The 72089-nt window shown below is 43.5% G+C and overlaps 3 protein-coding genes across 4 annotated transcripts; all 3 read right to left on the bottom strand.

Moving 5' to 3' along the window:
- Positions 1–32549: 32549 nt before the first annotated feature.
- On the bottom strand, positions 32550–52057 carry LOC127319643 (protein NUCLEAR FUSION DEFECTIVE 4-like). Its single transcript, XM_051349613.2, has 3 exons — positions 50946–52057; positions 50275–50740; positions 32550–32771 (listed from the first exon to the last, which is right to left on the bottom strand). The coding sequence occupies exons 1-3, from the start codon at positions 52055–52057 to the stop codon at positions 32550–32552; spliced, it is 1800 nt and encodes a 599-aa protein (XP_051205573.2).
- Positions 52058–53502: 1445 nt separating this feature from the next.
- On the bottom strand, positions 53503–57424 carry LOC127319696 (PHD finger protein ALFIN-LIKE 2). 2 transcript variants are annotated; one of them, XM_051349664.2, is made up of 5 exons: positions 57205–57424; positions 57035–57067; positions 56732–56954; positions 54080–54182; positions 53503–53980 (listed from the first exon to the last, which is right to left on the bottom strand). In XM_051349664.2, exons 1-5 carry the CDS (start codon positions 57314–57316, stop codon positions 53711–53713), a joined length of 741 nt encoding a protein of 246 aa, XP_051205624.1. In that variant the 5' UTR covers positions 57317–57424; the 3' UTR covers positions 53503–53710. The 2 variants fall into 2 exon arrangements, with proteins under 2 accessions (XP_051205624.1, XP_051205625.1); XM_051349665.2 differs by having other exon boundaries at positions 53503–53977.
- A 409-nt stretch (positions 57425–57833) lies between these two features.
- Positions 57834–61774, bottom strand: LOC127319668 (small ribosomal subunit protein uS12). The gene is made up of 4 exons (XM_051349636.1): positions 61622–61774; positions 58451–58606; positions 58244–58370; positions 57834–58141 (listed from the first exon to the last, which is right to left on the bottom strand). The coding sequence occupies exons 1-4, from the start codon at positions 61624–61626 to the stop codon at positions 58001–58003; spliced, it is 429 nt and encodes a 142-aa protein (XP_051205596.1). The 5' UTR covers positions 61627–61774; the 3' UTR covers positions 57834–58000.
- Positions 61775–72089: the final 10315 nt, after the last annotated feature.

The raw sequence follows: 72089 nt of genomic DNA, 5'->3' as shown, positions 1-72089 counted from the left end.
ATTCGGAGTGTGAGTACGTTTTCCTTTCCTCCCCGGCAACGGCGCTAGAAAAGTGCTTGATGTCTACGGGTGCTTCTATTCTTGTAGACAGTGTTGGGCCTCCAAGAGCAGAGGTTTGTAAAATAGCAGCAAGTTTCCCTTAAGTGGATCACCCAAGGTTTATCGAACTCAGGGAGGAAGAGGTCAAAGATATTCCTCTCAAGCAACCCTACAATCACGATACAAGAAGTCTCTTGTGTCCCCAACACACCTAATACACTTGTCAGATGTATAGGTGCACTAGTTCGGCGAAGAGATAGTGAAATACAAGTGGTATGGATGAATATGAGCAGTAGTAACGGCGCCAGAAAAGTGCTTGCTGACGTGCAGTTGATGGTAGTAATATTGCAGGAAGTAAAGATGCAGTAAAACAGTAAACAAGCGATGATTGCAGTATTTGGAAACAAGGCCTAGGGATCATACTTTCACTAGTGGACACTTTCAACATTGATCACATAATAAATAAGTTCTCTTCCTTTGTGCTACATATACTCTTGTTTGATAATGAACACCATTCGTTGTGTAGGGCTACAAGAGCACCTCAATGCCGGAGTTAACAAGCTCCACAACATTCGGCATTCATATTTAAGTAACCTTTAGAGCATAATAGATCTTTGTAATTTAAACCGAGTACTAACATAGCATACACACTGTCACCTTTACACTATGAAGGGGGAATAAATCACATCAATACTATCATAGTAATAATTAACTCCATAACCTACAAGAGATTATGATCATAACCTACGCCAAGTACTACACGATGCACACATTGTCACCATTACACCGTGAAGGAGGAATAGACTACTTTAATAACATCACAAGAGTAGCACATAGACTAATAGTGATACAAAACTCATATGAATCTCAATCATGTAAGGCAGCTCATGAGATCATTGTATTGAAGTACATAGGAGAGAGATTAACCACATAGCTACCGGTACAACCCTTAGCCTCGATGGAGAACTACTCCCTCCTCATGGGAGACAGCAACGATGATGAAGATGGCGGTGGTGTTGATGGAGGAGCCTTCCGGGGGCACTTCCCCGTCCCGGCGGCGTGCCGGAACAGAGACTCTTGTCCCCCAGATCTTGGCTTTGCGATGGCGGCGGCTCTGGAAGGTTTCTCGTACCGTGGCTTTTCCTTATCGAAGATTTAGGTCAGGGACCTTTAAATAGGCGAAGAGGCGGAGTCGGAAGGCTGACGAGGCGGTGACACAATAGGGGGGCGTGGCCCAGGCCCAGGCCATGCCACCCTGTCATCTGGTGGCCATGTGGCCCTCCTCTGCTGGCTCTCGGGTGTTCTGGAAGCTTCGTGGAAAAATAGGATGCTGGGCATTGATTTCGTCCGATTCCGAGAATATTTCCTTACTAGGATTTCTGAAACCAAAAACAGCAGAAAACAGGAACTGGCCCTTCGGCATCTCGTCAATAGGTTAGTTCCGGAAAACGCATCAAAACGATATAAAGTGTGAACAAAACATGTAGGTATTGTCATAAAACTAGCATGGAACATAAGAAATTATAGATACGTTGGAGACATATCACTGACATGTGGGACCCATGAACCAGAAGCGTCCTCAATGTTTCAAATGCGGCAGGGGATCGAAAGAAAAAGGAAAATAGCCAAAAATTAGGGGTCAAAAATAAATCCAACAAAGGAAACTTTTATTGTTCATAGAGGCTGACTTGTGGGGCCCATGAGCAAGCAGCGTCCTCAACGTTCAAATGCGCCAGCGGATGGAAAGAAAAAGGCAAATAGCCAGAAATTAGGGATCAAAAATAAATCCAACAGTGGAAATGTTTGTTGTTCATGGAGGCTGACATGTGGGATCCATGAGACAACAGCGTCCTCAACGTTTCAAATGCGACAGGGGATCGAAAGAATAAATAAGTAGCCAAAAATCAGTTGGTAAAAAAATCGAAGAAAAGAAACATTTATCATTCTGAGAGGATGACATGCTGGACCCATGGGGCAGCAACATCCTCAACGTTTCCAATGTGGCACGTGATGCAAAAAAGACAAATAGCCAGAAATTAGGGGGTCAAAATTAACTCCAAGAAAGGAAAGGTTTATTATTCATAGAGGCTGACCTGTGGGACCCATGAGCTAGCAATGTCCTCAATGTTTCAAAGGCGGCAGGGGATCAAAAGAAAAAGGAAGTAGCCAGAAATTAGGGGTCAAAAATAACTCCAAGAAAAGAAACATTTATTATACTACCTCCGTTTCAGGGAATAAGGCGCCCTCGTTTTACGAGCTTTTTGTTTGACCAAGAATTACTTCAAATAGATAAGGATTATTTGTATGGAATTAGTATCATTAAAAATTTCTTTTCAATACGAATCCAACGATAGTAATCACATATAATATAATCAAGATTTTGTTGTTTAATTTTTATGGTCAAAGTTCGTCTTGAAATACGCGTGCGCCTTATTCCTTGAAACGGAGGTAGAGGATGACATGCGGGTCTCATGAGCCAGCAACTTCCTCAACGTTTCAGAGGCGGCCTGAGATCGAAAGAAAAAGGCAAGTGACAAATATCCGGAGCCAAAAATAATCCAAGAAAATAAATTTTTATTGTACATAGAGGATGACATGCGGGTCCCATTTTGCAGCAGCGGTGTCAACGTTTCAAACGTGGCACGGGATCGAAAGAAAAAGGCAAGTGACGAAATATCAGGTGTCAAAAATAACTCCAAGAAAAGAAACATGATTGTACATAGAGGATGACATGCGGGTCCCATTTTGCAGTAGCTTACTCAACGTTTCAAAGGTGGTACAGGATCAAAAGAAAAAGACAAGTGACCAAATATTAGGTGCCAAAAATAACTCCAAGAAAAGAAACTTGATCGTACATAGAGGATTACATGCGGGTCCCATTTTGCAGCAGCGGTATCAACGTTTCAAAGGTGGCACGGGATCGAAATAAAAAGGCAAGTGACCAAATATCAGATGCCAAAAATAACTCCAAGAATGGAATGGTTTATTGTACATAGAGTATGACATGCGGGTCGCCTTTTGCAGCAGCGGTCTCAACATTTCATAGGCAGCATGAGATTGAAAGAAAAAGGTAAGTGACCAAATATCAAGTGCCAAAAATAATCCAAGAAAAGAAACTTTTATTGTACATAGAGGATGACATGCAGGACCCATGAGCCAGCAGCGGTCTCAAACATTTCCAAGGCGGCACGGGATCGAAAGAAAAAGGAAAGTGACCAAAGATAAGGTGCAATAAAAATAACTCCAAGAAAGGAAAGGTTTATTGTTCATTGAGGATGACATGCGGGTCCCATTTTGTAGCAGCGGCCTCAACGTTTCCAAGGCGACACGGGATCGAAAGAAAAAGGCAAGTAGCCAGAAATCAGGGGGTCAAAAAATCCAAGGAAAGAAAGAATTCTTGTTCATAGAGGATGACATATGGCACCCATGATCCTGCATCGTAAACAGCTCGATCGGAGAAGGTTGAACGAGATGGCGCGATCGAGAATAAAACAATGCTACAGAGGCTGCCATCTGGGTCCTACATCCCTGGGCGGTGCGGATTTGTGTTGACTCGGCCGGCACACCCGAGAATTCATCAGGCACCACGTCCCGGGCCACCATACACGACGTTTTCAATGTTTACGTCGGGCTATATGGCCTCAAAAACGAGAAAAAAAGTTTTGACATGCACCACGGAGAGAGCAAAAATCGTCGGGCATGTTGCATCAGCAACCACGGCGCGACTTTCAATTCGTCGGCCATGGCAACTTTTCTTGTAGTGAAACGAGGCCAGGTGGCGCGCCCTACTTCTTTGGGCGCGCCACCCATGCCCGTTTGGCCCTCGGTCGCCGTCTCGCCTCACCCCTTCGCGTGGTGCCTTATATACCCTAAAAACCTACCCCCTGGGAGGAAACGGTGTTTCCTGAAACAGAGCGCCGCCGCTACCACGATCTTTGTTTTAGGGGTCAGATTGATCCTGCTCTCCAACCCGGAGAGATGGATTTCAAGGGCTTCTTCATCTTCACCACCACCGACATCATCACAAACCATCATGGACTCACTCTCCATCACCATGAGTAAGTCGTTCTCTATAAGATTAAGAGGTGGATGGGTTTTGGATAAGATTGATCATGTAATCATCCATATGTATCGAGATTTGAGGTGTTCGTCTTGAAGATATTCGTGTATGAGTGTTGGTACACCTTTTCTATGTTTAATGCTTGTTACTAGGGCCCGAGTGACATGATTTTAGTACTAAACCTATATATATATTTATCATATATATGAGGTTGGTATTTATTTGCAAGGTGTATTACTTGTTATTATGTTGACCATGCGAATCCCTAAGGGATAGATAGGAAAAAAACAAGGGGAATATGTGATAGTTCGAGGATTATGTGTGTTCATGAATCTTAATGCTTTGTTCCGGTCTATTCGAAAGGGTAGACCTTAATTGCTTGTAGTTCCAAGTTGGCCCCGGTAAAATGGGCAAGCAGAACAAAAAGATGTTATGCAAATTCTCTTAGTTAGTACACATAACTATATTTGGATCATACACCTACACACAACTGAATTAGAGATGAATACTATGTTAGTTGGATTACATTATATGATCAATATCATCCATATATTACCCCATTGTTGCCTCATGCCTACCCTTTTAGCCACTGAAAGTTGCATACTTCTTCCGGTGAAAACTGGAAATCTACTGCTTTTATTTACTGTTCACTTTTAATGCTTTGAATCAACTGCTATAAAATCAACACTTGCTTTGTGAGTTTATTGATATAGATGTGTGGTTGAGAGTGACGTCTCAATTCCTAAAGTATTATTGGTATTCTTGTGTTCCCCTTGATTCAAACTATAAATTTGGGTAATACTTACCATCGAAGATTTCAGCGATCCCCTATACTTGTGGGTAGGAAGACATTTTCTGGCGGTGTTGCTCGGGAACCTAGCTTTATTGGTAAGACAACTATGTATCATTTACTTTATGCACTTATTTATTTCTAATCATGGGAAAGGACAAGGGACCTACTAATTAAGAAGGATCTTAGGCCCTCCACTACAAGGAAAGGTACGGATTTGCCTTGTAGACCACATTTTTCGCCTCAAGCTGCTACTACTCCTGCTACTAGAAACAAAGCTATTGTTCAAACTAGTTCACCATTATCTATTAGGTAAACTAGCAATGAAAGAGATTTGTTGGATGTTGACAAGCATAAAGAGGGTGCTCCTGATTTATCTAAGTCTATGTGTGATGAACACATGGAATCTGATTAATTATGAAGATGAATTTTATAATGAAAAGGATAATTCTCTGAGTCCTACAATATCAAATAATATATAAGATGGTATATTTATTGAAGCTTTTATGAATGCCAAGCTAGATGATTTGGATGAATTTGAAGCTAGTTTGAGTTCTTGCTTAGATGATTTATTTCCTGATGCTAGAAAAACTAAAGCACCTGTGATATACATTAAAGATAAAGACTATGAATTTAATGTTGACCCTCAGAAAATAAAGAGAACTGATGCTATTAAGTTTAATGGTAGAGAGGATAAACTTCCATGGGAACACTTAATAAATCTCTCTGAGCTAGCAAATGTGTTTGGTAATACTGAGATCCAAAAGTGCTATTACTTCTTGAAATTGTTTCCTTGCTCTTTGGGAGGTTAAGGAAAAGTTAGGTATAATTCTTTAGCACCTAAGTCTATTACTAGTAAGGAATCATGGATCTATTTGTTTTGTAATAAATATCTCCCTGCTAGTAAAATACATGCTATGGTTGAAGAAATTATTCACTTCGCTCAAGGTAAAGAAGAAGGCATTCCTCAAGCTTGGGGGAGATTTAGTGCCCTCAAGAGGAAGTGTGCAGCCTACACCTGGGCAAAGTTCGGGCCGGGCTGGGCTTTGGGCCGGGCTTTAAAAAGCCCACGGGTAAAATGTCAAGCCCGAGACTGGCCCAGCCCGACCGTCGGGCCTGTAATTTAAGCCCGCCCGGCCCGGCCCGAGAAGCCCAGCCCGACCAGGCTAAAATGCGCGAAAATGTGCCCGAAGTGCAAGCCCGACCCGACCCGGCCCGAGATTTTTGGGCCGGGCCGGGCCGTCCGGGCTGGGCTGCCCATGCCCAGATGTAGTGCAGCCCATGGTTTAAAGGATAACCAATAACTTGATATATTTTATAATGGGCTAACTCAAGGATCTAGATCTTATCTAGATAGCATTGCATGTAATATTTTCAGGAATAGGATTGTGGAAGAAGCTAAGGAATTACTGGATACCATCAGGCAGAACTATGATGATTGGCAAATTGAAGAAGATATTACATATGGAAGAGGTATGCATAAATTATCTAATGAATACAAGAAAGAAGCTCCACGGTCTCTCAAAGAGAAGGGCATTAGAACTTCTGATTTGAAGAAAATCTCTGAAGAGGGTCATAAATTTTCTATTGATGAACCATGTTTTCCTATTCAAGTGCATGTTATAAGTTCTGGTAAAGGTAATAAATAGATATCATCTCCTACTAAAGTTTCTTTTGTTAGTGATTCCACTTATGATAGAGGAAGTTTTGACTATGATATTAGAAGAGATATAATGGAAAATTCTCGCAATATAGAAATTATTCATAAAAATCGGAGCTCTTGTGTAGATTCTCTTAAAATGACTATAAAATATTATCATATGATGCATAATCAAGTGGAGAAAATGATTTCTCTTCAAAATAAATTATATGAGAATCATCTTGATGAGAAAATACAGGTTGGTGGAGTTAATACAAAAGGACTTTCAAGTACTCGGGACCCTGATTATCCTGAAGGGCATCCAAAGAGAAAAGAACAAGAAGCTTGCAAGAAAAACTCTTTTGCAGGAGAATCCCCCAATGAAAGTGAAGAAAATGACATCTATGAAGATCATGATAATGATATATCCTTGCATGAAGATAAGAATAATGAAGAAGATGTGGAAATGTCTCAACCACATGAAGAACCACCTGAAGATGTTGCTGATAAAGAACCTGAGCCTACAAGAAATGAAGATCCTCAATCCTCCAAGGATTAAAGTAAGAAGAAGAAGGCTCCACCTCAACCAAAAGGTAAAGAAAGGTATCCATGGGTTCATAGAACTATACCATATCCACAAGAGGTAACTAAACTCTAGACAATGAAAGATTTCATAAGTTTATTGAATTGATAAAGAGTTTATATTTGCAAATTCCTCTTATTGATGCTATTAAAATTCCTCCATATTCAAAATATATGAAAGACATTGTTAACAACAAGAGGATAATACCTAATGAAGCTTTGCTATATTCATGTATGTGGGGATCGATAAAAGAGGTATGACACCTTTGCTATATTCATGTATGGAATTTAACGATAGCAAATGCTTGTGCATAGTTTCATCAATACTTGGGAAAGTGATATTTGATGTCCACTATATTTGTTCTCTCCTCTCTATTTATGATGCAAGTGAGATATTATTGAGGAATGCTATTTATACATGATTGAGAGATAGTGGTTTTGAGTAAAGTCTATGCATCCTATTATACTTTTTATCGCGGACTTGGCACATATTCAATGATGAATTATATTTCTATGTGTCTTTAAATTATGAAAGATGTCTATGTGACAGTCCAACCCTTTAAATGGCATAAATCATTGTTGAAGCATATATAAGTTGGTTGATAGTATATTTGGTTTACCAACCATTTTATATCTTAGCCTTGATCCATTGAGCCACCTCCTAGAAAAAAGAAAATAAAAAAATTGAGAGAGAAAAAAGCAAAAAAGAGAAGAAAAAGAAACAAAAGATTAAGAAAAAAGTGAGAGAGAGTTAGAGAGGATACTCACCGATTGTTGTTCATGTTATCCCAGTATGGATGGCCTATAGTAGACATATCTTTCTCCTTTGATCCTTTGTACATGCGGCATGGAGGTACCTCATTGCGGTACTCGTGAGAGAAGAGCAATGGGCCGCTAAAAAGAAGCCATGCCTGATGTCTACGGGAGCTTCTATTCTTGTAGACAGTGTTGGGCCTCCAAGAGCAGAGGTTTGTAGAACAGCAGCAAGTTTCCCTTAAGTGGATCACCCAAGGTTTATCAATCTCAGGGAGGAAGAGGTCAAAGATATCCCTCTCATGCAACCCTGCAACCACAAAGCAAGAAGTCTCTTGTGTCCCCAACACACCTAATAGGTGCACTAGTTCGGCGAAGAGATAGTGAAATACAGGTGGTATAAATAAGTATGAGCGATGTAGCAGCACCGAGAAAAGTGCTTTGCCCAGGACAGTAAACAAGCAGTAGTAACGCAGCAGTAGTAACGCAGTAAAACAGTAAACAAGCAGCGATAGCAGTATTTAGGAACAAGGCCTAGGGATTAGACTTTCACTAGAGGACACTCTCAACTTTGATCACATAACAGAATAGATAAATGCATACTCTACACTCTCTTGTTGGATGATGAACACCACTAATTGCGTAGGATTACACGAACCCTCAATGCCGGAGTTAACAAGCTCCACAATATTCAATGTTCATATTTAAATAACCTTAGAGTGCATGACAGATCAACACAACTAAACCAAGTACTAACATAGCATGCACACTGTCACCTTCACACTATGTAGGAGGAATAGATCACATCAATACCATCATAGCAATAGTTAACTTCATAATCTACAAGAGATCATAATCATAGCCTACGCCAAGTACTAACACGGATGCACACACTATCACCATTACACCGTGCAGGAGGAATAAACTACTTTAATAACATCACTAGAGTAGCACATGGATAAATTGTGATACAAAACACATTGCAATCATAAAGAGATATAAATAAGCACTTCACTATGCCATTCATAACAGTGAATAAGTGATACGTGAAATATAGCCTAAGAGACCCACACGGTGCACACACTGTCACCTTTACACACGTGGGACAAGGAGTCTCCGGAGATCACATAAGTAAAACCCACTTGACTAGCATAATGACATCTAGATTACAAGCATCATCATATGAATCTCAATCATGTAAGGCAGCTCATGAGATTATTGTATTGAAGTACATAGGAGAGAGATTAACCACATAGCTACCGGTACAGCCCCGAGCCTCGATGGAAAACTACTCCCTTCTCATGGGAGACAGCAGCGTTGATGAAGATGGCGGTGGTGTTGATGGAGAAGCCTTCCGGGGGCACTTCCCCGTCCCGGCGGCGTGCCGGAACAGAGACTCCTGTCCCCCAGATCTTGGCTTCGCGATGGCGGCGGCTCTGGAAGGTTTCTCGTACCGTGGCTTTTCCGTATTGAGGTTTTAGGTCAGGGACCTTTTTATAGGCGAAGAGGCGGAGTCGGAGGGGTGACGAGGCGACGACACAATAGGGGGGCGCGGGCCCCCCCTTGGCCGCGCCGGCCTATGGTTTGGTGGGCCTGTGCCCCCTCTCTGGCGGTTCTCGGGTGTTCTGGATGCTTCCGGGCAAAATAGGAACCTGGGCGTTGATTTCGTCCAATTCCGAGAATATTTCGTTACTAGGATTTCTGAAACCAAAAACAGCAGAAAACAGCAACTGGCCTTTCGGCATCTCGTCAATAGGTTAGTTCCAAAAAACGCATAAATATGACATAAAATGTGCATATAACATGTAGAAATCATCAATAATGTGGCATGGAACAAATTATCGATACGTCAGAGACGTATCAATGCCTCAATTAGAAGAGTGAAAAAATGAGAGAATGGAAAATAAAGAACGGAAGAAAAAAAAAGAGGAAATAAGGAGAAGAGATGGAACCCAGTGAGTTGGCTGCTTTGAAGACAGAAATGGCTAAAACCAATAAGTTGCCCACTGACTTACACTTTTATGCTAAAAAGGGATGCACCCCTTCCACTGATAAGGTGTTTAAGCTAATAAGCGAACACCTACGTTGCCACTCCACTTTATGGTCAACCAAAAATACTAGCTTCTTACTCATGTATGAGTCCTCTATGAGAGTCTGATTTTTAAAGGACTGGAAGGATACAACATCCTCCCATTATTTGATTTTCCAATGCAAGTATGATGAAATCACTAATCAACAACTGGAGGAATCAAAAGGTCTCAACGGCCTTGCTCATGATTCAATCAAATGCGATGCTAGAACTTTACGTTTTGCTACAACCAATTAATATTGTCCAAATAGTGTTCCCATATAGTACCTCCTTTACACCATGCATGGGTAGAGGAACATGAACATAGTGCATATTTAGTAACACTTTGTCATTCATTTGTGAAGCTATGTATAGAATACTTGCCATGTTAAATTGTTCATGCATGCATAGAGCAAAGTTCTTGTCAAATTCTTTTATCGCTTCTACACTATGTTTGAGTTGTTTGAGGACAAACAATGAGCTAAGCTTGGGGGAGTTGATACATCTCAAATTTATCTAATTTTCCAAGCACTTTGCTCAATGATTTGCTCCGAAATCTCACCATACTTGGATGAAAACTGTTGAATCTGATTTTTTTTTGCGAAGTCTCCTTTTTGTCAAGTGTTTGTAGGAAATAAAATCAGGGAAAAATACCAAGGAATAAGTTTTTCATGAAAAGAAGGACCTGGAGCATTGGATCACGAGAGGGGAGCCATGAGACCCAAACGAGGCCAGGTGGTGTGCCCTACTTCTTTGGGCGTGCCACCCAGGCCTGTTTGGCCCTCGGTCGCCATCTCGCCTTCCCCCTTCGCGTGGTGCCTTATATACCCTAAAAACCTACCACTGGGAGGACACAGCATTTCGCGAAACAGAGCGCTGCCGAGACCACGATCTTCATTTCAGGGGTTAGATTGATCCTTCTCTCCACCCTGGAGAGAGGGATTTCGAGGGCTTCTTCATCATCACTGCCACCGGCATCATCACCAACCATCATGGACTCACTCTCCATCACGATGAGTGAGTAGTTCTCTATAGGCTTAAGATGTGGATGGGTTTTGTATAAGATTGATCATGTAATCATCCATATGTATCGAGATTTGAGGTGTTCGTCTTGAAGATATTCATGTATGAGTGTTGGTACACATTTGCTATGTTAATGTTTGTTACTAGGGCCCGAGTGACATTATTTCAGTACTGAACCTATATTTATTTATCATATATACGAGGTTGGTATTTATTTGCAAGGTGTATTACTTGTTATTATGTTGACCCTGCAAATTCCTAAGGTGACAGATAGGGAAAAACAAGGGGAATATGTGATAGTTCGAGGATTATGTGTGTTCATGAATCTTAATGCACTACAAGAAAAGTTGCCATAGCCAACGAAGTTGAAGTCGCGCCGTGGTTGCTGTTGCACCATGGCCGATGATACGTCTCCGACGTATCGATAATTTCTTATGTTCCATGCCACATTATTGATGTTATCTACATGTTTTATGCACACTTTATGTCATATTCATGCATTTTCTGGAACTAACCTATTAACAAGATGCCGAAGTGCCGATTCTTGTTTCTGCTGTTTTTGGTTTCAGAAATCCTAGTAAGGAAATATTCTCGAATTGGACGAAATCAAAGCCCGGGGGCCTATTTTCTCACGAAGCTTCGAAGTCCGAAGGAGAGACGAAGAGGGGCCACGGGGAGCCAAACCATAGGCGGCGCGGCCCCCCTTGGCCGCGCCGGCACTGTGGTGTGGGGCCCCCGTGCCGCCTCTTGACCTGCCCTTCCGCCTATAAAAGTCTCCGTGACGAAACCCCCGATGCCGAGAGCCACGATACGGAAAACCTTCCAGAGACGCCGCCGCCGCCGATCCCATCTCGGGGGATCCAGGAGATCACCTCCGGCACCCTGCCGGAGAGGGGAATCATCTCCCGGAGGACTCTACGCCGCCATGGTCGCCTCCGGTGTGATGTGTGAGTAGTCTACCCCTGGACTATGGGTCCATAGCAGTAGCTAGATGGTTGTCTTCTCCCCATTGTGCTATCATTGTCGGATCTTGTGAGCTGCCTAACATGATCAAGATCATCTATCTGTAATTCTACATGTTGCGTTTGTTGGGATCCGATGAATAGAGAATACTTGTTATGTTGATTATCAAAGTTATATCTATGTGTTGTTTATGATCTTGCATGCTCTCCGTTATTAGTAGATGCTCTGGCCAAGTTGATGCTAGTAACTCCAAGAGGGAGTATTTATGCTCGATAGTGGGTTCATGTCTCCGTGAATCTGGAGGGGTGACAAGAACCTCTAAGGTTATGGATGTCTTGTTGCCACTAGGGATAAAACATTAGTGCTATGTTAAAGGATGTAGTCACAAGTTAAATTACTCGCAATAATTAATGAAAATGTCTGTTGTTAGAAACTTAATACTGGAGGGGTTTAGGATGATAACATGAAGGACGACTTTATATGCATAGATGTAGTTGGATGACGGTCTATGTACTTTGTCGTAATGCCCAATTAAATCTCACTATACTCATCATGATATGTATGTGCATGGTCATGCTCTCTTTATTTGTCAATTGCCTAACTGTAATTTGTTCACCCAACATGCTGTTCGTCTTATGGGAGAGACACCTCTAGTGAACTGTGGACCCCGGTCCAATTCTCTTTCTTGAAATACAATCTCTGCAATACTTGTTCTACTGTTTTCTCGCAAACAATCATCTTCCACACAATACGGTTAACTCTTTGTTACAGCAAGCCGGTGAGATTGACAACCTCACCTTTGTTTCGTTGGGGCAAAGTATTTTGGTTGTGTTGTGCAGGTTCCACGTTGGCGCGGAATCCCTGGTGTTGCGCCGCACTACATCTCGCCGCCATCAACCTTCAACGTGCTTCTTGACTCCTACTGGTCCGATTAAACCTTGGTTTCTTACTGAGGAAACTTGCCGCTGTGCGCATCACACCTTCCTCTTGGGGTTCCCAACGGACGTGCCAACCACACGCATCAAGCAAATTTCTGGCGCCGCTGCCGGTGAGATCAAGACACGCTGCAAGGGGAGTCTCCACTTCTCAATCTCTTTACTTTGTTTTTGTCTTGCTTAGTTTTATTTACTACTTTGTTTGCTGCACTAAATCAAAATACAAAAAAATTAGTTGCTAGTTTTACTTTATTTGCTATCTTGTTTGCTATATCAAAAACACAAAAAAATTAGTTTACTTGCATTTACTTTATCTAGTTTGATTTATTTACTGTTGCTAAAATGGCCAACGCTGAAAATACTAAGTTGTGTGACTTCACAACCACAAATAATAATGATTTCTTATGCACACCTATTGCTCCACCTGCTACTACAGCAGAATTCTTTGAAATTAAACACCTTTCTTGAATCTTGTTATGCGAGAGCAATTTTACAGTGTTAGTTACGATGATCTTTCTGCCCATCTTAATAATTTTGTTGAATTATGTGAAATGCAAAAGTATAAGGATGTAGATGGTGACATTATAAAATTAAAATTGTTCCCTTTCTCATTAAGAGGAAGAGCTAAAGATTGGTTGCTATCTCTGCCTAAGAATAGTATTGATTCATGGACTAAATGCAAGGATGCTTTTATTGGTAGATATTATCCCCCTGCTAAAATTATATCTTTGAGGAGTAGCATAATGAATTTTAAACAATTAGATACTGAACATGTTGCTCAAGCTTGGGAAAGAATGAAATCTCTGGTTAAAAATTGCCCAACCCATGGGTGACTACTTGGATGATCATCCAAACCTTCTATGCGGGACTAAATTTTCTTCACGGAATTTATTGGATTCAGCTGCTGGAGGTACCTTTATGTCCATCACTCTTGGTGAAGCAACAAAGCTTCTTGATAATATGATGATCAACTACTCTGAATGGCACACGGAAAGAGCTCCACAAGGTAAGAAGGTAAATTCTGTCGAAGAAACCTCTTCCTTGAGTGATAAGATTGATGCTATTATGTCTATGCTTGTGAATGGTAGGCCTAATGTTAATTCTAATAATGTTCCGTTAGCATCATTAGTTGCTCAAAAAGAATATGTTGATGTGAATTTCATTAAAAATAACAATCACAATGATTCTAGGCCATACCCTGCTAATGGTAATTCTTATGGTAGATATGCTTCATCTAATGAAGAAAAGATGCTAGAAATTGAAAGATCCACCAAGAGCTTTATGCAATCACAATATGAGCAAAATAAATTGTTTACTAAAACTATGAATGAGCAATCTACCTTGTTGAAGAATATAGGGAATCAACTTGAAAATCTGAATAGGGAGATCTCGGGGTTGCAAACTAAACTTGCTAGTCTTTGAAACCCGAATCTCATACATGTCTGCATCACAATCTTCTTTAATTAATAAAATGGCTGCTAAACCTGAGGATTTAGATGATAAAATTACTACTACAGCAAATGCCATTCAAGTTAGAATTAATGAGAATATAAGATTAATGGCTGAACTGCGTGCTAGGTGGGATAGAGAAGAAAATGAAAAACTAGCTAAAGAAAAGAATATAGCTAAAGTTTGGACTATTACCACCACTAGTAATGCTAATGCTACACATGTTGCTGCACCTCCTACTCATACTAATAAAAGAATTGGTGTTAGCAATGTTTCCACTTCGAATGCAAAGCGCGAAAAACTGCCTAAGCTGAAATCGCATTTTGTGATAAAGCTGCTGAAATTTTTTCCAACATTGGGGATGATGATCCCATTGCTTTAGATTATAATGGTTTGAATTTTGATGATTGCCACATCTCTGAAGTTATAAAGTTCTTGCAAAAACTTGCTAAAAGTCCTAATGCTAGTGCTATAAATTTGGCCTTTACGCATCATATTACAAATGCTCTCATAAAAGCTAGAGAAGAGAAACTAGAGCGTGAAGCCTCTATTCCTAAAAAGCTAGAGGATGGTTGGGAGCCCATCATTAAGATGAAGGTTAAAGATTTTGATTGTAATGCTTTATGTGATCTTGGTGCAAGTATTTCTGTTATGCCTAAGAAAATTTATGATATGCTTGACTTGCCACCGCTGAAAAATTGTTATTTGGATGTTAATCTTGCTGATCATTCTACAAAGAAACCTTTGGGGAAAGTTGATAATGTTCGCATTACCGTTAACAATAACCTTGTCCCCGTTGATTTTGTTGTCTTGGATATTGAATGCAATGCATCTTGTCCCATTATATTGGGAAGACCTTTTCTTCGAACTGTTGGTGCTATTATTGATATGAAGGAAGGTAATATAAAATATCAATTTCCTCTCAAGAAAGGTATGGAACACTTCCCTAGAAAGAGAATGAAGGTACCCTTTGATTCTATTATGAGAATAAATTATGATGTTGACACTTCGTCTCTTGATAATACTTGATACACACTTTCTGCGCCTAGCTGAAAGGCGTTAAAGAAAAGCGCTTATGGGAGACAACCCATGTTTTTACCTACAGTACTTTGTTTTTATTTTGTGTCTTGGAAGTTGTTTACTACTGTATCAACCTCTCCTTATCTTAGTTTTGTGTTTTGTTGTGCCAAGTTAAGCCGTTGATAGAAAAGTAAGTACTAGATTTGGATTACTGCACAGTTCCAGATTTCTTTGCTGTCACGAATCTGGGTCCACCTCCCTGTAGGTAGCTCAGAAAATTATGCCAATTTACGTGCATGATCCTCAGATATGTACGCAACTTTCATTCAATTTGAGCATTTTCATTTGAGCAAGTCTGGTGCCATTTTAAAATTCGTCAATACGAACTGTTCTGTTTTGACAGATTCTGCCTTTTATTTCGCATTGCCTCTTTCGCTATGTTGGATGAATTTCTTTGATCCACTAATGTCCAGTAGCATTATGCAATGTCCAGAAGTGTTAAGAATGATTGTGTCACCTCTGAATATGTCAATTTATATTGTGCACTAACCCTCTAATGAGTTGTTTCGAGTTTGGTGTGGAGGAAGTTTTCAAGGATCAAGAGAGGAGTATGATGCAACATGATCAAGGAGAGTGAAAGCTCTAAGCTTGGGGATGCCCCGGTGGTTCACCCCTGCATATATCAAGAAGACTCAAGCGTCTAAGCTTGGGGATGCCCAAGGCATCCCCTTCTTCATCGACAACATTATCAGGTTCCTCCTCTGAAACTATATTTTTATTCCATCACATCTTATGTGCTTTTTCTTGGAGCGTCGGTTTGTTTTTGTTTTTGTTTTGTTTGAATAAAATGGATCCTAGCATTCACTTTATGGGAGAGAGACACGCTCTGCTGTAGCATATGGACAAGTATGTCCTTGGTTTCTACTCATAGTATTCATGGCGAAGTTTCTCCTTCGTTAAATTGTTATATGGTTGGAATTGGAAAATGATACATGTAGTAATTGCTATAAATGTTTTGGGTAATGTGATACTTGGCAATTGTTGTGCTCATGTTTAAGCTCTTGCATCATATGCTTTGCACCCATTAATGAAGAAATACATAGAGCATGCTAAAATTTGGTTTGCATATTTGGTTTCTCTAAGGTCTAGATAATTTCTAGTATTGAGTTTGAACAACAAGGAAGACGGTGTAGAGTCTTATAATGTTTACAATATGTCTTTTATGTGAGTTTTGCTGCACCGGTTCATCCTTGTGTTTGTTTCAAATAAGCCTTGCTAGCCTAAACCTTGTATCGAGAGGGAATACTTCTCATGCATCCAAAATACTTGAGCCAACCACTATGCCATTTGTGTCCACCATACCTACCTATACTACATGGTATTTTCCGCCATTCCAAAGTAAATTGCTTGAGTGCTACCTTTAAAATTCCATCATTCACCTTTGCAATATATAGCTCATGGGACAAATAGCTTAAAAACTATTGTGGTATTGAATATGTAATTATGCACTTTATCTCTTATTAAGTTGCTTGTTGTGCGATAACCATGTTCCTGGGGACGCCATCAACTTTTCATTGTTGAATTTCATGTGAGTTGCTATGCATGTCCGTCTTGTCTGAAGTAAGAGAGATCTACCACCATAGGGTTAAGCATGCATATGTTAGAGAAGAACATTGGGCCGCTAACTAAAGCCATGCTCCATGGTGGAAGTTTCAGTTTTGGACAACAATCCTCAAATCTCAAATGAGAAAATTATTAATTGTTGTTATATGCTTATGCATAAAAGAGGAGTCCATTATCTGTTGTCTATGTTGTCCCGGTATGGATGTCTAAGTTGAAGAATAATCAATAGCGAGAAATCCAATGCGAGCTTTCTCCTTAGACCTTTGTACGGCGGCATAGAGGTACCCCTTTGTGACACTTGGTAAAAACAATGCATTGTGATGATCCGGTAGTCCAAGCTAATTAGGACAAGGTGCGGGCACTATTAGTACACTATGCATGAGGCTTGCAACTTATAAGATATAATTTACATGATGCATATGCTTTATTACTACCGTTGACAAAATTGTTTCATGTTTTCAAAATCAAAGCTCTAGCACAAATATAGCAATCGATGCTTTTCCTCTATGGAGGACCATTCTTTTACTTTCAATGTTGAGTCAGTTCACCTATTTCTCTCCACCTCAAGAAGCAAACACTTGTGTGAACTGTGCATTGATTCCTACATATTTGCTTATTGCACTTATTATATTACTCTATGTTGACAATATCCATGAGATATACATGTTACAAGTTGAAAGCAACCGCTGAAACTTAATCTTCTTTTGTGTTGCTTCAATGCCTTTACTTTGAATTATTGCTTTATGAGTTAACTCTTATGCAAGACTTATTGATGCTTGTCTTGAAGTGCTATTCATGAAAAGTCTTTGCTATATGATTCACTTGTTTACTCATGTCATATACATTGTTTTGATCGCTGCATTCACTACATATGCTTTACAAATAGTATGATCAAGATTATGATGGCATGTCACTCCAGAAATTATCTGTGTTATCGTTTTACCTGCTCGGGACGAGCGAGAACTAAGCTTGGGGATGCTGATACGTCTCCGACGTATCGATAATTTCTTATGTTCCATGCCACATTATTGATGTTATCTACATGTTTTATGCACACTTTATGTCATATTCGTGCATTTTCTGGAACTAACCTATTAACAAGATGCCGAAGTGCCGATTGCTGTTTCTGCTGTTTTTGGTTTCAGAAATCCTAGTAAGGAAATATTCTCGGAATTGGACGAAATCAAAGCCCAGGGGCCTATTTTCTCACGAAGCTTCCAGAAGTCCGAAGGAGAGACGAAGAGGGGCCACAGGGGAGCCAAACCATAGGGCGGCGCGGCCCCCCCCCTTGGCCGCGCCGGCCGGTGGGGTGGGGCCCCCGTGCCGCCTCTTGTCCTGCCCTTCCGCCTATAAAAGTCTCCGTGACGAAACCCCCGATGCACCGAGAGCCACGATACGGAAAACCTTCCGAGACGCCGCCGCCGCCGATCCCATCTCGGGGATCCAGAGATCGCCTCCGGCACCCTGCCGGAGAGGGGAATCATCTCCGGAGGACTCTACGCCGCCATGGTCGCCTCCGGTTTGATGTGTGAGTAGTCTACCCCTGGACTATGGGTCCATAGCAGTAGCTAGATGGTTGTCTTCTCCCCATTGTGCTATCATTGTCGGATCTTGTGAGCTGCCTAACATGATCAAGATCATCTATCTGTAATTCTACATGTTGCGTTTGTTGGGATCCGATGAATAGAGAATACTTGTTATGTTGATTATCAAAGTTATATCTATGTGTTGTTTATGATCTTGCATGCTCTCCGTTATTAGTAGATGCTCTGGCCAAGTTGATGCTAGTAACTCCAAGAGGGAGTATTTATGCTCGATAGTGGGTTCATGTCTCCGTGAATCTGGAGGGGTGACAAGAACCTCTAAGGTTATGGATGTGCTGTTGCCACTAGGGATAAAACATTAGTGCTATGTTCAAGGATGTAGTCACTAGTTACATTACGCGCAATACTTAATGCAATTGTCTGTTGTTAGCAACTTAATACTGGAGGGGGTTCGGATGATAACCTGAAGGTGGACTTTTTAGGCATAGATGTAGTTGGATGACGGTCTATGTACTTTGTCGTAATGCCCAATTAAATCTCACTATACTCATCATGATATGTATGTGCATGGTCATGCTCTCTTTATTTGTCAATTGCCTAACTGTAATTTGTTCACCCAACATGCTATTCGTCTTATGGGAGAGACACCTCTAGTGAACTGTGGACCCCGGTCCAATTCTCTTTACTGAAATACAATCTACTGCAATACTTGTTCTACTGTTTTCTGCAAACAATCATCTTCCACACAATACGGTTAACTCTTTGTTACAGCAAGCCGGTGAGATTGACAACCTCACTGTTTCGTTGGGGCAAAGTATTTTGGTTGTGTTGTGCAGGTTCCACGTTGGCGCCGGAATCCCTGGTGTTGCGCCGCACTACATCTCGCCGCCATCAACCTTCAACGTGCTTCTTGACTCCTACTGGTCCGATTAAACCTTGGTTTCTTACTGAGGGAAATTTGCCGCTGTGCGCATCACACCTTCCTCTTGGGGTTCCCAACGGACGTGCCAACCACACGCATCAGCCGACGATTTTTGGTCTCTCCGTGGTGCATGTCAAAACTTTTTTTTCTCGTTTTTGAGGCCACCTAGCCCGATGAAAACGTCCAAAATGTCGCGTATGGTGGCCCGGGACGTGGTGCATCACGAATTCTCGGGTTCGCCGGCCGAGTCAACGCAAATCCGCACCGCCCAGGGATGTAGGGCCCAGATGGCAGCCTCTCTAGCATTGTTTTTTTTCTCGATCGTGCCATCTCGTTCAGCTCTCTCCGATCGAGCCGTTTACGATGCAGGATCATGGGTCCCGCATGTCATCCTCTATGAACGAAAATTCTTTCTTTTCTTGGATTTTTTTGACCCCCTGATTTATGGCTACTTCCTTTTTCTTTTGATCCCGTGCCGCCTTGGAAACGTTGAGACCGCTGCTGCAAAATGGGACCCGCATGTCATCCTCTATGTGCAATCAAGTTTCTTTTCTTGGATTTATTTTTGACACCTCATATTTGGTCACTTGCCTTTTTTCTTTCGGTCCCGTGCCGCATCTCAAACGGTGATACCGCTGCTGCTAAATGGGACCCACATGTCATCCTCTATGTACTACTCCCTCCGTTCCTTTCTATAGTGCCTATTGTATTTTGGCACGGAAATTAGCGCAAGCCATTTTTTGACACAAAACCCCCTAGCGATCTTAGAAACAAAATAGGAAATTGAAATCAGATCTCAAAAAATAATCTTGTTTCCATAATCGATCGTGTCATGTACTCCCTCTCTCCCGCTATTCTTTCCATAATCAAATTGGTTTCCACATTTTCTGGACGGGAACATATTGGTTTCCAGATTTACTGGACGGGAACAAATTCGTTTCCAGATTTTCTGGACAAAACAGATCGGTGGAAGGGGTTCTTTGCAAAAAAATATAGCTTTAATCTTATATTCTGAAACAAAAGCGAAAAAACAATAGGCATTAAAGAAAGGAACGGAGGGAGTATAAAACTTTCTTTTCTTGGAGTTATTTTTGGCACCTGATATTTGGTCACTTGCCTTTTTCTTTCGATCATGTGCCGCTTCTCAAACGGTGATATCGCTGCTGCTAAATGGGACCCACATGTCATCCTCTATGTACTATAAAACTTTATTTTCTTAGAGTTATTTTTGGCACCTGATATTTGGTCACTTGCCTTTTTTCTTTCGATCCCGTGCCGCCTATCAAACGGTGATACCGCTGGTGCTAAATGGGACCCGCATGTCATCCTCTATGTGCAATCAAGTTTATTTTCTTGGAGTTATTTTTGGCACCTGATATTTGGTCACTTGCCTTTTTCTTTCGATCCTGTGCCGCCTCTCAAACGGTGATACCACTGCTGCTAAATGGGACCCGCATGTCATCCTCTATGTGCAATCAACTTTCTTTTCTTGGAGTTATTTTTGGCACCTCATATTTGGTCACTTGCCTTTTTCTTTTGATCTCGTGCCACCTCTCAAACGGTGATACCTCTGCTGCTAAATGGGACCCGCATGTCATCCTCTATGTACAATCCTTTCTTTCTTGGAGTTATTTTTGGCACCTGATATTTGGTCACTTGCCTTTTTCTTTTGATCCCGTGCCGCCTCTCAAACGGTGATACCGCTGCTGCTAAATGGGAGCCGCATGTCATCCTCTATGTACAATAAAAGTTTATTTTCTTGGATTTTTTTCACCCTCTGATTTTTGGCTATTTCCTTTTTCTTTTGATCCCCTGCCGCCTTTGAAACGTTGAGGACTCTGCTGGCTCATAGGTCCCACATGTCAGCCTGTATGAACGATAAAGCTTTCCTTTCTTGGAGTTTTTTGACCCCCTAATTTCTGGCTACTTTCTTTTTTCTTTTGATCTCAAGCCGCATTTGACCGCTGCTGCAAAATGGGACCCGCATGTCATCCTCTATGTACAATAAAAGTTTCTTTTCTTGGATTATATTTCACCCTCTGATTTTGGTCACTTGCATTTTTCTTTCGATCTCATGCCGCCTTTGAAAACGTTGAGGAACCTGGTGTCTCATGGGACCCGCATGTCATCCTCTATGTACTATAAAAGTTTCTTTTCTTGGATTTTTTTCACCCTCTGATTTTTGGCTATTTCCTTTTTCTTTAGATCCATTGCCGTCTTGGAAATGTTGAGTAAGCTGCTGACTCATGGGACCCGTGTCATCCTCTATGTACAATCAACTTTCTTTTTCTTTTGATCTCAAGCCGCATTTGAAACGTTGAGACCGCTGCTGCAAAATGGGGCCCGCATGTCATCCTCTATGTACAATAAAGTTTTTTTTCTTGGATTATTTTTGGCTCCTGATATTTGGTCACTTGACTTTTTCTTCTCATGCCGCCTTTGAAACGTTGAGGAAGCTGCTGGCTCATCGGTGCCGCATGTCATCTATGAATAATAAAAGTTTCCTTTGTTGGATTTATTTTTTACCCCTAATTTCTTGCTATTTGCCTTTTTCTTTTGATCTTCTGCCCCCCTTTGAAACGATGAGGACGCTGTTGGCAGGTCGGTCCCACATGTCATCATCTATGAACAATAAAAGTTTCCTTTGATGGATTTATTTTTGACCCCTAATTAATTTCTGTCTATTTCCTTTTTTTCTTTTGATCCCTTGCCGCCTTGGAATCGTTGAGGATGCTGTTGCCTCATGGGTCCCGCATGTCATGTTCTCAGAACGGTAAATATTTCTTTTCTTGGATTTTGTTTACCAACTGATTTTTGCCGTTTTTTTATCTCCTGCCGCCTTTAAAACGTTGACGACGCTTCTGGCTCAAGGGTCCCACATGTCAGCCTCTATAAACAATAAACGTTTCGGATGCTGCTGCCTCATGGGTCCCGCATGTCATCCTCTCAAAACGATAAATGTTTTCTTTTCTTGGATTTTTTACCAACTGATTTTTGGTTTTTTTTATTTTTGATCCCCTGCCGCCTTTAAAACGTTGACGACGCTGCTGGCTCATGGGTCCCTGATGTCAGCCTCCCCGTACAAGAAACATGTGATATCTTGATTATTTTGCAGAAAATAAACAGTGTATTTCGCTCTGAGCTATTGCAAACGGATAAATTAAATCTTTATTTTTACATAAACAAACTTATATGTTTAATCTCCTTGTTTTTTGTTTTTACGAAGCATAGGACTTTCCTTTTTTTGGAAAAATCCGAACTTTCCTGTTTTGGAGTGGGCTGAAATTGTACGAGTCAAAAGGCCCAGCAGGATAGTTCGAAGGCCCAGATGTCCAGATGCAGCCCAATTGAAATCTTCATTTTCTTGGATTTTTTTCACCCCCTGATTTTTGGCTACTTCATTTTTCTTTTGGTCCTGTGTCGCCTTGGAAACGTTGAGACCGCTGCTGCAAAATGGGACCCACATGTCATCCTCTATGTAGAATAAAGCTTCTTTTCTTGGATTATTTTTGGCTCCTGATATTTGGTCACTTGCCTTCTTCTTTCGATTTCATGCCGACTTTGAAACGTTGAGGAAGCTGCTCGCTCATGGGTCCCGCATGTCATCCTCTATGAACAATAAAAGTTTCCTTTGTTGGATTTATTTTTTACCCCTAATTTCTGGCTATTTGCCTTTTTCTTTTGATCCCCTGCCCCCTTTGAAACGATTGCGATGCAACTGGTAGGTCGGTCCCACATGTCATCCTCTATGAACAATAAAAGTTTCCTTTGATGGATTTATTTTTGACCCTAATTAATTTCTGGCTATTTCCTTTTTCTTTTGATCCCCTGCCGCCTTGGAATAGTTGAGGATGCTGCTGCCTCATGGGTCCCGCATGTCATCCTCTCAGAAAGGTAAATGTTTCTTTTCTTGGATTTTGTTTACCAACTAATTTTTGGCTTATTTTTCTTTCGATCTCCTTCCGCCTTTAAAACGTTGACGACGCTGCTGGCTCATGGGTCCCCAATGTCAGCCTCCATGTACTGCAAATCCTCTTTCTGCAAAGGTTGTATTTCTAGATAGCTAAGGTGGATTCGAATCTTCCGTGGTTCAGGTAGCTCACGTAAGCCTTCTTGCACTGATTAATGGAAGTAGTGTATAGCAAGTTTAAGACATGTGGCTTGGTGTAATGAATCTATTTGAATCATGTTGTGGGTTCAATCTGATAGTTCTCTAACAGGTCAGCCAAAATATAAATTAAGTTTTTTTCTAAAACGTAAATGCAAATTAAGATGAACACAAACATTAGTTATCATAATAGCTGATCATGCATACATACTTGCTAAGAGCAAAAGCTTTCCAGAGTTTTACCACTCATACAATTAATTAGCAGTTCAGATAAGATAACCTTATATAAGTATAACTAAAAATGCATTTGCTAAGGGCTCATGGGACAACAAAACTAGACAACCGCGAACTTTATGACCAGCATGTCACAGCGGCATCGAAAGATCTTGACCTTCAACTTTGATCCAATGCGAAGTTTGGCACCGTCAATGAACTTTTTCCACCTGGAAGTAACAGCCAAGCGGCCATCTGTGGGACTGACGGAGTACCGTCCTCCACGGTGAGACCTTCACTCTCCATGACGAGGGGTATCTTGCCCCTTCGGCCAGCATTGAGATCCTTGGAGATACTTTTAGGCAATTTCTGATTCAAAGCAAGAGATACCACCAAAAATTAGTCAATGGCACCAATGCACTGAACCATGTGAGACTTTGAGCACAGAAGGCATCAAGATAAGAGCAGTTATGCTGTCATATACTCACGAACATAGCCTTCAGTTGCGTCCTGGTCACCACACGTGTGGCCACAACAATGAGCTGAGACCTCGGTGATCTAGCTGGGGCAGGTGCAGGAGCCTGGGCTGGTACACGAGCTGGTGCTGATGCATGAGACTGCTGGGTAGGTGTAGTAAACGGTGCCTCTAGAGGAACCGGTGCTGATGCAGGAGACTGTTGGGTAGGTGCAGTAAACGGTGCAGCTAGAGGAACCAGTGTTGATGCCGGAGCCTGCTGGGCAGGTGTAGTATATGGGGCCTCTACAGGAACCAATGTTGATGTAGGGGCCTGCTGGGTAGATGCAGTAAACGGAGCTGGTACAGAACTGGTGCTGATGCAGGAGAGTGGGAAGCCAGTGCCGGTGCTGGTGTGGGTGCCCTTTGTGACATCCGCTCCTGATCCATCAGGGGATCTGCAGCTTTGATCATGGTAACCCAGCAAGCTAGAACAGAGAGAATGGTTTAGAACAACTGCTCGGAATGCAGTAATCACATGATATGAGTACAAAAAAGTTACATATTATATATCTGGAAGTGTCTCCAACTCTGTAAGCAGTTACGTATATCTGCCCGTTTGAGTTTCTGATCCTCATCTCGTCGCCCTTCTTCAGACCGTAGTTAAAAGCAAACTTTCTCCAATCATGTCCATACAGATATGTGATGGCCTGCGTCTTGTAGACATACACCTCATAGACCGTGTAGGTGTTCATCAATTTGCCATTGCCATGCATAGTGAAAGACCCTTCATGCAGACACATCTAGTTAATCATTGGACGAAGTTCACAAGGTGCAGTCTGCATGTGAAAATTGATACTAATGTAAGAAGCAGGAAGACTAAAAATAAGAAGTCATTTCACATAGCATCCACTTTTTCGTTCCTTCCCCAACGTCCATCTGGAATAAGTAATACTATTGATCACATAAACTAATTAATCAAATATATGCATATTTTGAGAAGTTTGCACGACAAATTGTGGATTCTGCTTTCATCACCTACGAATCGTCGTTCTATATATTTACCTTGTCATCTGGGATATCAGAAGTCACAGAATGGGAAGTCATCTCACTAAGTATCAGTTTTTTGCTCTATCCCCTCCATCCATCTGCAATAAGAAATACTATTGATCACATAAAGCCAATTAATTGAATATATGCATATGTTGAGAAGTTTGCACAACAAATTGTGGATTCTACTTTCGTCACCTATCAAATGTCATTCAATATATTTACCTTTTCATCTAGGATATGAAAAGTTAGTTCACCAAGCATTGGCTTTTTCGCTCCTTCCCTACGTCCATCTGGAATAAGTAGTAATATCGATTACATAAATTCAATTAATCAAACATACACATATGTTGAGAAGTTTACACAACAAATTGTGAATTCTACATTTGTTGCCTACGAAGATAGCAATGCAAACTAATTAAATAGCATCATCAATATATGGAACACCTCTCATCGATTACTTATAGAAATTTATAAAGTATCTTTGCTATCATGCTCAATAGTTTGTCACCCACGAAGATAACAATTCCTACCAATGAGAAGCAGGTAAGAACACAAAAAATCAGTAAAACTAGATAACAAGAGCAAAGCATGACTAACCAACAAGAAAAGATCTGGTATAGAACCATAGCTGAGTGAACACGATGACTTCTCAAATGAAGTAATCTCGTGAGAAATGCATGATCAAGATATGTTTCTCCCTCTTGATCGAGATCTGCATATCCATTAAGACTAATCATCGTGCGATGGTGCTCTTCAGAAGAGCGCATGCACTTCCAATCACCAGACAAGCAAAAAATTGTTGATTCTAGTAATGCTTAATCAGCGGTGGCCATGGAACGGCCACAGATCGACCAAGCAAAAAAAATCATCAGCCTACTGACCACCAAGAAAAACAAACTAGGCCCCTACATGGCCTCACAAATCATCATCAAACATCGATCAAACTAGCAAGTTTGAACACGGACTCCTAATTTATTTTCCGATAAAGGGAATATATTAATATCGAAAGATGTCGATTACACTGAGCCTCTGCAACAACGCAATACCTTACTGGTAGTACGGATGCACATGGATTCCTAATACTCCCTCCGTTCGGTTTTAATAGTCGACGCGAGGGAGAGAAGAAAATGAACTGTCGATGCTTTCAACTAGAGTAAATTAAATACGAACAGAGGAAGTACGTAGTATTGACAAATATTCGGATCTAATATAAAAACAAATTGGCATGGAAATCCTAGTAGTCTACTCTACTAGGATAAATACCCTAGATTAGGGTTGCAAGCGGTGTCAACGAATCGTCCCGCAAAGCCAAAAATTAGAGCAAATAGTGGTTGAGACTAGAGCAGATTTAAAGCCCTGACACTGAAACTAGCTTGCCCGCTATCCACCCCGCTTGACACCCTGACCTAGATGTGAATCTACACCAAATATTCAAACAAGAATGAGCAACCGCCAATAAAATTTTATCCGCATCATCATCTCTACCATACAAAAGAGTATGGTGATTTCACAGCCATTGCTGCCGCGGGGCGAGGTTGAGGGATGCGCCGCGGAGAAGGTGCCTCACGCTACTATCGTCGCCGCCGTCGAAGAGGAAGTTGAAGCCGCGCGATTGTGGTCGCCGATATGGATGTGGAGCTACTAGGGAAGAGGTAGAGGTGGAGAGTGAGTGATGGTTTGTACTAGTGGCGGCCGGTGAGGTAGTTATACATGCAACATCTCTCTATTTTTTTGGCAAGGAATGCAACATCTCTTGGAAGGCAACGAGGCGACGCACTGTACACATGCGTGCAAACAAGTGGAGTAGACTACAATTAATATTCTCTAGATTTTGCGTATACTACTATAATAATATGGGCGGAGAAATTTGGACGCATTTGCCTTGTCTTGTCAAATGAATGACCAGGATTTGCTTCTAGTACTCTAGATTTGGGCGACCCAAGGAAGTAGAGATTGTAATGTACGTCATCTAGCTGCACGCTATCAAATCAAATAAATGGTCATGTCATTTACTTTTAAGATGGTGCAGTAGTTATTTTGACCAAAGAAACATTCACGCCTGCTGATTACTTTTGATAGCACTACTATTTATGATTGGTATACATTTGATGTCCGCTAGCAAAGATTGTTTGGCACATTGTTCATATGGCTTTCAACATCGCACCTCTTAATAATATTATTAATCATTTTTTGGGAAATTGGTTGAGCTGTGTTAGTGAAAAAAATTAAAAACCACAAATCCAGTTGTACATTTTAAGGGCCATATGGAGGACAGGGAATGATTTTAAAGGCCATATGGAGTATCTCCAACCATGTGAAATCTGATTCTTTCATGCAGGTGATACCCATGGCTTCGCATTGGATCCGTATGTGGTCCTACATACAGTCAACTAAGAAGTGCCACGATTTGGTTTTTGGGTGCAACCGGCTAGAGAATGATGCACGGGTTTATACAGCCAGTACAATTCACATTATGATTTTCTGATAGCATGTTGATTTATATTTGTAAGTATCATACACTAGAATGTCTTCTATGTTTAGATAGCTGATCTAGGTTTATACTTTGTGTGAACCATGAGGTTAAGAGTTTTGTACTGTAATAAAGATTACTAAATAACATAATAAAAAAGTTGCAAGCACAAATCAATGTAGAGGATGTGGTATCCCCCATTAATAAATAAAACAGTATATATATGCCTCTAGGGACACTGAGACAACCAAACAACCATGCATGTGTATAGAACATATTTGATTAAATTACAAGAAGCACGAGGATGCATGCAAATAGCATCAATTTATCACCTAAGTACATTAACTATAAATAGTTCAACAGGAGTCAAGACCAACTGAGCTAGCTAGTATCATCCTACTATTACATGAATATCCCTAAGTCTGCTTGTCTTGGTTCCGTTCCAGCGTGTTGGTTTAGCTTGGGATGAACCAAAACCCCGTCTCCCAGTCGGTTGTTGGAACGTTGCTTGAGAAACAGATGCTTTCCTGGTGTTCGTCATTCAGACTGAAGCGGAAAATTTCATGATGTGCTATGTTAAGCTGAAGGCCAATGGACTGATGCGTGGTGTAGATGCAGTTTCTTCTTGTCAAATATCCTGGGGGAAATGTTGCACCACCTACTGGCATGAAAATTGGATAGTTCACCCCAAGGAACATAGAATATTCTCCAAGATTAGTAACACTTTCCCACTGGTAAGCTGGATGTAACCGACTAGTGTCCTTCGAAATACAATGTAGGTATACCCGAAGTATAGCTGCGAACAACGCGACCACAATGGACAACAAGGGTACTATCATAAGTTAGAGCACCGTCAATATCCATTACGCCACGTATATAGACCAGGAGAAGTATAGAACAATCTTGAGATCTTATTAGCCACCACGTACGACTATTAGACTCATCATCATCGTTAACATCAAGTGCAGCCGCCCACGGAAGGAGTGGAGCAGGGAGCACTATAGGATCTTGAAAAAGGAAAGAACACGTCATATGAAAATATCTTTCATGATTTATCTACTAGTGATATTGATTTGATATTGTAGATGTCAATACTAGTATTTATAAAATCATGGTCAAACATAAGATGGTTTGAAATATATTTCAAACATCTTGGTAAAACTTTATATGAATCTAAAACATATTCCCCAAAATATTGGTCCAAATTTTAGATGGTTTGACTATAATACTCCTTATTCTGTAGAACCAGGGGAATATAAACAAATGAAAGTCTTCATCAATATTGCATGGCACCTTTATTGATTCTATTTTTATTCTACCTTGCATTTTCCAAGGTGTAATAATGAACAAACTTAATTACTAGGGGGGATTTTTTCTACGGAAAAGCATGCACATTAGACCATACTAAAAATTTCTATAGATGTTAAATTCTGTAAGTATATATGTCCATACCACAAGAGGGTTATGGTGTGCGCCTATGAAATTCCTTTAAGCCAAAAGATGCCAAGATAGTTGAACAAATAATTAGGGGTCATACATGAATAGAATAAAGCTACCATGCTATATAAGCTACTTATATAAAAAAAATAGGGAGGAAATGTTGCCAAATCGATGAGGATCTCATGCATAAACATTTCCAAGCTCAGTAATGGCAAACATATGTCGGTTATGTATAATTGCATCACAGTATCTGGCGTTGTATTGAAACTAGTTCTCAAGAACTATCCATGTACGAGGATTTTCGGCTTGGAGGTAAGCAACTGCAAAGTCGAAGATAGCGACAAGGGAGAAATCTTCATCCCCCAGCAGCTGTAGGAACTTGGCAAATAGATATCTTCTGCAATTGAATAAACGTAACCCTTATACCCGAATATAAGTGGATTTCATGTGGTTTCAAACTCCTTCAAAGATGGAAGGTCAATATTGCGATGAGTGTAGACATTGACGAGGTTCCACTTGCATTCGGGGCCAACCGTGGCGATCCAATATCCATTGGCGCATGCCCGCTCCTCATCCTTACCGTGTGGCATTAGGCCATCGTAGGAGAACCTGTCCAGCGGCGCTAGTTTGCACTTGATGTGCACCGGCAAATCCTCCTTAAATACCCACGGTGTATCCGCCGGGTCACAAAAGAGAACACACGGGAGGTCAAACGGGTGAGAAGCAGACATAGTAGCATTGTATTTAGCCGATTGAAGAATACTTTTGGAGGAACCGACTAGGACTGTATTTGGCCAATTGAAGAATACTTTTGGAGGAACCGACTAGGGACGCAGCGGTGATGGTGTCGCACTGGATGATTAGCACTTCAAGGGGGCCTTCCGTAAACACCTTGTGAAACAGAACAAATCGATAGACCGTGCTCGATTTTGCCATCGCAAGGAGACAGGTGGTACAATGAGGTTGGGGATTTTCTTGGGAGATCTACTGATTGGAACTTTGGGAGATAGATGGTGATCAATGGCGGCGGGTGGGGGTTTGAGATAGAGAACTGAGGCTCTCAAACTGGGCACTTATGTATAGGATGCGAAAGCGCCACCCATGGCGGAGACGCAGAAAGCTGCACTAGGCTGTATTGGGTGATCAATACAGTCAAAGCCAAACAGGAGTCCAATCAGTGAATAATTGAAGAAACTCCCTCCGTTTAATAATGTAGTATGTTTTGGCAAACTAAAGTAGCTTGCCAAAACACACTATATTATGAAACAGAGTATGTACTAGAAATGCATGTTTGAACTCGGGCACAGGTGCACTCTTTATCTGCACTATCCATTCTCTGTAAGATTCGCGGCATTGGCAGGTATCCATGCTCGTATGAGTTAACAAATGCAAGACCAGTTGCTCTCTGGCCCACTTGTGAGCATGCAATAATTACTTCCGTCATCCTCTGTCTATGGGTACACAATAATCAGACGGAGTGGACCATGGCACAAAATTTCTGAGCCCTCATGTTCCGACCATAGCTTCGTGGCTGGAAACAGCCGCAACGGCAGAGCTTTTGTCACTGTCAAGGACCTTGCGCTGGTCCTGGGTGTGGAGGCCTGGACCAGTCCGCGGCAGAGAGCTGCTGCTTCTTGGCGCTGGCGGGCCGTCAGGTTGGAGAGCAGGGCGGAGAGCAGTGCGGTGGCGGGCCATCAGTGGCGGAGGGCAGGGTGCTGCCGCGTGGGTTAGGGCATCTCCAGCGGCGCGACGCATTTTAGCGTCCGCGCGCGTCCGTTTGCGTCGGCTCTTTTGGTCGAAAACGACCGCGCGTCCATTTGCGTCGGGGGTGACTCCAGCGGCACGACGCATTTTTTTTAGGACGAACCATTTTTTTGAACTGAAACATAATTTACAAAAACTGAAACATAACTTACATACTTGAAAACATAAAAAAAACCTAAAACGCCCTGCGGTATTGTCGTGGCCGTCTTGCTCCTCGTCATTGCCGAGCATGATGACCTCCGGTATGTCCCACGGCCGATTGCCATCCGGGGAGCGTACGCCGGGCGCGCGATCGCGGTGCTCGAGGTTGAGGAGGCCGCGCCGAGGCGGCGGTGGAGGCGCTGGGCCGCGCGTGGCGGCGGATGAGGAGCCCAGCCATAAGGCCGTGGCGGCGGTGGGGAGGCGCCCAAGGCTGTGGCGGCGGTGGAGGAGGCGCCCAAGGCCGTGGCGGCGGTGGAGGAGGCGCCGCCGAGTCTGTGAGCGCTGTCGAAGGGCTTCATCCGCGGACGGGCCGGCGGCATGACAGCGGTGGCGTAGCGGGCAACGGCGGCCGCACAGCGCGTCGTACTCGGAGACGAGGAGGCCGAGCTTGGCCATCTCGTCGTCCGTCATGTTGTCGGGGAACTCGAAGTTCGGCCCTCGCCATGGCTCGCCGCCATTCGTGGAAGACGAGGCCGACGTAGTCCTCGCCGTCGTCCTTCACCTCCTCGCTATGGTACGCGAGCGCCTCGATGTAGTCGTCGTCGTCGTCAGAGACGGCGTAGGCTTCGTCGTCGTCATCCTCGTCCTCGCGGTCGTTGTGCCGCGGCCGCTCACGTCGCGTCGGCGATCGCCGACGACGAGCGGGCGGCAGGTCGAAGGGATAATCCCCGTCGCCCATGAAGCCGACCCATGCGTCTATCGTCCGTCTCCGTGGACAGGTACGTACGCCATTGCTCGGAGTCGATGGCGTACGCCGGATCGGCGCGGAGGTCCGCCGGCAGATACCGCCTCTGCGCCGGATCTCCTTGGTCCGCTCGAGCTCGCGCCGCAGTATCGGAGGGATGGGCACCGGCGGCGGTGAGCCGCCACCGCCAGCAGTGCACGCCGGACAGGCGTCGCACGGCACCCATTTGCCGTGCATGAGCCTCCCCACCGTGACGGGGAGCGCCACCTTCTTGCCGCCGCCGCCGGAGGCCTCGAAGTCGTTCTTCTTCCCCATGGCGCGGCGGTTGTGGTGCGAGTGAAGCTGTGGGCGAAGGAGCAACGCGGCCGCTGGACTTTTAAGGGCGACGCGCACGGGATACGATGCCATTGAAGGCGGCGCAGGCTCAGCCGCCCGCCGGTGCACGCGCGAACGGAAGCTGCGGCATTCATGGCGAAGGCTGCGGCGCGCAGACGCGAAGCGCGACCGCGAAGCGATGCCCTCCATGCGAGCTCATTGCCAGCGGGCCCGATGGAGACCACAATGCGGACACTTTGCGCGTCCGCTGCAGCGTCGCCGAGACGCAAACCTGGCGCATATTTGGGCCAGGTTTGCGTCTCCGCGGACGTCCGCCACTTTGCGTCGTGCGGCCGCCGGAAAGGTGCCAGACGGATTTACGACCAAAGCGGACGCAAACGGTCGCTCCGTTTGCGTCGCGCCGCTGGAGATGCCCTTAACCGACAGCAAATCTGCTCGGCGCTGGCTGCTTGGGGCTTGAAGGAGGCTGCGGGTCCATGTTTTTCTCATCATCATGGACCACAGGATCAGAAACTATATCAGTCAGACTCTCCAAACGTCCGTCAATGTCCTGGCCCACCGGGAAAAAGAGAGCATCTGTGCTCGAGACTAGAAACGCCGCGTCCAGTATGTACATCATAGACAAATTCCACACATTCTGATTTTACATACTAAAACAAACAGAGTTACATCGCAAGTCAATTTCTCACATCCCAACTTCTTAATTCAACAGAACAAAGAAGGAAAAATTCAACAAGACAGACTATATATTTGACAAAAGTTCCATGAAACTACACTTCAAATTTGCACCCAACAAAACCACACTTTGTTTGACATGACATTCACAAAACCACAGGTCCAAGTTCAGCAAGTGTCCTGTGAAGAGAAAACTGATCATCTGCCCCTCAAAAGTCATACATGTGTGTACTCTATATGAGGGGCAAATGACCAATTTTCTCTTTTGTGAAGAGTCATACCAAAAAAATGTGGCTCTAGAAAAGGCTAAGAGGTCGTGCATATCGGGTGTTGATTTTGTCAAGAACCAACACCACAAAGTTAGCTTCCATCAAAGGCTGTCCTACAGCCATGATTATTCCGCTAACCTCTCTGAACGTTGATAAATAACTGTGGCGGTGTATATTTAGGTTGCCGTCAAGCCAACATCCCGCAATGATGGAAGCAAGGTATCCCAACTCATATGTTACCCTCAAGATACAACATGCATTTGAGTCTCCAACTCGAGGCATCGTAAATCCTACCAGAATGAAGCACCTGAAAAAAATGGTTGAGAGGCAGCAATAAGTATTGGTAAGGCACTTATGTTGAGGAAATGTAGAGGAAAATAACAAAGAAAACAAATGGGACACAAATGAGTTAATAACAGCGAACGAAATATTCAGTGGGCAAACATATATTTATGCTTGCAGAAAAAAAGGTTGTTGCTGGATACTCATTTGTTTGGATAACAGACATGAATAAATCAACTCATATGGCAAAAGAATCTCTATCGAAAAAAAGACAATAATCAATAATAATAACTACCCCTCCGATCCATATTAGTTGTCGCTGATTTAGGGTGTCAGCAAAGAGACGGCCTCGTCGGATCTAATATTTGATAAAGCTACTAATGCGGCGGAAGGCATGAACATAGGAAAGTAAAGAAAGATACAACTCCAGTGAAGCATATGCTCCAGAGCAAGAGGCAACAGCATACTACTTCCTACTGTGACTGTGTGCGAAGCCCCTAAGCAAACTGCTGCCGAACCTGCGGAGAGACGAACAGCTAATCTCCACAACTCCGGAATCAGGGGCGGATCTAGCCAGCAATTGAAAAGGAGGGATCTAACTAATCAGTATCAAAATCAACTAACCGCTGGAGGGAAACAAGCAAGGTCGTACCTCAAAACCAAAGGGAACGGCGGCGGCGGCGGCGGCGGCGCAGCCTCGGGCAGGTTCAATCGAGGCAGCGGCGGCGCAGGTTCGGGCAGGTTCACTCGGCCGGCTCGTGTGGTTGGTTCGTATGCGAGGGGAAGTGTTCGAGTTCGACCGACCAGGTACGCGTCTCCCTTGTCTTTATAGGGCTGTAGGCGATGTGTAAACCTTCTGTTTTACTAGTACGTTCCGGACTCTTTGCTTAACCCAACACGATTAGGAGTTCAACACCAACCCAAACCTCCTCCTACCGGATGTCCGGATTCAACACAGTTTCTTATTCTCTACTACTACGTATAAACGCCTCATCGTACCGGATTCAATTACGAACTGATAAAGTATTGGGGAAAAGTCTCTATCCACTGTGCCGGACGCAAAAAAAAAAATGTTGGATGGACATACCTCTTAATTTTTATTTTTGCACAGCCTATGTGTAATAAATCTTTTTTACCCAAATCACTAAATATAAAACATTTTCAAAATTTACCTAATTTGCCTGTGACCGCGCCGAGCAGATCCACCTTCACCAACATTCTGTCCGTTTGCCGGAGCGAGCGTCGGCCAACATGCCGCAATGGAAGCTCATGCCGGTAGTCTCGACATAGAACATCCACCCAGTAGAGTTTAAGGGAAGATAGGGGTTTCACGGGGGACGAGTTTGAACTCATTAGAGCATCTCCAGCCGCGTCCCCCAAACCGTCTCTCAAAGCGCGCCGGATTGAGTGTTTGGGGGACGTATTTCGTTGGTGCCACGTTTGGGGGACGTCGCTCCCCAGTCGCGTCCCCCAAACGCCGCCCCCAAACATTAAAAATAATTTAAATAGGTAGAATAAAACTCTTTACTAATATTCAAATCGGTTCAACATAAACAAAATACATATAAAACTTCGAAAAAACATAATTAAATTACATATAAATTATTTTAAACTACTACTTCTTCTTCTTCGATGATGGCCCCGCCTCGTCGTCGTCATCACGGTGGCGCTTCCTGCTCGTCACCTCTTCCGAAGAGGCGGTGTCGGCCGACGCGTCGGAGTCCTCCTCGTTGTCCGGTGCTCGCCGGCTGCGCCTTGGCCTTGGCGGTATTGGCCTTCGCGTCCGCCTCCGCCTTCGCACGGGCCATCGCCGCCTCCTCTGACCCTTCTTCCTCCGCGTCCTCCTCCACGCCCATTGATACGTCTCCGACGTATCGATAATTTCTTATGTTCCATGCTACATTATTGATGATATCTACATGTTTTATACACATTATATGTCGTATTTATGCATTTTCCGGCACTAACCTATTAACAAGATGCCGAAGAGTCAGTTGCTGTTTTCTGCTGTTTTTGGTTTCAGAAATCCTAGTAAAGAAATATTCTCGGAATTGGACGAAATCAACGCCCAGGGTCCTATTTTGCCACGAAGCTTCCAGAAGACCGAGGGGGAAAGGAAGTGGGGCCACGAGGCGCCGCCACAACAGGGCGGCGCGGCCTAGGTCTTGGCCGCGCGGCCCTGGCGTGTGGGGCCCTCGTGTGGCCCCCCGCGTTGCCCTTCCGCCTACTTAAAGCCTCCGTCGCGAAACCCCCAGTACCGAGAGCCACGATACGGAAAACCTTACTGAGACGCCGCCGCCGCCAATCCCATCTCGGGGGATTCTGGAGATCTCCTCCGGCACCCTGCCGGAGAGGGGATTCATCTCCTGGAGGACTCTTCACCGCCATGGTCGCCTCCGGAGTGATGAGTGAGTAGTTCACCCCTGGACTATGGGTCCATAGCAGTAGCTAGATGGTTGTCTTCTCCTCATTGTGCTTCATTGTTGGATCTTGTGAGCTGCCTAACATGATCAAGATCATCTATCTGTAATACTATATGTTGTGTTTGTCGGGATCCGATGGATAGAGAATACTATGTTATGTTAATTATCAAGTTATTACCTATGTGTTGTTTATGATCTTGCATGCTCTCCGTTATTAGTAGAGGCTCTGGCCAAGTTTTTGCTCTTAACTCCAAGAGAGAGTATTTATGCTCGATAGTGGGTTCATGCCTCCATTAAATCTGGGACAGTGACAGAAAGTTCTAAGGTTGTGGATATGCTGTTGCCACTAGGGATAAAACATTGATGCTATGTCTAAGGATGTAGTTATTGATTACATTACGCACCATACTTAATGTAATTGTCTGTTGTTTTGCAACTTAATACTGGATGGGGTTCGGATGATAACCTGAAGGTGGACTTTTTAGGCATAGATGCATGCTGGATAGCGGTCTATGTACTTTGTCATAATGCCCAATTAAATCTCACTATATTTATCATATCATGTATGTGCATTGTTATGCCCTCTCTATTTGTCAATTGCCCGACTGTAATTTATTCACCCAACATGCTTTTATCTTATGGGAGAGACACCTCTAGTGAACTGTGGACCCCGGTCCTATTCTTTACATCGCATACAATCTACTGCAATACTTGTTTTACTGTTTTCTGCAAACAATCATCTTCCACACAATACGGTTAATCCTTTGTTACAGCAAGCCGGTGAGATTGACAACCTCACTGTTTCATTGGGGCAAAGTACTTTGGTTGTGTTGTGCAGGTTCCACGTTGGCGCCGGAATCCCTGGTGTTGCGCCGCATTACATTCCGCCACCATCAACCTTCAACGTGCTTCTTGGGTCCTCCTGGTTCGATAAACCTTGGTTTCTTTCTGAGGGAAAACTTGCTACTGTCTGCATCACACCTTCCTCTTGGGGTTCCCAACGGACATGTGTCAACTGCACGCATCAAGACTGTTTTCTGGCGCCGTTGCCGGGGAGATCAAGACACGCTGCAAGGGGAGTCTCCACTTCCCAATCTCTTTACTTTGTTTTTGTCTTGCTTTATTTTATTTACTACTTGTTTGCTGCATTATATCAAAACACACAAAAAAAAATTAGTTGCTAGCTTTACTTTATTTACTGTCTTGCACTCTATATCAAAAACACAAAAAAATTAGTTACTTGCATTTAGTTTACTTTTGTTATCATGTCTAGCTCTGTACCTGTTACTTCTTCACCTGAGGAATTAGTTTTTACTTTTAAACAAGGGGATGAGGAAAGTTTTAAAGATGCTTGGTCCAGGATTTTTACTTCTTATCGTAAAGCTGAACCTCAAATGACTCTAAGTTTACTCCTTAGTAATTTTTATTTTGGTCTTATGATTCGCTATAGATATGCCTTGGATGCTCTAGTGGGAGGAGATTTCCTTCATTGCAATGGGGATCAAGCTTTTAATGCCATAAAGAAGTTGGTTGCATCACATGATTCAGCTAATAACTTTGATTCGGCCCTTATTAGCATTTATAATAGATTAAACACTCTTGAGACAAGTGCATCTCGCTTAAATGAAAATTATGGATATATTCGTAACCGTCTTGATCAAGTTTTAGTGAACTCTGAACCTTCATTATGGGATCCTACTATTAAAATTGTCATAGGTGACCAAACTCTTCATGCTAATTGTGATATTATGACTGAATTTTGCCTAATGCCTAAGAGTATTCATAAATCTTTGAAACTTTGGGAATTCGCTGAAGGGGAAGAAGGAATAACTCTTATTGATAACTCTGTTATAATTCCTAAAGGAATAGCTGCGGGTGTGCATACAACCATTCTTGGGAGAACAATATCCATTGATTATCTTGTCATTGAATGCGCAGGAACAGGACAAATCACACTCGGAAGATCCCTGCTGAAACTATTGGGAGCAGTCATAGACATGAGAGAAGGCACCCTAAAATTCACCTCTACACCCGGGGGTAGCCATATATTCCCTAAGCCAAAGAGTAAGAAAAGGAACAAGAAAGGTAAGGGTAAAGCCCAAGGTAATGTCGATGCTTCATCTCTCGATAATACTTGATTTACACTTTCTGCGCCTAGCTGAAAAGCGTTAAAGAAAAGCGCTTATGGGAGACAACCCATGTTTTTACTACAGTATTTTTGTTTTATATTTGAGTCTTGGAAGTTGGTTACTACTGTAGCAACCTCTCCTAATCTTAGTTTTGTGCTTTGTTGTGCCAAGTAAAGTCGTTGATAGTAAGGTTCATACTAGATTTGGATTACTGCGCAGTTTCAGATTTCTTTGCTGTCACGAATTTCGACCTGCCTCCCTGTAGGTAGCTCAGAAAATTAAGCCAATTTACGTGCGTGATCCTCAGATATGTATGCAACTTTCATTCAATATGGGAATTTTCATTTGAGTAAGTCTGGTGGCTCAATAAAATCCATCTTTACGGACTGTTCTGTTTTGACAGATTCTGCCTTTTATTTCGCATTGCCTCTTTTGCTATGTTGGATGAATTTATTTGATCCATTAATGTCCAGTAGCTTTATGCAATGTCAAAAAGTGTTAAGAATGATTGTGTCACCTCTGAATATGTTAATTTTTATTATCCACTAACCCTCTAATGAGTTGTTTCGAGTTTGGTGTGGAGGAAGTTTTCAAGGATCAAGAGAGGAGTATGATGCAATATGATCAAGGAGAGTGAAAGCTCTAAGCTTGGGGATGCCCCGGTGGTTCACCCCTGCATATTCTAAGAAGACTCAAGCGTCTAAGCTTGGGGATGCCCAAGGCATCCCCTTCTTCATCGACAACATTATCAGGTTCCTCCCCTGAAACTATATTTTTATTCCATCACATCTTATGTACTTTGCTTGGAGCGTCGGTTTGTTTTTGTTTTTTTTTTTGTTTGAATAAAATGGATCCTAGCATTCACTGTGTGGGAGAGAGACACGCTCCGCTGTTGCATATGGACAAATATGTCCTTAGGCTTTACTCATAGTATTCATGGCGAAGGTTGAATCTTCTTCGTTAAATTGTTATATGGTTGGAATCGGGAAATGCTACATGTAGTAATTCTAAAATGTCTTGAATAATTTGATACTTGGCAATTGTTGTGCTCATGTTTAAGCTCTTGCATCATATACTTTGCACCCATTAATGAAGAAACACCTAGAGCTTGCTAATCTGATTTGCATATTTGGTCTCTCTAAAGTCTAGATAATATCTAGTATTGAGTTTTGAACAACAAGGAAGACGGTGTAGAGTCTTATAATGTTTACAATATGTCTTTTATGTGAGTTTTGCTGCACCGTTCATCCTTGTGTTTGTTTCAAATAAACCTTGCTAGCCTAAACCTTGTATTGAGAGGGAATACTTCTCATGCATCCAAAATCCTTGAGCCAACCACTATGCCATTTGTGTCCACCATACCTACCTACTACATGGTATTTCTCCGCCATTCCAAAGTAAATTGCTTGAGTGCTACCTTTAAAATTCCATCATTCGCCTTTACAATATATAGCTCATGGGACAAAATAGCTTAAAAACTAGTGTGGTATTGAATATGTACTTATGCACTTTATCTCTTATTAAGTTGCTTGTTGTGCGATAACCATGTTTCTGGGGACGCCATCAACTATTCTTTGTTGAATATCATGTGAGTTGCTATGCATGTCCGTCTTGTCTGAAGTAAGAGAGATCTACCACCTTAATGGTTGGAGCATGCATATTGTTAGAGAAGAACATTGGGCCGCTAACTAAAGCCATGATTCATGGTGGAAGTTTCAGTTTTGGACATATATCCTCAATCTCATATGAGAATAATAATTGTTGCCACATGCTTATGCATTAAAGAGGAGTCCATTATCTGTTGTCCATGTTGTCCCGGTATGGATGTCTAAGTTGAGAATAATCAAAAGCGAGAAATCCAAAATGCGAGCTTTCTCCTTAGACCTTTGTACAGGCGGCATGGAGGTACCCCATTGTGACACTTGGTTAAAACATGTGTATTGCGATGATCCGGTAGTCCAAGCTAATTAGGACAAGGTGCGGGCACTATTAGTATACTATGCATGAGGCTTGCAACTTGTAAGATATAATTTACATAACTCATATGCTTTATTACTACCGTTGACAAAATTGTTTCATGTTTTCAAAATAAAAGCTCTAGCACAAATATAGCAATCAATGCTTTCCTCTTTGAAGGACCTTTCTTTTACTTTTATGTTGAGTCAGTTCACCTTTCTCTCTCCACCTCAAGAAGCAAACACTTGTGTGAACTGTGCATTGATTCCTACATACTTGCATATTGCACTTGTTATATTACTCTATGTTGACAATTATCCATGAGATATACATGTTATAAGTTGAAAGCAACCGCTGAAACTTAATCTTCCTTTGTGTTGCTTCAATACCTTTACTTTGATTTATTGCTTTATGAGTTAACTCTTATGCAAGACTTATTGATGCTTGTCTTGAAGTGCTATTCATGAAAAGTCTTTGCTTTATGATTCATTTGTTTACTCATGTCATTACCATTGTTTTGATCGCTGCATTCATCACATATGCTTACAATAGTATGATCAAGGTTATGATGGCATGTCACTCCAAAAATTATCTTTGTTATCGTTTACTTGCTCGGGACGAGCAGAACTAAGCTTGGGGATGCTGATACGTCTCCGACGTATCGATAATTTCTTATGTTCCATGCTACATTATTGATGATATCTACATGTTTTATATACATTATATGTCGTATTTATGCATTTTCCGGCACTAACCTATTAACGAGATGCCGAAGAGCTAGTTGCTGTTTTCTGATGTTTTTGGTTTCAGAAATCCTAGTAAAGAAATATTCTCGGAATTGGACGAAATCAACGCCCAGGGTCCTATTTTGCCACGAAGCTTCCAGAAGACCGAGGGGGGAAGGAAGTGGGGCCACGAGGCGCCGCCACAATAGGGCGGCGCGGCCTAGGTCTTGGCCGCGCGGCCCTGGCGTGTGGGGCCCTCATGTGGCCCCCCGCGTTGCCCTTCCGCCTACTTAAAGCCTCCGTCGCGAAACCCCCAGTACCGAGAGCCACGATATGAAAAACCTTACTGAGACGCCGCCGCCGCCAATCCCATCTCGGGGGATTCTGGAGATCTCCTCCGGCACCCTGCCGGAGAGGGGATTCATCTCCCGGAGGACTCTTCACCGCCATGGTCGCCTCCGGAGTGATGAGTGAGTAGTTCACCCCTGGACTATGGGTCCATAGCAGTAGCTAGATGGTTGTCTTCTCCTCATTGTGCTTCATTGTTGGATCTTGTGAGCTGCCTAACATGATCAAGATCATCTATCTGTAATACTATATGTTGTGTTTGTCGGGATCCGATGGATAGAGAATACTATGTTATGTTAATTATCAAGTTATTACCTATGTGTTGTTTATGATCTTGCATGCTCTCCGTTATTAGTAGAGGCTCTGGCCAAGATTTTGCTCTTAACTCCAAGAGGGAGTATTTATGCTCGATAGTGGGTTCATGCCTCCATTAAATGCAGGACGGTGACGAGAAAGTTCTAAGGTTGTGGATGTGCTGTTGCCACTAGGGATAAAACATTGATGCTATGTCTAAGGATGTAGTTATTGATTACATTACGCACCATACTTAATGCAATTGTCTGTTGTTTTGCAACTTAATACTGGAAGGGGTTCGGATGATAACCTGAAGGTGGACTTTTTAGGCATAGATGCATGCTGGATAGCGGTCTATGTACTTTGTCGTAATGCCCAATTAAATCTCACTATATTTATCATATCATGTATGTGCATTGTTATGCCCTCTCTATTTGTCAATTGCCCGACTGTAATTTGTTCACCCAACATGCTTTTATCTTATGGGAGAGACACCTCTAGTGAACTGTGGACCCCGGTCCTATTCTTTACATCGCATACAATCTACTACAATACTTGTTTTACTGTTTTATGCAAACAATCATCTTCCACACAATACGGTTAATCCTTTGTTACAGCAAGCCGGTGAGATTGACAACCTCACTGTTTCGTTGGGGCAAAGTACTTTGGTTGTGTTGTGCAGGTTCCACGTTGGCGCCGGAATCCCTGGTGTTGCGCCGCATTACATTCCGCCACCATCAACCTTCAACGTGCTTCTTGGCTCCTCCTGGTTCGATAAACCTTGGTTTCTTTCTGAGGGAAAACTTGCTACTGTCTGCATCACACCTTCCTCTTGGGGTTCCCAACGGACGTGTGTCAACTGCACGCATCACCCATCCATTCCTCCGCGCTATCAAGTGGCGGGAGGGAATCGTGGTCGCTGCTGGGCGTTGGAGCTTTCTCCCACCAATGGCGCCATCCAGCAGGCTTTCCCTCGCTGGAGGTGTCGGACAGGAGCTCGGAGATGTAGCTCATCGTCGCTGGAGGTGTCGGATGCGGCCGGTGAAGATCCAAAAGCGCTGACGTACGGGTCTTATTGAGCGCGGATCAACGGCGGCGCAGAAGTCGAAAAGAGCAGCGGTTGCTCTTCCGAGGAGTCCCGACTCCATTCCGGCGGTTGCCGCATCGTCGACGCGGTTGCCAATGCGATGGTTCCGCTTCCCGGCAACTGCACCGTCGCTACGTAGGCGGCGGCTGATCGTCCCAGCCGCTGACGCGTCAGGCCCGCGTCGGTTCGCCTCGCTTTTTGGTGTGTCCGGCGTCCCCGGAGCGTCCCCTGTGGGACGGGGACGGGCTCGGGGCGCCGGACACCGTATCGGGCCGCGCCGGACAAAAATGGGCTTTGGGGGACGCGGCTGGAACGGTTTTTTTGTCCGGCGCGCCCCAAATTCCTTTGGGGGACGGTTTGGGGGACGCGGCTGGAGATGCTCTTAGATCTTGCTCCAAGGAGGGTCCGACGAGCCGTATTCTTTGCTCTTTCACTCTGTTCTTCTTTTTAGGGCATTTACCACTGGGCGACGCGGAGCGAACATTTGCGATAACGCGCGGTCGAACAATGCGCTTGCGATTAGGTTCAGGAGACCGATGCATAGTGATTGGGCTGCAGATGTGGTCCAAATTTGCGCCTCGAATGCGTCTCCGCAGACACTGTGCGGTCATGCTGCGTGACCGCTCGCTTCTCCCACGGGCCCACCCGGCAGTGGGCGCGGAGCCTATTTCGAGCGCTATCGCTTCGGTGGCCGTTGTTTCGGCGGTCTTCGTTTCCGTGTTTGCGCCGCAGCCTTCACCATCAATGGTGGCGTCTCGTCTTCTGCACGCGCACCTAGCCTAGCGGGCGGTGGCTGGACTTCTGCGCCGTCATAAATGGCATCGTGTTCCGTGCACGCCCGGCCTATCAAAGGCGACAGGCATCATCCCAGCCATCGCCCCACACCACTGACACCTCTGCTCCCACCCTTCACCACCGCGCGTCGCCGCATCACCATTGGGAAGAACACGCACGACTCCGCGGCTCCCAAAAATTGGAGGCAAACTCCACAACAATTGGAGGCTCCCAAGAACACCGCCACAAGCGGCTACAAGGCCACAGAGGCTACAATACCACAAACGGCTACAAGGCCACAAAAGCAACAACTCCACAAAAGCAACAACTCCACAAAAGCTACCACGCCACAAATGCTACCATATGCCACAAACGTAACAACGCCACAAAGGCCTACAAGCCATCTAGGCTTCCAAGAACCCAAGAGGTAATACTCACGAACTCTCACGAGAACGAATCTCCGTAGAGAACTCAAACTGATTCACCTAATGCAATGGAAAGAACAACACTAAGATGTCCAAGTCTGTCACTTCCAAATTCCAACAAAGCTACAAAAGCTATTAGGTAAATAAGGGAGGAAGAACAACAAGATGGATGAACACCAAAAAAAAACTCTCCAAAAACTAGATATAGGGATTCCCTCACAAAGAGAAAAATTTGATTAGTAGAGTAGTAGATCTAGGTCTCATCTTTCTTTTATCAAAAAGAGCCAATAAGATTTGAAGGGGGAGAAAATATTTCAAGCTCTCAAGATGACCAACAGTGGAAGAGAGCAAGGGAGGAAATCCACAAAGGACTCCAAGATCCAGATCTAGAAAGATTCCCTCGCTAGAAGGAGGTTTTCATTGGTAGGATCGTAGATCTAGATCCCCTCTCTCTTTTTCCTCAAAAATATACAAGAATCATGGAGGGATTGAGGAGATAGAAAGATCAAGAGAGTCAAGAATGGAGGAGAAAACGTGTTAAAGAACTTGCCTAAAGGGTGGAGAACCATTGGGGAAGAAGGGAGGGGGGTGGTCCCTTTCCCCCAAAAAAATTGGCAGGCCGACTGAAACTGAAACGACCATAACTTGAGCATCCATACTTCGATTTTAATGATATTGGGCTTGTTTTGAAGCTAGAAAAAGCTCTACAAGATCATGCATGAAACCGTAATAGTACAACAAGGGAATACAAAAATAAATGAGAAAAGGTTTGACATATCGAAAAATACATTCCGATATAACCTTCAAATTTGAAAACGCAACAAGTGATACATGCGGAATCCATTTTTGATGAGCTAGATCTTGTCATGAGAATGAACACAAGCTATAAACCATCACATGGATAAGAACCAAGAACAAGGAAGAAACATGATGCAAATCATGCAAGGGTTTGAGCTCTCACTGAACGATACGACCAAGTGACTCTGGATAGTACGTCTAACTATCCTACACACCTGGTCTCCCAACACCAATAAGAGACCGATAAGAGAGAAAGCCTATCAAGAAGAAACATTGACCTTGCACATTCCAGTCGATCTTGACGATGACGATCTTGACAGCTTCAAGATGGAACGCATTTCTTGATTGTGCTTGCTTGATGAAGTTTGACGGATTGCTCCCCCATGAACTATCATGGAAGAGTTTCTTCTTCGACATATATCCATGTTCCTCGTGCTCCTCCTTTTATAGCTCATATGGGCCCTTGGAGCCGTTGTAGCCCCCAGGGGAAGATGATCCGGGTTAAGTTACCCCGGATGGTCCGGCTTTAGTCATGCATGCGTTGGGACAGATGATCCGGCCACCCCGAAGATTTTCTTCTTTCGGGGGCGGATGAAGACTCCCTCCCCCCTTTCTGCTAGTGTGCCACATTTCCTAGTGGGGGCCGGATGAAATTTAACATCCGGGGGCCGAGCGGAATTTCCGTTCGCCCCCCTTTATGTGAGTTCACCACTTGGTCATCTAGGATAGGGGGGCCAGATGATCCAGCCGCTTGGGGGCTGGATGAACCGGCCGCTCGGGGGCTGGATGATCCAGCCTACTGGAATTTGGGGCTGCTTCTTCAAATCTCTTCTTCTTCATTGCACTCCACGGTCTTCATTCTCCATATTGTTGGTGTCTTGAAGACGTGCATGAGAACTCACTCCTTATTCTTCAAGACATACTTGACGCTTGATCTTCTTCATTTGCTCCTTCTTGTAATCTTTTCATTTGCAAGTAGCCATAGTCAAGAAAGGCTACCTATTGATATGGAAAGAAAGCCATCTCTGACTATTCTTTTTAGGGTGGAAAAGAGTGCTCCATATCCATATATGTGCTTGGAGGGAAGGCCACATCTTTAATTATATTCTTTTTTGAGGTCATCTGAAACCAACATATGATTCAAGCATTGCCTACAAACAAAACCTATAAGAAAAACGCATTGCAATTTTTAGTCTATAGGGATTATCATCAATTACCAAAACCACACATGGGGCTCCATGTTCTTTCATCGATTAAATTAGTTAATCGTTCGAATTCCGATTAATCATCAGTCCCGAGCCGACTGAGCAGCTAACGATTACTGATTTCCTTAACGATTGAGTTGTGGAGCTTGCCCCAAGCTTGTACGGGTTCGGTGACCACCCTCAAGGCTCTCTTAGTGGATCGAGGATTTCCCTTTTGGTGGGAAGGCTCGAGGAGAATATGGTGCACCATTGTGGCATTTGGAGTGCCTTGTGCATCCACACCACACACTGCTCCAATGGAGAGTAGTACCTGCAAGGGTGAACTTTGGGATACATCATCGTATCTGAATGCCTCGGTTGCTCCTCAACCCAACCTTCTTTATTTTGTGATAGCCTTCGTGTTTGATGTTCTATATCTTGCTACCACCTTGTTTCTTATCTTGCTTAGTATAGATTGTTGGTGCACATAGATAAACCCTAGTTTATAAGCTTTGTGCTTATCAAGTTAAACCTTAGTTCTATTCAAAAAAAAAGTTAAACCTTAGTTTTATTCCGCACTTGCTCAAGCCCCCAACGTAAAAAGGTTTAAAATGCATATTCACCCCCCCTCTAGGTGGCATCCTTGGTCTTTTAGTGTGCATGTTTGATGGGTGTCGCTTTCTTCCAACGCGTGGCGTTTCTGGTCAGCGGCTCCCCTCCCGGGCTATACCATAAGATGAGAGATAGACCAGATCTAGAGCACTCCACTCACCTCTCTCTCTCTCTCTCTCTCTCGTCCAGTTTGATGTGTCGTCCTCTAGTCTTCCTCATCCCGGTGGCTGCGTGCACGACCGTTCGGGAGAGAAATCCTCTGAAACCCTGTCCATCGAGATCCTGCACCAGGAGGCGGGCGATAAGGTTTTTGGGGAGCGTCTTAGTGTGACTACCTGATGCTCGTGTTCTTCCTCACCAGTTTGTCTGCTTCATCGATAGATCCGACGTCTCCAACGATGCCATGTGCAACATCAACAACGGTCATGGCGATGCTACTACTGGAGCGACCTTCCCGGTCGCGATGTACATCCTCATCCTCACTTACCTTGCATAGTTCTTGTTCCATATTTAGGTGTGTGGTATAGTTAAGTATACTATGAGGATTGTTGTTGTTTTATTGCTCATTTGGAAATTGAACTCAAATGGAAATTGTCTAATAATCTAACAGGAATGTTGTTGTTTTATTGCTCCTTTGTTGGATGATGTTGGCAATATTTAGCGCATTGGTCCTCCTCTCAAACAGTGGTTGGAGTTAAGAGGGGAGTGACATCTCCAACTCATCAAAGTTTATACCACAGGTTTGATATTTTGGTGTCTCATAAAGTGGAATTTTTTTTAGTGTGGGGAGACATTTCGATCGATAGCGAGACGCCTATCGTGAAGTTGTTAATCTTAAGACCCGTCGGATTATTAGTTTCTTGGACTCGGTCTCTCAGAAGTGCTCATAGACGTAGGATGTGCGTGTGTTCATAAGGATGAATGTATATGTGTATGTGCATATTTACGAGTGTCTGGACTTCCATACACATATGTTCATAAGGATGTGCGTGTGTTCATAAGGATGAATCCATACACATATGTTCATAAGGATGAATGTATATGTATATGTGTATGGATTTCCAGCTGAATTCTATCAACACTTTTGGGAGGTGATTAAAGGTGATCTCATGGCTATGTTCGCCGAGTTCCAGAGTGGCGAGTTGCCTTTGTTCCACCTTAATTTTGGTACTATCATTTTGTTGCCTAAGAAAGAAAATGCTACTCAAATTCAGCAGTATCGTCCCATCTGCCTTCTTAATGTTAGCTTTAAGGTGTTCACAAAAGTTGGGACTAATCGGGTAACTGGTATTGCAGAAAACGTTGTCAAGCCAACACAAACTGCTTTTATGCCCGGTAGACATATTTTAGAAGGGGTTGTTATTCTACATGAAACCATTCATGAACTTCATAGGAAGAAGATGGATGGAGTTCTTTTTAAAATAGATTTTGAAAAAGCATACGATAAAGTTAATTGGAATTTCTTGCAGCAAGCGATGCGCATGAAAGGTTTTGACCCTATTTGGTGCCAATGGGTTCAGAGATACATTGAAAAGGGGAGTGTTGGCATTAGAGTGAATGACGATATAGGGCATTATTTTCAAACTAAAAAGGGATTACGTCAGGGAGACCCTCTATCCCCAATTCTCTTTAATATTGTTGCGGACATGCTCGCTATTATCATTGAACGAGCAAAGAATGACGGTCAAGTGAATGGGCTTATCCCTCATCTAGTGGATGGAGGACTTTCTATATTGCAATACGCCGATGATACTATCCTTTTTATGGAGCATGATTTAGATAAAGCCCTTAATATGAAATTGGTCCTTTGTCTTTTTGAACAGTTGTCTGGTCTCAAAATTAACTTTCATAAGAGTGAACTTTTTTGTTTTGGGAAGGCTAAAGAGGCTGAGAACGATTATAGGAACCTTTTTGGGTGCGAAATTGGTTTCTTACCTTTTAGATATTTGGGAATCCCAATCCATTTTCGCAGATTGAAAAATGGGGAGTGGAAACCGGTTGAGGATCGCTTTGAAAAAAAATTTAGTAGTTGGGCGGGCAAGATGCTCTCCTATGGGGACAGGTTAATACTTATTAATTCTGTTCTCACAAGCCTACCTATGTTTATGTTATCGTTTCTTGAGGTTCCGATTGGGGTGAGAAAGAGACTAGACTTTTTCAGATCGCGCTTTTTTTGGCAAAGTGATGGACACAAGAAAAAGTATAGATTGACTAAATGGGATATTATTTGTCGGCCGAAGGACCAGGGGGGTTTGGGAGTGGAAGTGCTTGATTTAAAAAATAAGAGTTTGCTTAGCAAATGGCTGTTTAAACTTGTGAATGAGAAAGGGGTTTGGCAGGAGTTGTTGCAAAATAAATATCTAAAAGATAAAACGCTGTCACAGTTTCGGTTAAACCTACTGATTCAGATTACGGAAAGGTTTGATGGGCGTAAAAGATGACTTCTTTCTGAGAGGATCCATGAGGGTTGAGAATGGTCAGAATACGAGGTTCTGGGAAGATACTTGGCTGGGCAATAGGCCCTTGTGCGAACAATATCCTTCTCTATACCGTATTGTCAACCGAACCAATGTTTCGGTTGCACATGTTATGAATGGGACTCCTTTAAACATAGGTTTCAGGAGATCACTATCAAATAATAGATGGGATCGATGGGTTCATCTTGTGCACCGCCTAATGGAAGTTCATCTCTCTGAAAATGATGATACTTTCCATTGGGGCCTCACCGAGTCGGGAAAATTTACGGTAAAATCCATGTATCTTGATTTGCTTGAAGGTAATACAGGAGAAGTCAAGAAATTTATCTGGAAGATCAAGGTCCCACTAAAAATTAGGATTTTTATGTGGTTTATTCATAAGAAAGTCATCCTTACGAAAGATAATCTAAAAAAACGTAATTGGCATGGGTGTTCTAGATGTTGCTTCTGTGATCAAGATGAGACAATTCAACATTTATTCTTTACTTGCCCTTTTGCTAAAATCCTCTGGCGCATTATTTATATGACTTTCAATATTCCAGCTCCTTCAAATGTGACAAATTTATTTGGCAATTGGTTAAAAGGGGTAGCTAAGAAGGATAAAGGCCACATTAGAGTTGGTGTGTGCGCTTTATTTTGGGCTATCTGGAAGGTTCGAAATGATTTTATTTTTAACAAAAAGAGTTTTCCATCATTTTTGCAGGTTGTTCCCTTAGTTACCCATTGGATCCATATGTGGTCCTTTATTCAGCAAGAGGATGTGCGACGGGACATGGATATTGGGTGCAACCGCTTGGCGACGGTAGCACGGGATTTCTACAGCCAGTGCGGCTGGCGTACTGACAAGCGACTCACATGAAGATCTTGTGGCGGCTTGTTATTTTTGTCTTATTTAGATGGTTGGTTTTCATAGCAACTTTGAGTGATCCGTGATTTGTAATAAGGTTGTAACTCAGTACTTCAATAAAATTAATAAAGAGCCGTATGCATCGATTGATGCAGAGGCTGGGGTATACCCCGTATCGAAAAAAAACGAGTGTCTGCATTGTTTCGCAAAATAAAATCTAGAAGGTAAAAATAGACTTATATAATTATACAGATTTGCTAGATGGCTGTGGCTTGTAAACTATTCAGATTTGCTACATGTCAGTCGACTGTTATTTCACCATCAGTCAAAAAGAAATTTCGGCGTGTCTCTCTATCTTCCTTGGTGTCGTGGCCACTATCTAATCAAGACAGTCAAAACTACAGTATGTATTTACCACGCAGGGAAGAGGCGATCTACCTGCACGATGTCACCAATTCACGTATCATAGAAGGGTGCAAAGTTGGCTAGTTTTACAACGTCGTCAAGCGGCTAAGACCACTGTCAACAAGGGGGGCTTTGCCACGGAGGAGCTGTCCAGCCTGTCCTGAAGACTTGGCTGTTGCTATGTCTCCAAAGGCACCAAAGAACAAGCGTGATCGCTGTCCAGGGATTGCGCTGGTTTCTTTGCTTGCTCTCCTGCCGACCCACCATTCCAACAGCGGGGTATCAAGCTCTGTATGACTGTATCCCCCCGTGGGATCGATCAGTCAAGAAAATCGCATCGAGGCAGATGGATGCTTCGTGTGTGATCAGATCACTAGGCTACTCACTTACTCAGTATGTGCCATAAGCCTTCTGTTTAGCGCCGGAGTACAAATTTAGCTAAGCGGCCGAGCCATTGGAACCCCACCGGTAACCTCCCGGCAAGACTGCGAGTGCGGGACCGCACGTAGAGCGCTACGCAGAGCAGCGTCCCAACGACGCAGGTGGCGCCCCAGATGGCGAAGGTCGTCTGGTAGCAGCTGGCGCCGGAGCAGATGGCGGTCCCGCGTGCCCCGGCCTCGCGCTGGTAGAGGAGCGCGGCGAAGTAGCCGAAGCAGAGGGAGCCCATGGGGATGTTGGACACCATGATGTTGTGGTTCACGCCGAAGTTCTTGTTGCCGAACAGCTCGCTCGTCGCCGACACCGCCACTGATGCGATAGCCCCCGTGCACGTCCCGATGATGGCCGTGCTCGTGTAAAGGAAGGCGTTGCCCGGGTTGAGCAGCAGGAAGAAGGCGCCGGCCATGGGTGCCATTAGGGACGCCATGGATGCCGTCCGTGATATGGAGTGACCGCTTCTGCACAAGCAAATGAATTCAGTTAGCTCCTGTTGTTGCTGTGACAAAAACAGGGCAGTAAGGCTAGTAGCTAAAAAATCGGTAAAGTTTCAAATACAAAAAGACCGCAAGAATCTTGGAGATTCCAAACAAAGACGACAGGAGACCCAGGGTGCATGGGAGTAATTTAACTACGTACGTGTGTGTGTAAAGAATGGTTGCTTACTTTGCAGAGTAGTAGTCCAAGAAGGACGGAAGGAGGCGACCGAAGAATCCAAACGAAGACGCTAGGGAGACCAGAGTGGAAGCATGGGCCAGCCCTCGCGACTCGGCAATCTGCCCTAGATTGTTCAAGAACACCAGACCCAGGGTACCACTGAACATGTAGCTGAAGTAGTAGAGCCAGAAGTCTGGTTTCGTGAGCAGCTGGAGGCCCCCGACCTCCTCCTGGGGCTTCTCCGCCGCCACGATCGTCTCTTCCTCCTCGGTCTCAATGTCCATCACCTCGATGACGACCGCAGCATCGTCGCTGCCCAGCTGTTGCGTCCTGTTCTCGCGCGTCCGCGCCTCCCTTATCTTGTTCATGCTCTTCCGGATCCTGAGAGCAACCGGGATGAGCACGGGAACAACCAGCAGCACGCCGAGGCTGACCCTGGATGACAGCCCGCTAAATCCGGCAACGGCGCAGACTCCGGTGGCGATCGTGATTGCGAACATGACAATGAATGCTGTGTCGTCCGTGGTCGACACCATCTCGCTCTTGAGGTCCAACAACCTGAGGGACGGCGTCACGGCAACGGTGACGATCATCGGCACGACGGCATTGAGGAGTAGGTACGCCTTGGCTTTGGAGCCGGGCATTATCGTCTCGGCTAGGCTCGTGTACACCTTGGCGCTGAGGCCGAGGTAGCTGGTGGCGAGGCTGACGGCGACGCGGCCCCTGGACTCGAAGTTGTTGATGCAGAGGAGGTAGCAGACGGTGTTGATCCAGCAGATGCCGTTCCCGGCGAGGGCGGTGAGCAGGAAGAGATGCCAGAACCGGAGTCCAGCACTGTTGAGGAAGAGGTACTGGATGCCGTAACCGACGAGGCCGAAACCGGCGCCCACGAAGGCGACGAGCCGGAGGGGCACGTAGAGGGCGGCCACCCCAGAGAACCATCCGAGGAGCTTCCCGGCGTCAGAAGCGAAGGCGAGGAAGCTGATCTGCACCTGTGATATGTTCTTGAGCTCCTTGATCTGCGAGGAGTAGACCGGGAAGTCGGAGTTGGGGCCGTTGACGGTCTGTAGCCAGATGCTGCCGACGAGGCTCAGCCAATGGGCCGACGAAGGAGAAGACATGCTCTCCGAGGAGAACGTCTCCCCCGTCCGTCGTCCAGGCCTCCGGGGTGGTGGCGATGGCACTTGAGGTACGACGGCCTCTTTACCAGCCCGCTAGGTATATATGCATCGCCGACCGATGGTAAGGCAAACTAATAAGGGAGTAAATTGCCGGAAATCAAATGTCCGATTTCGCTTTGGTTTCAAGCTGATTACGAACCAGTATAGGAAACGGAGGCAGTGGATGTTACAATGGAGGCAGGGGATGTTCAAACGGAGGCTGGGGATGTTGGAAAATAATTCTACGGGGCCTAGTCCAAAAATTCACGAGACCAACTTCAACAATTAACAGTGACATGCGTGGCAGTTTAGTCTAGATTTGGCATTTGTTTTCCCGGCAAGGTTGCCGTGAGTCGAGTTAACTATGTACTAGTAGGTTTGCATGTTTGGTAGTTTCCGACTAGTGTTTAGTTCCTCTTCGAGTATGAGTAGGAGTCCTAGTAGGTCTATGTGGGTTTGCATATTCGGTAGTTGCCGGACTTGCGCCAGCCTAAACATCTCATATATCAACGCTCAAAGCGAGCTGCAGGATCAATTACAAAAACAAACAAACAAAAAGATAGAGAAGAAAGGTCTATGTGGTTTTAGGTTGGTCAGCTCGTGCGTGAGTTTTGTAACATAAGCTTTCACCGAGAATTGAGACAAAGAAATAAAAAGAAAAGGAGGGTGTGACATGCACCCTTGGAAATAAATCTTGTATTCACATGTATCCGTCTATATTGATGTGATTGATCTGTGTGCAAATCTCAATATGGGATGAATTCAGACAACAGTCGGTTTATTGCAAGTCTTCTATTTTCTATTGCGGCATGGCAATATGGCAAAATGCATGTTGTCGCCTTTTGCAGATCTAGCGAAGTAGTGAATGATGAATGACTTATCGATCACCTTGGTTTTGGCCCTGCTTACTCGATCGGAGTTGGTTATGGTTTACTCGACAATCATGACGATCAACAATAGATGGCATGCCTTCCTCCTCGAGTTCAACTCTCCTATACGTCACGATGATTTGTTGGGAGCTAAAGCTAAACCAAACACTACGATCGAAAGGGAAAATGCTAGAACAATTCTCCGGTTAGTGGTGACAGTGTTTGTCAACAATGCTTTAGGTTCTCAAACCATAAGTGTATAATTATGTTGCTTATGTGGATTCACTTCTCGGCCTTGTGCAATGCCACACATATGTAGCTCAATGCTACTTGGCCTACTTCGAATTGGAAAGTAGAACCGAAAGTACAAGTTCACAAAAAACCCCATTCGGAAATTCCACGCAAATTCAACGCAAAAAAAAAAATCAACTTAGCAAAACATCCACTGCCAAGGACCTACATTTCATCAAAATCGGTAAAAACCCCATTCGGAAATTCCATCTGTGAAAAGCTACAACGACATTGACAACACTGAGATTCAACGCAATGAAGGAGACATCTATAACAAGCTAGTAGTATGTATCAGTTTCACAGCACCACCTACAAGACTACCACATGGGAGAAAGCACATTTCCTAGAAAAAAATCCACATCTGCTAGCTGCGACCTTGCGGAGGAAAGAAACATGGTGTAGTTTGATCAGATGGGTCAGAGACGGCTGTTGTTGCACAATTGCAGGACTTAGCCTATTGCCTGATTTTCTTGGAGCTGCTGCAGTCGGGGCACTTGTAGTGCTTTATGTGCTCCGCTTTAGCCGGGGTTATCCGCACGCACTTGCCATGGAACCACCGCTCGCAGATGTCGCAGCCGATCCAGAACTCGCTTGCGCTGTATATGCCGCCGCAGCTTCCGCAAAAGGTTTCGCTGTGCTCTTCATCCTCCTCCTCGTCATCGTCTTCTTCTGGTCCTCGAGCAACTGCCCTGGAGTTCTTTGCGTGAACATCCTCTCTTCGCTGCTAAAGAAGAAAGGGTTCGAGTTAGGTTCAGAGACAGGACCTCCAGTTTCTGAATTTCGAACAAACACAAACTACTGCAGGGTGGATCAGCCTGTGTACCTTTGGCTTTGATGAGTGTCTGGATTTGCCGCTGCTGTGCTTCCTGGCAACCATACTTTCGTACACGTTTGGGTGATCGTTGATCAAGCTGAACAAGCGCTTCCTGGCAAACAGGAGACCAAAGAATAGTTGGATTGGCAGCAGGCGCAGCTAAAAGCCCTCACACAAACTTAACACTGCATATCTTAAGAACTATTTCACAGAACACTCCCTTAATTAGTGGAGTAACATTCCTCTTAGACAAAAGGCAGCCAAGAAAAAGAGAGAACAATAATAAGATAACCAGAAAAGGCATGAAATCTATAAAAGTACTGAAAAATGACCCGGTTCAGAAAAATGAAGACATGGGAAAATGACAGACCACTTAACAAAGAAGACATCAAGAGCAAAAATCAGCAAGTGCATCCAACTGGTTCTTGCATGCAATCAGTTCTCCTAAGAGGATCTTCTTTTAGAATATTTTTCTTCACAATATAGGCTACATGATACCACTTCCATAGAGAAAGTACCACATTTATTGTGGCCGTGCTGAGTGGGGGACCTTTATCTTTAGTGCTAACACAAGGTAACGGACTGTAAATATATTACTAGCATGGCAAGCCACCAACATACAAGGAAAAACCTCAAGTCCTCTGGAACAATATGCTGCGAACGTTCTCCAAGTGGGCAAAAGTATGAATTTCACTATGATGACTAAGAAAAGAGTACATGGACATTCTGGTGAAAAGTATCCCTATTCTAAGTAAATTGTCTAACAAACCATAAAATAGTATAACTAAATATCATGGTCCAATTGTCAATTTCTAGAGATGAGATGATGAGTGACGGATATAACGGCTCCCTGATGGAGTGTGATACTGAAGTGAAGATTGTTTAAGTTACTTCATTTCTTTTATTTCAATTGGCTGAATTGTAAAGAACAAAATAATGCCCAATATAAAGCTGGAACCTCGAAGGTACACATACAAATAAACATTTAGGCAGCAAAATCTCACTGTAGTTCTTTTCTGGCGAAAAAAATATAGAACATGCATAAATTAACACATACGTCGATGTAAACGAAATGCTAGAATTATCGCTTACCAGCATGCTAGAACCATACATGGGTAAAAGAATGGGCATTGGTTGTTATCAAGTGCATCAAGAGAACAGAATGAGTAAATAATATGCCGCCCCAGAAAAAGAGAACAGAATGAGTTGTTCACAAGGGAGATCTACATACCACCATAATAATGGCAACTTAAGCACACCATGTTGCTTACTTGCTTAATCCCAGGTTATGTATTTATTTTCAACATCCCCACTGATCAATAGTACATTCAAAGAGGTTGATTTCCCAATCAAACTTCAAATCTGTCCTTGCTAAATTATGTGTGTGTAGTTTCTGACCATCTCAATTTGTTCAATTATTTGGATAGATGTACATCAATGAAGTGGACATGCAAGTACTAAAGAAGTGCCATTTGAACGATCTCCAACAACTGCAAGCATCAAGAATTTCTTTCACCATATTTTTGTTCACCTTGGTCATAAATTTGAAGCTCGGTGCAGTTGCTTGAGAAAGTAGATGGAGGTAACTTTGGTAATGGCTTGAGAAAGCTCAGGTCATATATTTGGATTGGCCATAATGTGCTAAACTCCATGTTTTCTTAAATTCTTTGTTAAGCCATCAGCAAAGGATCAATTTAGATGAACTAAAATTCCTAGAATAACTTTGGTAAGTTAGCATGCCAGCATAAAAGCCTTAGAACGGCAGAGGGTGCCTTATATAGCAGTCCATCATGGGGTACATCATGATCTCTATTAGTATGGTTTGTGCTTCCCTCGTATACATATTACATCAGCCAGTAGATGCACAACTTCTTCAACTACTACAATGACATCTACAGAAATAAATAGCACTGCAATTAACATGGCAGAAACTTCAGGAAAGAATGGTCCCAACATCAAGAGTTTTACTCATAGACAGATGGCAGCTTAATATTCGACTCTACATAGCTAAAAGCTTAGAGCAAGCTGTGGCACAGTTCCTCACCACAAACACAAAAACAGGATAGGCACTAAATAAAATTTTAGAAATCAGCTGAAACTACGAGGATGGAACTAACTAGAAGCAAACTATACTCCATTTGTGCATGTGATTTCTGAAATAAAGTGAAAAAGAAGAGTTGTATTTCATGATGAGTCGATGGACCCTAATGGACAGTTTCAAATAAAAGGGTCAGCAGAAAGAAGAGAAGCAACGAACTGGAAACCGAATAAAGCAAACACATAGGAAAAGCATGAGCCTCCGATTCACTCAAAGCAAAGAGAAGCAAAGAAAAAAAGAAGAGGAGCACAAGATACAAGTGCACATGGCCACACATGCACCAACCACCAAGTGAAACAAAAATAAATGGACCATCAAATCGGTCACGCGTATCCCAACTCCCAAGTCACACCTAGCAAGCAAAGCTAAAGTAGTCCACCGAAAAGGCACATTGGATCTTCCCTGAATTGTCTATCAGGAATACTCTACTACTAGTTAATTCAGAAACTGATAAATCGACTAGTAAAATACAGGAGTATGGTGTTGTTCGCTCGATCGACAAAGGAAGGCACCGAAGCAGGTGAAATCGAAACTGGGAAGAGCAGCAGCAGTGAAGTATATACCGTTCGTTCGCGCTGAGCGGCGCGGCGAAGAAGAATGCGACGGAGAGGAGCCATGAGTCGGAGTGCACGGCGACGAGGGAGAGCCAGTCGCGGCGGTGCATGCCGTTGCGTGCGAAGTTGATGCCTAGCGCCGGCTCGGGCAGCTCGGGCGGCACCTCCTCCGCCGGCAGCGCCACCTCCCAGCTGCCGTCGGGGTTGCCGTAGAGGCACAGGTTCTCCTTGTCTGAAAAAAACCGAGCTCGATCCAGTCAATACCCGCCCGGATCCCACCGCCGGCGGCGCCTGGAAGCCAATCTCACTCACCTGGGTCGCAGAAGTCGTAGAAGTCGTCGACATCTGCACGGCGGACAGGAGAGGAGACGCGGGGGAGCGCGGTGTTAGATCTGCGCGCGCGCGCGCGGGTGGCCCGTCAGCGCGAGAAGGCGGAGACGAGGAGGAGGAGGAGGAGGAGGAGCGGGTGGTTAGGTACTGACCGGAGGTGAGCGCGCGGACGAGGCCGTCGCGGCGGGCCGCGAAGTCCTTGTAGATAGCCTCCACGGTGCGCGGCCTGGACGAGGCGGGGGCGGGCGCCCGCGCCATCTCCATCGGACCAGAAGGCGGCGCGCGTGCCGGCGGGCGGCGGGCGGCGGCGGCGAGCGGAGGCGGAAGGCAGGTGGGGAGCGGCTGCGGGCGGCGTCGAGTCGAACCGCAAGCAAGAATAGGATTCGGTTTTATTACACCCTGCCGTGCTCAAAGGGTCTGGTTTGGCTGCGACCCCTGCAGGCTGACTTCTGGGCCCGGAGACTGGATCTGCCGCCGGTCCCACGTGGATAAAGCGGGTAAGACTAGGGGTGGTGGGGCCGGGTAGGCTGCTGACCTGGCGCCGATGGGGATGGCCGACCTGGTCCTGAGCCCGACCATCTCAGATCCAACTAGCCGATGGCTCCCCGCAGTGCGACTTGTCGGGGACCAGTCCCTGCCGTTAGATCTTGCAATCAACGGTCCGGATGAACACGTTCACACGAATCACTTTACCAAACTGCTGTGAGGAAACAGCAGCAGCAGCGTATAGGCTGAAAATTCCTTTTGCCACGAGTCAACCAAGACACAGAACTCATGCTGCTAAGTTAACATAACACTGAGACGATACTAAACAAGTGGCAAGCTTCATCATGGTACAAACTGAAACTAAGCAGCTTAAAATTCAGATGTTTCCTCAAGAAAAAATCTAAGCACAGAAACAGGCAGCTGACAAGTTCATCTCAACATGACTTCTGATGTAGCGCTGTTTTAAGATCTGGGCTTCTCCTTCTTCTCCTTGAAGAGGGCGAGGAGGGACACGCCGGAGACCTTCACGACCTTGAACCTGACACCGGGAATGTCTCCCACGGCATGACCCTTCCGACCGAACCCAGCGATCAGCACCTCGTCCTGAAACATTCAGTATGCGCACTGTTAGCAATTTAGCAGAAAAAGTGAGGTTGACCATCGACGCTCGACACTGATGTTTCGCAAGGCAGAAATAATCCTTACATTCTCCTCGATGTAGTTCAGGCAACCGTCGTTCGGCACAAAGGCAGCGATCTTCTTTCCGTTCTTCACCAGCTGGACACGAGCGCACTTACGGATGGCAGAGTTCGGCTGCTTAGCTTCAATGCCGCTGCAGTTCAGGCAGGGTGTGTGTGTCAGTTATTTATTCTTCTTCAGAAATAGCATACGCTGGCTGTTCAATGAACTCACATCTTTTCAAGGACAATCCCCTTTGCGTGGGATGAACCGGCAAAGGGTTTCTTCCACTCGTTCCCGAGATGGCTCTTCTTGTAGGCTTTGTCGGCCCACCGCTGGTTCCTCCTGTGGGTCTTGAGCTTGCGCCCAGCTCCCATACCACGTGTCTTACTGCATCAGCATTTCGGACATTAGGATTCAAGAAATACATAACAACAAGCCTAACATAAAAAGGCTCTATTCGGAATAATTCCAACAAACAATATCAAGGCATAGTCAACGTGCAGTTGCATCCATGATAATCTGAAGAAGGACAAAGTAAATGAATGCATTTAACAAGCATATTAAAGTGAAGAAGTAGACCGATTTTCTCTACTCAACATCTCCACTAACCAAAAGTATGAAATCATAATCAAGTCCCGACAAGCAATTAAAATAGATATTTCACAAAGACCAGTGTACCAAAGAGAGGGATGTAGAGCAAGGAGCAATAGTGCTGATTAAACCAGATCTAGTGGAACAAATAACACAAATGCAGGCACATATCAAGTACCTACTCCTCCACATGTTTGCTACAACCTGAGTTTCTTACGCTAGTCAGTTTAAAGCACTTACTGGCAGTACATGCAATTAAAAAAATAGCTTAAGGACACTTCATTGGTAGGCTGTTAAAAATCACACTAAATACTTCAACTATGTTGTATTGTATCAAAATCACACTAAATACTTAACTCCTGAACTCCATAATTGAGCTACATTCTCTACTTTGGAATAAAGTTCTCACTCTTGCTTTGTATGGTCAAGAAGCTGAAGTACAAATTGGAGAAAAAAAATAGTATACTATCAACTGGAAAAAAGAAGCTAACATTGTAAAAAAAAACACACTCCGAGCAAATAGTGAAGACAAACAAAAACTAGATTTCCTGGACAAATCAATGAAGTATTGCGGTCATGAAATTTAAAAAATATACATTTCAAGCATCCATAAGTGAAACCACATCCACATATACAATGACACATTCAGTGCTTGATCCATATGCATATCCCAATGAACTAGAGACAGACACTAATACCACTAACAGAATGTACGGTATGCCTCCTCAAAGTCAGGCTGATACATGGATATATAGAAAGTGTGATCATGCTCGGGACGAAAACCTTTGGTCCTCTTGCTATATGGATAATCCAAGAGGATACTAGACTACTGCATAAATACCCCATGGTCTATATGGGTAACACATAATAAAACAGATGGATGTAACTAAAGCATTGGACACAATAGAGGTGTATGTTTCTTCAATCGGAAGTGCAGAATGCAGCAAGTACCTTCATGTTAACAGACAACTAAAGTAATTCTCAATTATTTCTAATGGCCAAAAAGTCAAAAGCAAAACCAAGACTTAAAGGTGAGCAATTTGCACAAGCAAACCAAGGATCATTTCAGACTATAGAGTTGCCTCTTCTATTCAACTAAGTGTCCACACCACAACTATGACTTCAAGCGCACCACGGGTTTGAAAGCTACTAGCGTAGCCAGGCCCCCTTTTGAGCTAGTAGCTACAAATTAATTGCTACACACGCAATTCGAATTAAGAACCAAAGTTATACAGATACCTACTCTTAAAATTCAGTTCATATTTCACAGCTACATCAAACAATGGGTCTAGGATCTAACTTGCTACACCAGATGAACACATCGTAAGCTGGAAGAAATAATTATCGGAATCTAACAGATCTGTTGAGAGAGGCAGAGAGCCAAGTCCAACAGAATAAGGCAAAAATAGTTGGAGATAATGTACAGACTAGAGAATTTTATATTACCGCATGTTGGATAGGCAACGTGAGCCGCAAAGCTCGAAGGTGTAGCTGCGTGGCTGACAGCGATGGCGCTGGAGCTAGCAGCAGCGGAAGGATTTGGTTGGAGACTAGGAGGTTGGCAGTGGATGAAGGGTTTATCGAGGAAGATGGGCCGTGGGACCGTGGTGCTGGGCTCAGTAATTCGTTGGCATGGGCCTCCTAGATGGTCTGTTGGTTCTTTATGTGTTTGGGTTTTCAGATCCATAACTGAAAGGCTTTTGGCAGGGTCGTATGGGAAAAAAAAAAGGTGCAGAACTGAAAGCCTCCTCTCGGGCTTGGATCTGTGAATCCTCCTTTCCTCCTGCCAGTCGGACACTCCGGCTTTCACAAAAAAATGCACCATGGGTTTGAATGCTTCTAGCGCCGCAAGGCATCCTTTCTGAGATGATTCCATCATTTACCAATTAATCGCTACCAATTAAGCACCGAAGCAATAAAGATCCCTACTCTTGTTAATTCTCTTCAAATTTCACAGCTGCGTCAAACAAAGGGTCTAGGATGTGTGCCACCACATATAGATCAAACATTAATTGTTTCTCACGTATTCATGTCACCATGATCTAGAGATAGACGTTAATACAACTAGCATTAGGCAGGATGTGCCTCCTCAAAGTCAGGCTGATACATGAACATTTAAGAGGTGCAACCATGGTCAGGAAAACTATTTGGTCTCCCTTCTAAATTGTTAATCAATTATTAGACTACTGACTACTGCATGAAGCCATGAATGCCCTATGTTCTAGTATGTTTGGACGCAGAAGAAAACAGATGGATGGGAACTAGAGCATTAGTGCCAGGAGGAGGCGTATGTTTCTTCAATCAGAAATGCACAATGCAGTAAAGTGCCTTCATGTTAACAGACAACTAAAGTAATTCTCAATTATTTCTAATGGAAAGCAAAACCAAGAATTAAAGGTGAGCTATTTGTGCAAGCAAGCCAAGGATCATTTCAGACTACAGAGTTGCCTCTTCTATTCAACTAGTGTCCACACCACAACTAAAACTTCAAGGGCGCCACGGGTTTCAAAGCTACTAGTGCGGCCAGGCCCCCTTTTGAGCTAGTTCCATCGTTTACAAATTAATTGCTACACACGCGATTCGAATTAAGAACCGAAGTTATACAGATGTTTACTCTTAATAATTCAGTTCAACTTCACAGCTGCATCAAACAATGGGTCTAGGATCTAACTTGCTACACGGAATGAACACATCGTACGGTGGACGAACTAAATTATCGGAATCTAACAGATCTATTCAGAGGGCATGTCCAACAGAACAACGCGAAACTAGTCGGCGAAAAGATACAGAGTAGAGAAAAAATTATATTACCCCATGTTGGACAGGCAAGGTGAGCTGCTAAGCTCGAAGCTGTAGCTGGGCGGCCGACGGCGAGAGCGCTGGAGCTAGCGGCGGCGGCGGAAGGATTTGGTTGGAGACTAGGAGGTTGGCAGTGGGCGAAGGGTTTATCGAGGAAGATGGGCCGTAGGCCGTAGTACTGGGCTCAGTAATTCGTCTTCATGGGCCTCCAGATGCTCTGTTGGTTCTTTATGTGTTCAGGCTTTCTGATCCAGGCTTTTGGCGGGGTCGTATGGGGAAAAAAAGAGGTCCAGAACTGAAAGCCTCCTTTCGGGCTTTAATCTGCGAATTCTCCATTCCTCCTGCCATTGCGGCTTTCTCGAAAACAATCCCACTCTAGGATCTCTTTTCGTGTAAATTCGAAAAGGATGGCCAATTATCCACAGCCCATAGTGTCTACATCAGCATCATCATCAAATATTAAAAACAACAAGTTGAAGCACACCATAGTTGAAAACAAAAAAAGTGTAAAGAAAAACATAGATGTAGATTATGCTACAACATCAAAAATAGGGGCAACGGTAAATTGTCACCAGCGTCACTATAGCTCTTTTTGCCGATGTCAATTTCCTTTCATGGACGCATCGGCGTGTACCGACACCGGTCGGATACTGCAACCCGCTTCTCCTAAAGTTAACATTATTTGGTTGATGGCAAATTTTACCACCATCAAACCAATGACTAATCTTGGGTTCTTTTAGAAGACCACAAACTATATATTAACCATGTATGATCAACTCTTAGAAGAACGCCTTGACAGAATATAAAATTACAAGTAGGCTCAAGGTGAAATTATCGTCCTCTCTCCGACCTGTACAAGTTTATGGTGCGGCGTGAGCCTAGCGCATTGTCGCATCCGCTCTATGACACAAGAGGTCGGGATTCGTTATAACTAGTTTTAGAAGTCACCGGAAGCACATTCGGCGGCGACGATGATCTAAAGCATGCAACGTCGACATAGAGAAGTAGGCGAAGGTCGGATGAAAAGACTTAAACCCAAGTTCGAGGTTGTATGGAATTTAATGATGAGACCACTAGTGCCACCACAAGCTAAGGTGGAAGCACAGTGTTTGATGTCTCTCCCTCACAACCAGTCCGGTTGAATCCGGACCGTCACAATCAGTGCCACCGCGACGGGAGCATGGTCATAGGTACTACCTATGTTTCAATGAATAAGGAGCACATGTAATGCAAGATAAAATTTGGCAAAAAAAAATTGAGCATCAAAATCTTGATTATATTATATGTAATTGCTATCGATGGATTCGTACTGAAAAACACTTTCTAATTATGCTAATTCTATACCAACAATCTTTATATATTTGGTCAAAGAAAAAACACGAAAAGCGAGAGCATCTTCCTTCTGTTTCCCAAGAAAAAACACGAAAAACACGAAAATTCTATACCAACAATCTTTATATATTTGGTCTAGAGCTACTTCTTTCTGTTTCCCAAGATATGGTGATGGTTTCTGCGTGCTACCTTCCTATTATGTCTTAATTTATCTTTTCATATTATCTAACGCTACATGTCAAGTGCTCATGTCACTGTGGTTTTTCTTAGCGAGCAATGCGACTGAAATATTGAGCTACAAAATTTAGGGGAGAACAGAGAGTCTGATAGGATATGATTTGCGTGAAGAACTCATGGAGCTTTTTGTTTGCTAATAGCTGAGCAAAACTGTGAGGTATTTAACTACTGTATGTTTTAGGCATACAATGCACATAATAATAGACTAAAAGATCCATATACTGAGATATGATGTTCACTTGTTTCGTCATACTGTTATAGGCTACCTTGATCATTGCAACAGTTTTCATATTTTATCAAAATGCATCAACACACATTTCATCATGCTTTCTATATAGAAGAGGTACAAATCCAGTCCATTCCAACCTTCATTCCTCATCCGTGGAAGAAAATAGTTATCTTCTGAGTTGGCTGAATACCAACAGGCCGTGGCACCTTTGAATCTTCTCCTTCGGGATGTTCCCTCCTGAACTGCTCCCAATCTCCACATTAAGAGTATCTACAGCGGTCTGATCCGGTTCAGACATGAAAAATGTTCATTTATGTCTATTTTTAACGCAAACAAACAGTGTCGGACCCGCTAGGGATGCCCTAACAAACATGACCAATACTTTCTGCAAACACGAAACTCCATTGTCTCCCCCGTCTCCCTGGACGCCAAAACCAATGATGGCTATGAAATACACCATATTTTTCTGCGTTTAAACCCCTAGCTAAGTCAAGAAATTGTCTAAGTTTGCCTCTTAACTTGCCACTAATGCTTAATTAATGCAAAGATGTGTAACCTCTTCTATTTTTGGATGTTGTGCAGGATATCATGTCATAATGGCAAATGGACCTGCAATTACTGAAGAAAATTGCGTCAGGAGCATGAAAAAGTTGACTTCGCTCGGAAAGGCGGTTCCAGGGGCTCTAATGGGCACCGGTACGGGCAAGCCCCGCCTGTACCGTGTGCACCTGGGCACCGGTACGGGCAAGCCCCGCCTGTACCGTGTGCCCCTGCGTTCCCAAGGTCAAACACTATAAAAGTCGTGAAGGGACCGATGCTGAAAAGAGAGCCATTCGTCACCAAACAAAGCCGCCATCCACCAGATCGATCAGCAACACACCGAAGGAGATCCATCCCCATAGTTCATCCATTCCATCCTCCATCTCCTCCATCGCCATAGCCATCACCATTATAATAGAGATCTCCTTGAGAATTGGCGACCATTGTAAGAATATTGTGATCTCAATCTAAGTATTTTGCACAATGATTTCTATGTTTGATCTTGATCTTGATATTATGTGTGAGTAGTCATCACGGGTTACGGGTTGGGGTGAATCCTCGCAGCAACTATGTGCATCTAATCTTATGTTATGTGTAAGGATTGAATAGGAGTTTTGAGATTTTGTATCTTTGTCTCGTCTTTGATGATCTGCAGGTAACCATGTCATTAGAGAGGATCAAGGGAAGAGGTGGGATGCATGAGTGGAGAACAGCGTGTACACGTGAAACATGAGTGACAGAAAGGGGAAAGTACCGATACATGTTTGGTGATTCACTACAAAGGAAAACATTTTTTTGACAAATCACTTTCGTCATGTTAAGGCCAATTTTCGTCAAGGATTACTTCGCGGTGACAAAATTTGATCGTCATGGGGTTCGTCAAGGAAGCTCCGTCATAAAATATCGGGGGTGACGGTATGCATTTTTTCGTCAACGTCAAATGTTTGATGGTGACGACCTGCAAATTCGTCAACATCAAAGGTTCATTGTTGACAGACAGGTTTGTCACGAAAAATTGCAACTTTCGTCAATATCTAAATCTTGGGAAGCTTCTGATTGGTCCAAAAAGCATACGTGGCCTTACATGTGGGTCCATTTGGCCCGACAACATGGGTCCGACGTACCGACATGGATATCTGGTGGGACCCACAAAATATTATGACAAGCTGGACCCACAATATTACGATAGGTGGGATCCACAAAATTCAGACAAGTGGGACCAGGTTGTTGCCGACATATGGGTCCCAATAATGCTGACTGGTGGGACCCACAAATTCTGACAAGTGGGACCAGAAATTGGTGCCACGTGGTTTCATTTAATAGTGACGTTGTGACATTTTCCGTCACCTTTTGAATTTGACAAAATTTGGGAGCATTTGAATTATTTGCGAAATTTGGGAAACAAAAAAACTGGCGAAATATCAAAAAGTAGACAATAAATATCATACTTAAATGGTGGCACAAGAAGTATATATGTCTCTCACAGACCGAAAGATTCATAAGAAAATTACAATTGGAACACAAAGAAATTAAAAGACCTATGATTAATAATGTTGTAGGACGGTGGTGCAATAGATTAGTTGCCCTGGGATTGAGACATGGATGGTGGCTGGGATGTCCTCAAGAGCAAATTAAGCACGGCATCCATTTCTGTCAGCCTCTTTACATAACCCAGAGTCTATTCTTCTTGGGCTTTCTTCACGACTTCAAGTTCTTCCTCCTGCTTCTTCCTGATCTCTTCAAATTTTTCATCTTGTTCTTGCAGTCTTGCTCGCATCTCAATCGTGGTACGTTTCTACCGCTGTATGGAGTTCTGCTCTTGATCTCGCCGGTCTTTGTTGTAGCTCTCGGATGCGTGTAGCCGAGACAGAAGACTTCTGGAACTTGTTGCGACGCCCAATCTTGGTAGGAATGTGCTGTTGCAGGTGGTGGATGGGCTTTTCTCGCTCAGAACTAGCTGAACAATTTGCAAATTAGTCAAATCAGGTTCATCTTCATTGCGTGGCGCCGCTTTTTTTTGCCACCATTTGATCCTGCATAAAGATTACAATCATTGCATGGACAACATACAAAACTGGATTATATTATATTGTGCTAATAAGAAATATTTCTTACATATGCACTTTTTGCTTCCCAGCACACATAATGTTATCCATTTTACTGTGTGTGATTCTAAATAATTCAATTGAAGAGGTTTCTTCTTCTGCTGCTTAGCCTTCGCTTGAAAAAATGTAGAATGCACATTACCATTGTACTGTGTATGACAGAAGTATGAACTGTATTGGGAAATTCAGAACACTTACTAGATGTTCCCAAGTGAGCAACATAGCTTCGAGATCCAAAGGTGGTATGGAACCTGTTTCACAGCTTCTCTGTTCTTTCCATTTATTACACACAGTCCCTATGTTCAGTACATGCATTTTATTTATCCAGATCAGAGAAATGTAAGAATTCAGTAGTTGTTATTGAAAGGAATAACGTTTATGTACCTGGTACTTCTCATCAAACCATCTTTTCACCAGTTCTTTCCAGCTTTTCTCTTCTACATGATCTGGCTTCTTGAGATATGCTTGCTCCAGTGTGAGATTTTTAATTTTCGGCCAATACTCCTTTTTAAGCCTATATCGAACTGCCCGAATACTAACTTGCAAGATATCGGTGCACACATCTTGAGCCACCTCATCATTTTTGTCCATATTAAACTTTCCCTTCAAAATAGTGATGCATTAATCAGTAGATTCTTAGATAGTTGATCATGTAGCATACTAATTAGGTTAAACCAAGATTGTACAGGACTCACCGCTAATGTACTTATAGCATGAGGAATGACATGTTTGAGAGTTTCATCTTTCTTGTACTGTGTCCAGTGTGTTGCAAGCGGCATTTTTTCACGAATGTGAATACCAACCTCATTGCTCAGCTTTGCTGACTGGACATAATCCTTGGGTCTCCTGACACGTGAGTGAATTCAATTGGCATCTTATTGCCACCATGTCTTCTTGTGTACTCATGTAGTCCATGGCCCATGGTACGTCTGCGTCCACCTCTCTTTCTCTTACTACCGCCAGATGTTGTCAATGTCTCTGAAAGAAGATATATGAAATGATTCTCTTTTATATGAAAATATGCGGTACAGTGTTTAGTTTTTACAAATTTTCATACCTTGCCGCTCAAAGTTTACAATTTGATTGTCCAGGAGATGAGGTGCTGCCTCCAGATGTCATGATCTGGTTAGGTGAGGGTGCTCCTTCAGTGTTCACACCAGCAGTGGCCGTCGGCTCATCAGATGACCCAGCTTGAGTTCGGCTTGTTGCCATTGATCTTGTTGCAATGTTGGATGGTGCAACTTCGGTATGGATCGCTTCTTACGTGCAACTATTGCAGAAGAAGCAACTATCTACAAGCAAAGTAGAGGCTACATTAGTAGGAAACATTTAGCATGTACGTATTTCCTATCATAGTTCGGACATAGTTCCACAGACCTGAGTGAAGTTTTGCCGACGGTGCGCTCGATCCTCATCTGAATGAAGATCATCATCGTGATAGCTATCTCTTACGGATTCGGTTCATACGAAGGGTCCTCTTCGACCTCCATCTCTTCATGATCTGTGTCCTTTAGATTGTTACTAGTTCCTATTTGTACCCCACCATACACTAATGTACGTGCAAAACCAGAGAAATCTTTACGAAATTTGTGGGCAGGTCCATATCTTTCAAATAAAATTTTTTCCATGCGTACTACATTTTCTTGCATTTGTTTCTCCTTGGCAAGCTCATATGCCGGCTTGACGGGGTTTTGTGTCTCCGCTGAAATAATCGGAAGAGCGGAGCGTGAACAAAACATAAGAGGGGGCCAATTCCATAGAAAACAGCAAATAATTGTCTTTGCAAAATATTGTACAGCAGCAAATGATTGAAAACATAAGAGTCTACGTATGATGTCGGCGAACAAAACATAAGAGGGGGCATATGCCAGGCTAAGGGACATCATGTGCTTTTAGATATCTACTCGTAACAAATAATTGACACATGAGACTCCCCTCGCACACTGAATTATGCATGTCTGTTGATAGCTGGTTTCAGTCTGTTATTCGACAACTACCACCTCACATGGTGGATACTACCCTTCTGGTTGCTTGGCGGGCTTGGTATGCACATAATGAGGTATCGGTAGTTCAGTCCTATACCGATAGAAGTTCAGATATGTGCTGATAGAAGTTCAGATATGTGCTGATAGAAGTTCAGATTTGTGCTGATAGAAGTTCAGATATGTGCTGAAATTTGATTTTTGACTTTTGAAAGACATAGATAAACAAAAATTGTGGAAATAAATAGACTGATGAAACAAAGTACATGATTAAAAAACTTCATTACATTGTTAAGGCGTGCATTGCACGTGCAAACTAACTAGTTCCATAGAAAACAAAGCAAACAATTGTTCTAGATCAAACTCGCTTCCCTCAAACCGAGGAATAAAAGTCTCAAGCAATGTCGTTGTTCACTATAGCTCATCGTTGTTTTCAACGGCTGGAATTAGTTCAGTTAAGTGTTTCGGCAAACAATTGTCTATGCAAAAGATTGTACAAATGCGGGATGGCAAAGATTGTATAGCACGGCATGATTGTCTCTGCAATAAAAACGATAAACCCTATACGTATGATGTCGGGATTGGATCTATCAAATATGCAAGATCTAGATATAGGTCAAACGGGCGTGGTAGACATGTAAAACCGATCTCTCGATCTAACCATCATAAAAACAAAACAACAAGCCGATCACCGACAGATTTACCTTGGCGTTTCTTCGAGCGGGCGCCTTCTTCGGCGTGTGTGTGCGATTTTCCTTCCCCCGACGTTGAGTTGCCGGCCATGGCGACCACCGGCCGGGGAGATAGATGCGAGATGGATGAACGTCCGGCGAAGACACCGGATCGGGGTGAGCACGAGAGGATGAGGTCGGGTGGGTGGGTAGTTAAGATGCTCGTAAATCATGGGGTAGAGGCACGACGTATATAAGGGAGGGCGAAATATTTGATAGGTGGGGTGCGCGGGAGGAGTGGAGGGAACAAAAAATTTGGGCGTTTTGGCAGCCGGCGTACTACAATTTGGAGGGAACAAGTTTTTGCCGTGAAAGAAAAAATATTACTCTGAAAATGGAACTGTACATGTATATTTTAATTAAAAAATGACAGAAAACGAGTAAAACCCATAATAAATGCTAAATTCAATGTAAAATCATCAGTAACTAGTGGGACTGAGTAAATGTTGTGACATTCATGTGCAAAATTCAAATTTAAATTTTTCATGAGGTTTGGTGTAGTTTGATGTGAAGTTTCGCAGGTGAGGGCGTTTTCGGCATAACGGTCAGATAAATCGTCGAGGAAGTTGTAAAACCTTTTGCATGTGAGGTATATGTGAGAACACATCCCACATATACATGTTATTGTTCACACATGTGAGATTTTGTCTGAAAACACTTGTGGAACCTCATGTTGGTTGGGTCGATCCATGTGTGGACCCACATCGATCATGTCGGTGAAGGGCTCTTTTTCAAGCAAGCTGCACTTCAAATACTCAGATTGAGCTGCAAATTTTTGTGAGTGGTCATGAAGGGTAGGTATGTGTGCCTAAGGAGTTTCAGATTTTTCTGACAATTTTAGGTGTTTGTTGATTTTTTATTAAAAAATGACAGAAAACGAGTAAAACTCATAATAAATGCTAAATTCAATGTAAAATCATCAGTAACTAGTGGGACTGAGTAAATGTTGTGACATTCATGTGGAAAATTCAAATTTAAATTTTTCATGAGGTTTGGTGTAGTTTGATGTGTTGAAGTGATGCCTACTTTGGTATAATTGTGCACTTCGTCCACAAATGAGCATTTGTTTTTTATGTATGTTGAAAAAATGACTAACATGCCATAATTGTTCTGACCTAACCTATAGTCCGAACAAAGGCATGTAGTCAACATTTTGTTGTACATTTGAAGTTGTAAATCATATGGTTTTAAATAATTTTGAAGTGCAACTTTATGATTCAATGTATTTTTCGGTGTCTTGATGTTTTGCCATTGTGAACTTATTGACGAGTTTACATAATAGCAAAGGCTCCATTTTTGCATGAGATACTTTGTGTTTGACTTTTGAACTTACAGGATAGCAACCACCATCTACCCCACAGCCTCATTAAATAGCGGTTGTAGGCAGTTACTACTACTTATTGTATTTATAATGCCCCTGGTTGGTTTTGCCTTCTGCCCTCCCTTGTTCATGCGGTGAAGCAAGTCTCCTTCATCTTCTTTCTCTCTCTTTTGTGCTGAAAAACTCTTTTCTCTCTGAAGATTTTCGTTTGTTTTGAGAGGTAGGAAAATATGTTTTTACATGTCACTACTTCACCTCACCTCCTTTTTCTCTGTTTGTTGAAAATCCTTTTTGTCCTCTGAATAATCTTGTTTGTTCAGATCTATGGATATATGTGTGTATGGTTTCAGATCTATGGATAGAATTCTATGAATATGCCCTACCTACCTGTATTTTTTACTAGCTTTGGTAATTGCTAAATATACACAGGATGAACTGTGTTGTTTGTGGTTCAATGGGCAATCATTGTCAGCAGAGGCGGGAGACTCTCAGTTCATTTCGTTGTTATCTTGGAAGCAGATTTGATGACTTTATTGTAGGATAACGTTGCATAGAAAACAAAAAATTTCCTACCGCGAACACGCAATCCAAGCCAAGATGCAATCTAGAAGACGGTAGCAACGAGGGGGTATCGAGTCTCACCCTTGAAGAGATTCCAAAGCCTACAAGTGGAGGCTCTTGTTGCTGCGGTAGACGATCACTTGCCGCTTGCAAAAGCGCGTAGAAGATCTTGATCACGATCGGTTCCGGCGCCACGAACGGGCAGCACCTCCGTACTCGGTCACACGTTCGGTTGTTGATGAAGACGACGTCCACCTCCCCGTTCCAGCGGGCAGCGGAAGTAGTAGCTCCTCTTGAATCCGACAGCACGACGGCGTGGTGTCGGTGGCGGTGTAGAAGTCCGGCGGAGCTTCGCTAAGCTACGCGGGCAATATGAAGTGGAGGAGCAAAGCTAGGGTTTGGGAGGGGGTGGCCGGCCACTCAAGGGGGGCGGCCAAGCTATGGTCTTGGGGTGGCCGGCCCCCTCCCTTGGCCCCTCATTATATAGGTGGATCCCAAGTGTTGGTGTCCAAGTCTTCGAATAAGACCCGAAACCAAAACCTTCCATAGGAGGGGGGAAACCTAGCCCAACTAGGACTCCCACCCAAAGGTGGGATTCCCACCTCCCATGTGGGGGGTGGCCGGCCCCCTATGGTGGAGTCCACTTGGGACTCCACCCCCACTAGGGCTGGCCGGCCATGGAGGTGGAGTCCCTTGTGGACTCCACCTTCCTTGGTGGTTTCTTCCGGACTTTTCTAGAACCTTCTAGAACCTTCCATAGAACCTTCCGCGACATTTTATTTCACATAAAATGACATCCTATATATGAATCTTATTCTCCGGACCATTCCGGAACTCCTCGTGATGTCCGGGATCTCATCCGGGACTCCGAACAAATATTCGAACTCCATTCCATAATTCAAGTACTACCATTTCAACATCCAACTTTAAGTGTGTCACCCTACGGTTCGAGAACTATGTGGACATGGTTGAGTACTCACTCCGACCAATAACCAATAGCGGGATCTGGAGATCCATAATGGCTCCCACATATTCAACGATGACTTTAGTGATCGAATGAACCATTCACATACATTACCAATTCCCTTTGTCTCGCGATATTTTACTTGTCCGAGGTTTGATCTTCGGTATCACTCTATACCTTGTTCAACCTCGTCTCTGACAAGTACTCTTTACTCGTACTGCGTGGTATGTGGTCTCTTATGAACTCATTCATATGCTTGCAAGACATTAGACGACATTCCACCGAGAGGGCCCAGAGTATATCTATCCGTCATCGGGATGGACAAATCCCACTTTGTTGATCCATATGCCTCAACTCATACTTTCGGATACTTAATCCCACCTTTATAGCCACCCATTTACGCAAGTGGTGTTTGGTGTAATCAAAGTACCTTTCCGGTATAAGTGATTTACATGATCTCATGGTCATAAGGACTAGG

Source organism: Lolium perenne, chromosome 4, assembly GCF_019359855.2.
Source record: "Lolium perenne isolate Kyuss_39 chromosome 4, Kyuss_2.0, whole genome shotgun sequence".
NCBI classification, from domain to species: domain Eukaryota; kingdom Viridiplantae; phylum Streptophyta; class Magnoliopsida; order Poales; family Poaceae; genus Lolium; species Lolium perenne.
This window is presented reverse-complemented; position numbering and strand designations above follow the sequence as displayed.

Coding starts and splice junctions, on each gene's coding strand:
- LOC127319696 (XM_051349664.2), bottom strand. CDS start 57,316: ATGGAGATGGCGCGGGCGCCCGCCCCCGCCTCGTCCAGGCCGCGCACC. Junction 56,955..57,034: donor CTACGACTTCTGCGACCCAG/GTGAGTGAGATT, acceptor GGTTTTTTTCAG/ACAAGGAGAACCTGTGCCTC. Junction 53,981..54,079: donor GACACTCATCAAAGCCAAAG/GTACACAGGCTG, acceptor TTTCTTCTTTAG/CAGCGAAGAGAGGATGTTCA.
- LOC127319643 (XM_051349613.2), bottom strand. CDS start 52,057: ATGTCTTCTCCTTCGTCGGCCCATTGGCTGAGCCTCGTCGGCAGCATC. Junction 50,741..50,945: donor TTGGACTACTACTCTGCAAA/GTAAGCAACCAT, acceptor TTGCTTGTGCAG/AAGCGGTCACTCCATATCAC. Junction 32,772..50,274: donor TCGGCCGCTTAGCTAAATTT/GTACTCCGGCGC, acceptor ATGTAAAATCAG/AATGTGTGGAATTTGTCTAT.
- LOC127319668 (XM_051349636.1), bottom strand. Junction 58,371..58,450: donor GGGATTGTCCTTGAAAAGAT/GTGAGTTCATTG, acceptor CCTGAACTGCAG/CGGCATTGAAGCTAAGCAGC. Junction 58,142..58,243: donor TGAACTACATCGAGGAGAAT/GTAAGGATTATT, acceptor TGAATGTTTCAG/GACGAGGTGCTGATCGCTGG.